Source organism: Plecotus auritus, assembly GCF_963455305.1.
Source record: "Plecotus auritus genome assembly, chromosome: 3".
In the NCBI taxonomy this organism is placed as follows: Eukaryota; Metazoa; Chordata; class Mammalia; order Chiroptera; family Vespertilionidae; genus Plecotus; species Plecotus auritus.
Window position 1 is genome coordinate 176,461,597 of NC_137772.1, and position 53,586 is coordinate 176,515,182.

At 41.3% G+C, this 53,586-nt stretch overlaps 2 protein-coding genes across 10 annotated transcripts; one reads left to right on the forward strand and one right to left on the reverse strand.

Annotated features, from left to right (window-relative positions):
• The first annotated feature begins 1,224 nt into the window (after positions 1–1,224).
• On the forward strand, positions 1,225–34,133 carry CERS5 (ceramide synthase 5). Of its 8 annotated transcripts, none has more exons than XM_080662650.1 (11): positions 1,225–1,261; positions 16,110–16,215; positions 20,871–21,001; positions 21,691–21,748; positions 23,482–23,532; positions 24,530–24,622; positions 26,717–26,845; positions 26,944–27,050; positions 30,188–30,344; positions 31,234–31,342; positions 32,669–34,133. In XM_080662650.1, coding segments are annotated over exons 3-11 (714 nt in total). In that variant the 5' UTR covers positions 1,225–1,261; positions 16,110–16,215; positions 20,871–20,999; the 3' UTR covers positions 32,677–34,133. The 8 variants fall into 8 exon arrangements, with proteins under 8 accessions (XP_080518776.1, XP_080518775.1, XP_080518772.1 ...); XM_080662648.1 differs by having other exon boundaries at positions 1,252–1,677; positions 20,871–21,005; XM_080662644.1 differs by having other exon boundaries at positions 1,252–1,677.
• Positions 34,134–49,508: 15,375 nt separating this feature from the next.
• Positions 49,509–52,523, reverse strand: COX14 (cytochrome c oxidase assembly factor COX14). 2 transcript variants are annotated; one of them, XM_080662654.1, is made up of 2 exons: positions 52,412–52,523; positions 49,509–49,918 (listed from the first exon to the last, which is right to left on the reverse strand). In XM_080662654.1, the coding sequence occupies exon 2, from the start codon at positions 49,908–49,910 to the stop codon at positions 49,737–49,739; it is 174 nt and encodes a 57-aa protein (XP_080518780.1). In that variant the 5' UTR covers positions 49,911–49,918; positions 52,412–52,523; the 3' UTR covers positions 49,509–49,736. The 2 variants fall into 2 exon arrangements, with proteins under 2 accessions (XP_080518780.1, XP_080518779.1); XM_080662653.1 differs by lacking the exon at positions 52,412–52,523 and adding an exon at positions 52,228–52,367.
• Positions 52,524–53,586: the final 1,063 nt, after the last annotated feature.

Genomic DNA, 53,586 nt, shown 5'->3' on the forward strand with positions numbered 1-53,586 from the left:
TTAAAATGTATCTTGAGCCAAAACTGGTTTGGCTAAGTGGATAGAGCATCGGCCTGCAGACTGAAAGGTCCCAGGTTCAATTCCAATCAAGGGCATGTACCTTGGTTGTGGGCACATCCCCAGTAGGGGGTGTGCAGGAGGAAGCTGATCAATATTTCTCTCTCATCGATGTTTCTAACTCTCCCTCTCCCTTCCTCTCTGTAAAAAATCAATAAAATATATTTTTAAAAAATAAAATAAAATGTATCTTGCCAAAACCGGTTTGGCTCAGTGGATAGAGCGTCAGCCTGTGGACTGAAAGGTCCCAGGTTCAATTCCGGTCAAGGGCATGTAACTTGGTTGCGGGCACATCCCCAGTAGGAGGTGTGCAGGAAGCAGCTGATTGATGCTTCTCTCTCATCGATGTTTCTGACTATCTGTCACTCTTCCTTCCTCTCTGTAAAAAATCAATAAAATATATTTTTTAAAAAATGTATCTTGAATATAGATAGGGTAGTTACCATTAAGCTATTGTTGGGTTTGGAGAAAAATGGTTTCAGGCAGTGGTTCTCAGACCAGCAGCAAAGGCATCACCTATGAGTTTTTTAGAAATTAGAAATGCAAATTCATGGGCCCTCCCCTGAACCTCCTGAATTCATCGCTTTGGATGGGCCTCAGGAAACTTTTAATGAACTCTCCATGTAGGAGATGGAACAAGCTAGTGGCTGAGCTGGGGTGTACTAAAGTTTGAGAACCAATGAGTTAAAGCAAACCTAATGTACTCCTTAGAATGGCTGGAGTTTTGTTTTTTCCTTTTCTCTCTTTGAAACCCTTTAACTGCTGCCATACTAGTTATAGTTACTTTATCTGTCCTTAGATAAGAGGTAGAGATTTAGATTTTTAACTTATTTTAAAACCATTCTAGTTAGCTTCTGATGGTGGAGAAGAGTAGGCGGGTCCAGCTCAGATGAGAGCGGGGAGTGGAGAGATGAGTGCAGCCTGCCTGGGAACGGGAACAGCTTTGAGTTGCCTGGGCTGAGAAAAAGGAATGTCCCTATTAGGGAGCTAGCCCCGAAATAAGGGGTGTGTCAGTAGGTGGACAGGCAAAAGAAGCGTGGCCGAAACTGATAGCAAAAAAGGGCGGGACCAGCGTTCTAAGGCCAGTGGGGGTGGGGCCAGGGCTGGGGGAGGGGCGGGGCTGGGGGCGGGGCTGAGGGAGGCTCGGGAAGGGGTGTGGCCAGTCTGGAGGGCGGGGTCCACCACGAAGTCCGAGGAATCCGCGGTGAGCGAGGTGGGCGGGGAGGCGAGAGGGGCGTTGGAGAGGCCCGACTTCGCGGAGGAGGCTCGGGAAGGGGTGTGACCAGGGCCGAGACGTGCGGAGAACAAGAAGGGGCCGGAAGGGGGCGGCCACCGGCCCGGCCCCGCCCCGGGGCCGCCTCCCCGCGGGTTCCGTTGGCTGTGGCGGCGGCTGAGGCTGTGGCGGCCGCGGGGCGGGCGTAAGATGGCGACAGCTGCGGCGGGCGCCCTGGGCCTGCTGTGGGGCTGGCTGTGGAGCGAGCGCTTCTGGATGCCCCAGAACGTGAGCTGGGCCGACCTCGAGGGGCCGGGCGACGGCTACGGCTACCCCCAGGCCCGGCACATCCTCTCGGTGTTCCCGTTGGCGGCGGGCGTATTCTCCGTGAGGTTGCTCTTCGAGCGGTGAGAGCCGGCGAGCGGGCTGCACGGGCGCCGGGGGCGCGGGCCGGGGGACGCCGAGGGCCGGAAGCAGAACTGCAGGGAAAGCCCGGAAGCAGGGGTGCGGTGAGGGGTGCAGGGGGAGCCTGGGCTCCGCGCGGGATGCGCGGAGGGTGGCGAGGTGGCCAGGGAGCCTTGCAAAGACAGGGAGCTTGGGGCGTGGACCATGCTAGAGTGAGAGCGAGGAGGATGCTGGGCCCATTCAATTGCAGGTTCCAGAGGCCTCTTGGGGGGTGTCTTCCCAACCTCCAAGGATTCTCCAGACGGGAAACTGGTTGAGTGTGAGCTGCGGCCGAGAACCCGAAGCGAAGAACAGGAAAAGGGCCACGGGAACCCGAGCTAGTTGGGGCCATGCAAGCTGAAGGGTCAGCGCAAGAGCCGGACGTTCAAGCAAAAGGGGCGGATTCATGGGAATCTAAGATTTGTGAGGATACTTTAGTTTCTGAGAGTTGAGGGGAGCTGGATTATTTAGGCCCTAAATGTTGGTTTGTCAGCTCTTGGACATGTGCTTGTGTTTCAATAAAATTCCGCCAGGGCCGGTAAGAGAATAGGGTGTGGTGGAGCCTGAGGCTTCCAAAGTATGAAAACTTGTCAGCTAGTTGCTGATGGGGCCTTGGAGGCCAGTGATGGAAGGGGGAGTGGTCATCTTGAAAGGATGGAGAGTCCTAGGGCTTATGAGAGAAAACTGCTGTATTGAGTCAAACTTCTGAGTTTAGCAGAATCACAACATCTTTGTTAGGCCATGTTTTTGGAAAAGTGATTTCACCTTTCTTTGAGTGACTGGATTGTCTCTAACTGTCTAAGACAGTGGTCGGCAAACTCATTAGTCAACAGAGCCAAATATCAACAGTACAACGATTGAAATTTCTTTTGAGAGCCAAATTTTTTAAACTTAAACTTCTTCTAAGCCACTGCTTAAAAATAGACTCTCCAGGCCATGGTATTTTGTGGAAGAGCCACACTCAAGGGGCCAAAGAGCCGCATGTGGCACGCGAGCCGCAGTTTGCCGACCACGGGTCTAAGATAAAGATATTCAATGAGAACTTGATGTGGTGATTTTATAAGGTGGACTTACAGCTGTGGGTGCTTTTGACCAAGTCTACTCAGACTCTGGAAAGGAGACTTCTTTCCACTAGGTCTCTGGTAATGAAGGTGGCACTTTGACACCTTTTGTTCACTTGGGCTTTATATAGAATATGAATGCCCTTTCTGGGATGCTATAGATAAAATAATCTGTTACTCTCTGAAAAATTAGTGTTATCTGTTTGATTTTCCTACTACTTATGGCACAAAATCTTTGAAAAGTATTTGCTATGTAGCTAGCTAGTCATTAATCCATTTATTCATAATGTTTGTATATTATCATCAAAGTGTTCTGCTAGATTTCAAGTGCAAAATATGACGCTTTTAAAAAATGTTTTTATTGATTTCAGAGAGAGGAAGGGAGAGAAAGAGGGATAGAAACATCAATGATGAGAGAGAATCATCTATCAGCTGCCTCCTGCACACCCACCACCGGGGACTGAGCCGGAAAACCTGGCATGTACCCTGACCAGGAATCGAACCATGATCTTCTGGTTCATGGGTCATCGCTCAACCATTGAGTCACAGGCTGATGCTTTTAATTGTAGCAAATGAAACCAGTTGCCTTTTATGGGTCCTCGGGAACTTAGTGGTGCAGTTTTTAAAGTATAGTCATTTTATAAATGTTATTGGGATGGAGATACAAACTACTTATCTCTCTTAGGAGTAACCTAGATCAGGTTAGTATGTATATGAAGGCTGAAAAAAGAGGAAGACAATGTAATGACTAAAAAGGAAAATACATAATTCAAAACCTGCCAAAAAAATTCATTGTCCCAAGAAAAGATTCTGTGCTTCTTACATAAATATATACCAATATGGAAATATCTCCACATTAGTGGCAAGAGGAAATAGCTTGTTGCTTCTAAACACCCATTTTATATAAACTTACATTATCTTCAGATTTCCAAAAAGTTCCCCCAGGTGGCTGAAGACTGTCTCCTGGCAGAGGCACTGGAAAAGATCCTTTACCTGTGGGAATTCTATCTGAATGTTTCTATGGTGCTCCAGTGTCAGGAGAGTAGGGGTGGATGGGAATACTGAGCTGAAAGCATTCTAGTATGATATTTCTTGGCTAGTATAGATCAGTAGTTTGTTCATCTCATGTTTGATCTTAGGAAAGTTTAACCCTAGAAGCAGTCTTGCTATTTTGTTTCTCTTTTAAGACCTAATACTTTAGCAATAAAACTAACTTCTAGATTACCAGTTCCTCTAATTGCTCTGGTCTTTTATAAAGGTAATAAAATAGAAGCCATTCTTATTGAATATAGAAAAAAGATATATCAGAAATATTGGTGGTGTCGTTTTTCCTATATTTTCTCATTTCTCAGATCCTACCTACTTAGTTTCTAGAAGCAGTTCTGTAGTTACCATAGACTATAAGAGCTAGAATTCCAACCGCCTTTTACAGATAAACTACGGCCACTTTTCAGAGGTTGCATACTCTCCTGGGGGAAGAGCTAGAATCAAGATGTAGATCATTTCCCCCAGCCCAGGGCTCTTGCCACTGTGTGTGTATAATGTGGCCATCTTTTCCTGTTCCTTAACCTCCTTTCAAGGGTTAAGATTTAAACTCCTGGTTCCTAGTATTCTAAGATTTGGAGAACACATTCATGCTCATCTTATTCTTCATTATTTAATATAATGTGTTTGACTTGAATTTTGCAATTTTTAATTGTTCTGCATATTTTAATGAATCTTACACTATAATCCCTGATAAGTTATCTCTATTTGTGTTGTTTTAAGAATCTCTCAAAGAATACATATAGAGTTTACAATCTGTTCTCACTTTCTCTTCCTTGTCATCAACCACAGTGAGTATTTTATTTTTTTAAGTTCACACATTCCTTGGTGAACTGCAGCCCATCTGGTAAGGATGACTTGAAAAGCTACTCGACCATTTATGTAAAGTGTTTATATCTAGCTAACTAATTTGCTGAAGAACTACAGGTAGGAGAGAATTACCTACCAAAGAACAAGAGGCTTTCCTTTGTGGGCCTCTATTGACTGGTTGCATTGTTATGGCCCAGTACCTTGCAAAAATGCCTTGGGTGTAGCATGTGGTCAGTAAATACTTTTTGATAGTTTGAGAAGGGTCCACCCTCATCTACTCATTTGCCCAGAGGAGTAACTGGAATCTAAATCTTCAATCTGAAATAGATGTTTGGCTTGATTAAGAGAGGCAAAACTATAATTCCTTTGTTTCTATTGTTAAATTTCACCATACTATATTTGCATGTTGTGTACCTTCCTACATCTTCTCTTTCTCCTCTCCCCCATACACAAATTCATGCTACCCTGTATCTATAAAAGAGAGATAAACTTTTCCACCTGTTTTTTTAAACTTATTTTAATATTATGTTGATGGTTGAGATCTGAAGGAAAGAGTGGTTCAAACTAAGTCTGCTATGTCTTACTTAAATTAGATCTTAAAGATAAATTGTTTGAAATTTAGTATCTAGTCCTTTGAGCACTAGATATAATACCTTGTTCCTTGGGATTAAGTAGGAGCTTGAGTCTTAATATTGACACCATCAGAGATATATAGGCTCATTATTTTGAATATGATACTGCAATAGGAGCTTTATGTTGCCAGAAGAAAATTTTTGAATTATACAGGAGGTAGATTAAAACTCTCCTTGCTGCTCATTCATTATTCCAATCCCCTCTTCTCTCCTGTTACTTCCTAAGCAACCTCACTAGGCTGTCTAAAGAGCCTTCTCAATATAAAAGTCACTGGGGACTGAACATACTCATTTGCTGGCCGTCATGTAACTGGCAACAAAGAGTAGTGACTCTGTGTGTTTGTGTGTGTGTATGTGTATGTTTCTTAACCACTCATTTCATCTTCCTCCTGTAAACTTTGCTACCTCTGCTGTATACTGCCTTTGTTTTCCTGTTCTCCCCCACTTCCCCTAAGAAAAGGATGAACTTTTTTTCCTCTTCCCAACAGACCAGCTGTCCCCCTCCTAGAACCATAGCATGTCACAGCATTGTGACCCAGTGTTAGTAGAGCCTCCAGATAGGGAAGAAAGGCTTTGGGAAGAATGGACTGAGCTGCTGACTAGGCTGTAAGGGAGACTGCCAATTCCACTGCATCCCTAAAGGTGTTCTGTTGGGTGTTATTGAATTGTAAATCACAGAATTAAATCAGGTTTGCAGATCCAGCAGAGCGAGATTGAAAAAGATGGTCACATGACCCTGCTCTTATCTAAGTATCCACCTCTTAATAAGCTCCAGATGGTCAAAAGCCTAATGTGTTCCTCCTCTCTAAGGGAAAACTTCTTTCCCAAGCCCTTTCTGGGTAGTGGGTATTGATTCTCTGCAGATAACCCTGAATACTGTCATGCATGAGGTCAGGTTCCTGGCTTATCCCTAGAGACAATATATTTGCCACTGAAAAGAAACGTGCTAGATATTTTTGCTTTAGCCACTTCCTGAGTCAGAAAACTAGGGTTTCCTACATGAGTAAAGAAGAAATTCATGAAAGAAGAGACAGCAAATGAAATCTGTACACACACCCCTCCCTCATAGAGTGGGAACGGAGAAATAATAACCTATTTTGGCTTCCTCTCATGGGTATTTTTAGGCAAATAAATGCTGCCTTCTAAAGAATTTACTAAGTTATGAGCTTTTTATACTGAATCCACTTCTACTTAATTGAGGTGTTACTGCAAAAGGAGTTAACCATAATCACTTCTAATTTTAGAAAAAAATCCAAAACTAGTTTCCTTAGATATGAAGGCAGTTTTTCTAGCTGTGAAGGAGAATTCTTTCTGAATCCCCTAGGACTATGCTGTGCGGTACAGTAGTTAGTTAGTACAGTAGTTAGTACAATAGCTGCTAGCTTTTTGGCATTTTAGATGTGACTAGACAGAACTGAGATGTGTTCTAAGTGTAAAATAAAATACATTCTGGATTTTGAAGGCTTGATACCAAAAAATAGTAAAATATCTTAATTTTTAACATTGATTACATATTGACATGCTAGTATTTTGTGTATATCAATTAAACAAGTAATTATCGAAATTAATTTCACCTTTCTTTTTTGCTTTTTTAAATGTGGCTATTAGAAAATTTAAAATTAGCTATGTGGCTCACATATTTCTGTTGAGCAGTGCTGTGGATAGTGACTCAAACAAATGTTAATAATCAAGAAGAGAATTATATAAATTCACATTTGATTCAGTTTTTTAGGACCAGAAGGTAATTATTCCTACATATATCAGACTATGCTTTAAAAACACTGAGTCTTTCTAAAAAAATTATAGTAAAAATGGGATTTCTAAAATGTTAATAGTCTATTTTGAGATATCTTTGATTGACAGTGCCTTTAGCCAAGCATTGGTCTGTAGTTTTGCTTTTCTGCATATATCTTCTCAGTTGAGTAGATAATGAGCTGTAAACAAACAAGTTTGTCAAGTAGTTAAGTATACATGGGCTCTGCACAGCCTTAGTAAGGCAGAGAATAATCACACTATTATATATCTTCTCAAAATGATGGAGTTTCTGAAAAAGGGTATTCCTTGCAGTCTTTAGCTTTTAGGGTCAGCATTTTTAGGAAGTCTCTATTATAGGCACAGAGGGTCTCAAACTAAATCAGATTGCTAGATATCAAACTATGTGCCAAGGATAAAAAGGTGAGTAAGTCATGATGTCTACCCTCAGAAAGAGAGTAAGAAAATCAGTGGTTAGAAGACAGTGTAATAAATGTATGCACAAGGGTAAGTTATGGGGGTTTGGAGGAGGTGGATTCAGTTCCTTTTAACAGCTATTAACCAAAATATAGGCCTAATGTCTCGCTAACAATGCCCCCTCCCCGGTTTGTTGGACTATGAAGAATGGTAAGAACTTTTTGAGAAAAGAGTTTTTTGTTAACCTTTTTCTCTAATTCACCTCTTATTTGAAACCCGGGTTTGTGTGTTTCTACTTTAAGCAAATACATTAAGTTGTATAATCACTTATCCATTTAAAAATGATAAATATGTTTGGCCCTGGCCAGTGTGGTTCAATGGTTGTAGCATTGGCCATGCACTGAAGGATTGCAGGGTCGATTCCTGGTCAAAGGCAAGAACCACCATCCCTGGCTTTGGTCAGCATGTGTGGGAAGCAACCAATCAATATGTCTCTCTCACATTGTTGTTTCCTCTCTCTCTCCCCACCCCCCTCTCCCCCTCTCCCCCTCTCACCCTCTCATCTCCTTCTCTCCCTTTCTTCCCCTCTCCCCCTCTCCCCCTCTCCTCCTTTCCCCCTCTCCCCCTCTTCCTCTCTCCCCCTCTCCCCTCTTCCCCTCTCCCCCTCTTCTTCTCTCCCTTTCTTCCCCTCTCCCCCTCTCCCCCTCTCCTCCTTCCCCCCTCTCCCCTTCTTCCTCTCTTCCCCTCTCCCCTTCTTTCCCTCTCCCCCTCTCCCCCTCTCCCCTTCTCCCCCTCTCCCCCCTCCCCTCCTCCTCTCCCCTTCTTCCCCTCTCCCCTTCTCTCCCTCTCATCCTCTCCCTGTGCAATAAAATTACAACTTAGTTTTAAATTAGTTTGTATCTGAAGCATTTGAACATACTTACATACTCTTAAGTAGTTCTTATCTCAAGACTTAGTTCCCTTATAATAAGGTAAGGTATAAGCAGGATGCTGATCCTTTTTTCTCCTTATAGTACCAGTAGGTACATTAAGTGGCACAGGTATTAGTCATAATTCTGTAAGGCCCTGTTATAGGTCTAAGTGAAGATAACTGTGCTACAAGTGGATAAGGAATGAAGGATACTCTGGTATAAATCCACAATGTGTGCCTTATCATGGTTTAGAATAGTATGTCATAGAGGTCCTTTTCCTTTTAGTATGTTTGTGCTTTTTTGTTTGTTTTTATTAAATTTGTTGGGGTGACATTGGTTGACATGATCATATAGATTTCAGGTGTGGGTTTCTGTATTACAAGATACTGCATCATATGCCCACCACCCAAATGTTTCTGGTTCACTGAGTTATATAGCTCTGGCAAACGTTATTCATTATACAATATTTTAAAATCATATTAGTTAATCTCATAACCAGTATCATCAGAAAACTCAAAGTTTATCGTCAGGTCCAAAGGTGGATATAAGTTCTCTAAAATTCTAATTTTTACTTGAAAATATTTTATCATTGGCAACAATATTTGTTTCTTTTAAGTGACAGGCTTATTTCCTTCATTTTCAAGAAAATGTTTTCTAAATACCTAGATCTGAATAACCTTAGTTTATCTGTTGGCCATTCTGTCAGGTAAAATTGCTGTTCAATGAAAAAAGTGATTTGGTTCAGCATACAACTCAGTCAACCAAGTGCATTTCCTTGAGACAGCCATCTGTGTACTTTAGTGTGTAGCAAAAGTGCTTTCTGTGTACTTACCATTTTATCACAGAATACTTTTTAGCAGTTTAGTCATTGGTTAAGATTAATAAAATTAATCATTTATATTATTTCATCAAGGACAGTCTTAAGTGAAACTAGTTTTGTTTCTTTTTTAGCTAAGAGGACATAGCAAAGAATAATATAACTACTACTCCAGTTTAGTGTCACTGCTTAGATTTGTGCTCAGGTGCCATTAGTTTTACCCACCATCCTTTTGTGCCATCATTGCAAATATCAAGACAGTAACAAAGGCAAATAATATATTAATATTATTATGAAATTAATTTTGACTTTATGGGCCCCCAGAGAGTATCTCAGGGACTCTCAGGGGTCTGTGGACCATCCTCTGCTGTAATTGAATGAGATCACCTAGGGTTAGTATATAGAGTAAGAAAAGAACCTGCGTAGAACCCTGAGGAAACACTTTATTTTAGGAAAAGGAAAAGGAAAAGGAAACCCAAAAGGAGATAAGAGGTATGACAGCCATACAGTATTTTATCTTAGTTAGCATTTAATAAGTATTTAACTTTGTCCCAGGCACTGTTCTAAGTGCTAAACATAGTAACTTTATGAGGTAGGTAGATACTGTTGTTATCTTCATTTTACAGATGAATGAAAAACCTGAAGCACAGAGAAAGTTAAGTATCTTGTCCAAGGTGACTCAACTAGCAGTGCATACCAAGCAGTCTAGTTCTACTGCCAGAGAGAGAGAGAGAAAACTGGAAAGAGTATAGCAATGAGGAAGCTAAGAAAAGAGCATTTCAAGAGGGAGGGCATGGTCAATATAAAATGGTGCGTGTCAGGTAAGATATAGGACTGAAAAACACCTATTTGATTTCACAATAAGAAGATCATTGACAACTTTGGCAAGAGCAATTTCAATGGAGTGTAGAGACAGAAGTCAGATGAGAGCGGGAGGAGGGTTGAGGAATGAGTGGGAGAAGAGAAGTCAGGAGGAGAGAACTTCAGTTGTGAGGTAGGAAAGAACAAGAGGGTGTGAGGGACAGCGAGAGCCTTTTTAAGATGGGAAAGACTTTAGCATATTTAAGGTCTAAGGAGAAGAAATGAGGCTGAAATGAATAGGGGGTAAAGAAGAATAAGTAGAATGAACTTTCTGATCAATAAGAGAATGTATTAAAAGCACAAGAATATTAATTTTAGATAGAGTGGTTCTGCTGCAGGCATTTCCTTCTCTTCTTAGCCCAGATTCTTGAGAGTCTTGGCTATTTTCACTTCTTTCGTGCTCCTCCTCATATCTTTCACTGCTATAACTCATTAATATCTTTTAGAGCCTCCATTTTACTTACAGGAATTTCTTTGGTAAAGATTACCCCAAATCTCCAAATTGCCAAAGCCAGTGGATACTGGATTTCTACCTTATTTGATAGGACTTCTGTCCCCTTGGTTCACCTTTTATGCTAGTTGTCAACCAGGATTCTGACCTTGTTTCTCTTTTCAATTTGTATTGCTTTCTTATGTAGTCACACCCACCCCCCACAATTTTAGCTACCACCTATATTCTTATTCTCCCACTCTCTTTTTCTTTCTTAGATGTGTGTGTATCTCAAGTCCCTTTTCCAAGTTTATTTGCCTACTAGATAGTTCCATTTCAGTGTCCCATTTAAGCACACACAGCTCATTTGTCACTCCCAAATTTGCTATTACCTTATTCTCTACTTGGTTGAGACACCGTAATCAACTTAGTTTCCCAAGCCAGAAACATGAAAGTCATGCTTGACTCTTCCTTTTCTTTTGCCTCTTACATCTATTCAGTCACCAAGTTCTATCAGTTTTACCTCCTTGGTATATTTTGAATCCATCCTTTCTATTTCTATATTCTTAGTTCAATGTTTTATCATTTATAGCATGGATTTTTTACAATAGCCTTTAGGTGATGACAGTTCTTTATTAATATATAGATCCATTCATCTCTTCTCTAACCCCTCGCCCACCCCCCACCCCCCGTCTGAAGCCTTTCAGTGGCTATCAAACTATACTAGTAGGATAAGGTTCAAGCTTAACATAACATACAAGGCACCTGTGATCTGGCCCCTAATTACCTGTATAGTTTTTTTCTCCTATCACTGTTGCCACTGCCACCCCTTCCTCTAATGCATTTTATAATTCTCTAAGTAGACTTTGTTTCTTATATCTCTGTTTTAGTACATGCTGTTCCCTCTGCTTGAATGTCCTTTCTTACCCTCTCCTTCTCTTTCCACTCTGCAGAGCCCCTCTAATTTTTTATGTGGTTGATTTATTAAAAATTCAGTTGTAAAGGGAAAGGACTTTCTGAATCTGTTTTCTATGGGACTCTGCATTTGCCTCTTAAGGGGTACATATGTTTTGGGGGATGATTTTCAAATGCTGCTTTTGTATTTAAGGATTAAATTCTAAACTGACTTCATTTGGCTCTAAAAACCTTTATTTAATCATTCCACAGGTTATATGACAACAGACTGAATGTATCTGCTATCTCCTTTGTTTATTTCTCTCTCTCTCTCTCTCTCCCTCTCCCTCTCCCTCTCCCTCTCCCTCTCCCTCCCTCCTTCTCTCTCTTTCGTGTGTGTGTGTGTGTGTGTGTGTGTGTGTGTGTGTGTGTGTGTGTGTGTGTTTAGTGGGGAGTATTCAGATCAGATTCAGGTAATTTAGTTACTCGGTATTTTCACCTAATGATACACCATCCTCAGTCTATATAAGATCTTTTTCTTTTTATTGTATTTTCCCCTTCATCCCATTCCTTATTTCCATTTCTTTGATGGTTATTTTTCTTTTTATATATTAATTTTGACAAGTCACAATGCTTCCCAACTCAACCATGTTGCTACACATCTATATAATAAAATCCTAAGTTACCGTTAAGGTGGAGAGACCAGGACAACCAATCACTATGATGTGCACTGACCACCAGGGGGCAGACACTCAACACAGGAGCTTCCCTCTGGTGGTCAGTGCACTCCCACAGGGGGAGCACCGCTCAGCCAGAGCAGGCGAGTGGTAAGGAGCGAAGGGTCCCGACTGCAAGAGGGATGTCCAAGGGGAGCAGGCCTAAGCCAGCAGGCAAGCAGGCGGACATCCCCCAAGGGGGTCCCAGACTGTGAGAGGGTGCAGGCCGGGCTGAGGGACCTCTCCCCCGCCCCCACCCACCCCAGTGCACAAATTTCGTGCACTGGGCCTCTAGTGTAGAAAATAAAATGTGTGTTGCACAATGGGTTATATGAGGACAAGGCTACAGGCTAAGTGTTTATGGCTACTACAGGCCCCATGGACTACCCTGAGAACTGAGAGCAGCATCTCAGCATAAGTATAGCCAATCTATGTTACTTGCCATGATACACCAGTTGAGAAGCTTGATCTAGACTTTCTAATATATTTGTGTAAAGTTCATATCCATCAATGATGTTGCAATGAATCACAAAGACAGCAGTGTTAAGTATAGCTCCTGTCTTTGATATGAATAATCAAAGTAGTAATTTCATCTTAATTAACCCAGGCTTAGGTCAGCTGCTACCATATATCTGGAGGGCAGGGAAAGGGCAAATTGAAATGATCTCTGTAAAGCAAGACATATTACAATCAGGTTGGATCATCAGACTCATGTTCCTGGAATGGCAGGTGGAAAGGAGTATTTTCACATTATAGACAACTAAATGCTCACTTATTCAGACTTGAAGGCAAAAGGAAGTCTAGTCTTACAGATTATTTTAAAACTTGGACAGCAAATTGATCCTGGAGAGGACAGAAAATCACAAGAGGCCCTGGCTGGCTCCAATGAATGCATAAATAAGTGAAACAACAAATCAGTGTTTCTCTCTCTCTCTCTGTCCCTCCCTCCCTCCCTCTTCCTCTCTCTCTCCAAAATCAATAAATAAGCAGAAAGAAAGAAAATCATGAGAAGTTTGATTTCTCAGTGTTATCCAGCACAGCAGTTTGTTTGCAAACTATGTTGTCAGTAATCCTTTATACTCTTAAAAATTATCAAGGACCCCAGAGTGTTTTTGTTCATGTGAATAATATCTATTAACATGTACTGTTTTAAAAATTAAAATGGAAAATAATTTAATATATTATTAATTCATTTACAGATAACAATACATTGATTATATTGATAATATAACTAACACTTTATGGAAAAAAATTCCAAAACAAAAAAACTGTGAGAAGAATAGCATTATTTTACATTTTTGTAAGTCTCTAATATCTGGCAGCTGTATTCTCATGTCAGCTTCCGCATTCAGTCTGTTGTCATATAACCTGTGGAAGATTCCACTGTATACTCATGAGAGAAAGTAATTATTATGAAGTTATAGAATTATTATGGGAATAATTTTAATCTTGCAGACCTCCTAAAAGGGTCCCTGAAAGTCTCCAGAGCACACTTAGAGAGGTGCCAATCTAGAAGAAAGGATGAATGCCAGGCTCTTTGTCTGAGTTTGACTAACCTATATGTCCATTTTATAAATTACATACTAAGTACCAGGTAGATGATATAGAATGAATACATGATTGAGTCTGAACTTCTTTAAAGTTCTACTTTAAAATAATTTCACTTTCTTCATTAAGGTTATTCATTAAATGCATAAATCTATTTATTTCATTTTTTTAATCAGAAAAATTCTTTTCCAACCATAAGTCCTTATATTTGGTTTTGGGCTTCATGCTATAGCACAAAATAGGTGCCCAATAAATATTTGTCAAATAAACAAATTTTCTTAGGGTCTGTACAGTTGTAACTAACTGGATGCCAGTAACTCTGTCTCTCATTGAACTCTGTGAACTATTGAGGGCAGGATGTGAGCTAATGACAACTGTAGGATATCAAGTCCCCTCCAATTTCCAGATAATAATAAAAATTATCTTGGCTTTCCTCAGGTGAGCAGGGTACAAGCCTATCCCTGTTGTATGAAAGAAGATTTTTGCTCTTCTCGCCTTCTGCTGAAGGTACCATCAGGGTACCCAGATTGAACTATTAGTTTCTAGTAAAACAATAATAGCCTCCTTTTATTGAATGTTTACTAAGTGTCAGGTACTGTGCTAGGCATGCATCATGTCATTTCATCTTTAAAATGAATTTTCACAAAATCTCTTAGCTATTACAATCTGCCTAACTCCAGAGCCTTTAATCACCTGACTGCTTCTGGATTGAGGAAGAGACCTACATCAAGGGGTAAGAATAGGAATTGTAAAGGCTGTTTTTTGTTTTTGCATCTATCTCTTCATACATTAATGTAGATAAGAAGAAATGGAGGAGACAGAGAGAGATAATTCAGTGCTTTTATCGCAGATATGGCACCAACTCAAAAGCAAGAGTGACTGCCTTAAATACTTTTCTGGATGCTGATCAACGCTGGGTCCAAACTGAGCTCATAGGGCAAGAGTGGGATTCACTGAAACTCTCACAGAAACTATTGAGCACAGAATCTTGGTAAATAAAAAACAAACAAACGGTATTTGCTGTGTATTCTTTGTTCACGATGAGTTTAAACAGGAGTGGGGTTTTTAAATATTTGTACACAGAATAATATACCAGGAAATATAAGTTAAAGTCAATACTACTAGTATTGACTTTTGAATGAAACTTTTGTGTCACCTATGTAAAAGAGAGGAGAGAATGGGTTACAGATGTGGCTAACTTTGTGCTCTGAATAAATGTTTCCCCATGGCTCAGGAACTTTGGTGATAAGGGTAAAAGTTTTTATAGAAGGTAAACAAAGTTTCTTATTCTCAGTCCCTCCTTTAGAGATAAATTCTGGATTCAAATGCAGACCAAGAAAATAGGTCAAGAACACTCCATCTTAGGCCTCCCAGTCATATTTTTATCGGACTCCCTAAAATGCTAAGAGAGCTAAAACTGGTTTTGATTTATTCTCAAAATGACTACATGGAGCTTTTTCTAGAGCTGATTAATACAAAAATCTATGGTTGTGGAGAAGCAGGAGATCTTTCTTGAAGAAACAAGGACTAGTTTCTCAAAGATCTAAAAATTAGGAATGAATTACAATTAATGATAACACTATGTAATCTTAGATATAGAACAAAAATCTTAGAAATCACCTCATATAACACCTTTTAGGTGATAAAACCAAGACTCAAGATTTAAGTGACTTGGCCAAATTTATATGACTTATTAATGGTATAATCTAGGGCAGGGATTGAATATAATAGGTAATTTCTTTCTCACCCTAGTTTCCTTATTTCTTTCTTCCAAGTATTTCCATAGTCTTTTTATTAGGCAGGAAGGTGACCATGACCCAGGATATTTGTAGTTAGGAAGAGCTCAGCCTCAGTTTTACTTTTCCCTCCAATTAAGATCTTCTTGATATTAAAAAAAACTACCATTTATTTAGCACCTCCCTGGTTCCAGGGTCTTCATTATACATTATCTCATTGGATACTTACAAGATCCTTCTAACATTTTAATGGTCACATGAATCATTTGGGAATCTTGTTAATGGATATTCTGATTATGCAGATTATTCTGGGATGGGGTTCAAGATTCTGCAGTTCTAAAAAGCTTCCAGGAATAGCCATTAATGCTGTTGGTCTGTGGACTTCATATTGAGTAGCAAAGATGTTGGTTGATATTATCTTCATCTTATAGATGAAAAACTGAGCCTTACAGAGATCTAATAAATTGTCCAAGTTCATACGGGCAGTAAGTGGTAGACTAGTGATTTGACCTAGGTCTTTCTGGCTTTAAAGCTCTAGATGTGATAAGGGAAGCCAGGGAAAAAATGGAAAGAGAGCTTATGACCCAATATTTCTTAAACAGGTCACTTCTCAAGTAGGCCAGTGGCAAAATCCAGGATAAAATAAAGTCCTAGTTCCCAGCCAGCTGATTCTCCTTTTTCCTCTCCATCAGTCCCCTAATCAGGATCTTTCCTCCTGATTAGCAAACCATATTTAGATTTGCCTTTTGGGCTTTCTCCATTACAGGTTTATTGCCAAACCCTGTGCACTCCATGTTGGCATCCAGGACAGTGGTCCTTATCAGCCCCAACCCAATGCCATCCTTGAAAAGGTGTTCATATCTATTACTAAGGTAAGTGGGCAAAAAAACAGAGAAGATTCCTATGAGGGATTGCCCCATAAGGCAGGGGAAGATAGAAAACAAGTATCTCCCAAGTGTAAGGATAGGATGGGATGATCTTTCCCATTTGGGTAGTCCATATACTAGGTGTACCAGTTAATAATGTGGATTTTTTTCAATAGATGGAATTACACATATGTTGATATATATGCGATTTGATATGTATGCTATTTTGTTGTATTGACAGCAAGCTTCAAAACTTCATATGTCAAATTTGCTGAAGGTGTTAACATCATAGATATTTTTACATTTAAAAATGTCAAATTTCATGCCAAAAAAAAAGAGCATTTGTGGGAAGTTTTAATTCATTACTTTATTTTGAAGACAAAGTTATCGTATACTTCGGGAAGCTTATGGTGAATTTGCTCCATCTCAAGATACTTGTGAACACTGGTTTAAACGCTTTAAAAGTGATGATTTCGATGTGAAAAAACAAGAACGTCCAGGTCAACCGAAAAAGTTTGAAGACCAACAATTACAAGCATTATTGGATGAAGATGCATGTCAAACTCAAAAACAACTTGCAGAAAGATTAAACGTTGCTCAGCAAACAATTTCCAATTGTTTACAAGCAATGAGAAAGGTTTTAAAGGAAGGAAAATGGGTGCCACATTAATTGAACAAAAGACAAATGGAAAACCGAAAAGTCATCAGTAAAATGTTGCTTCTATGGCCATGAAAGAAAGTCTTTTTTTGCATCGAATTGTGACTGGTGATGAAAAGTGGATTTATTTTGAGAATCCCAAATGCACAAAATCATGGGTTGATCCAAGTCAACCAGCAACATCGACTGCAAGGCCAAATCGCTTTGGAAAGAAGACAATGCTCTGCGTTTGGTGGGATCAGGAAGGTGTGTTGTATTATGAGCTTCTAAAACCAGGTGAAACCATTAATACTGATCGCTGCCAACAACAAATAATCAATTTGAACCACGCTTTGATCGTGAAATGGCCAGAATGTGCCAGAAGACACGGCAAAGTAATTTTGCTTCATGATGACGCACCATCACACACTTCAAAACCAGTTAAAGACATGTTAAAAGATCTTGCCTGGGAAGTATTAACCCACCCACTGTATTCACCATACCTTGCTCCTTCAGATTACCACTTGTTCCGATCAATGGCACACGCACTTTCTGAGCAGCACTTGAAAACATACGAAGAAGTAGAAAATTGGGTCTCTGAATGGTTTGCCTCAAAACAAGAAAAGGGAGAAACCAAGATGGCGGCATAGGTAAACACCTGAACTTGCTGCCTGGCACAACCACTTCAAAACTACAACTAAAAGACAAAACGGACATCATCCAGAACCACAGGAAGGCTGGCTAAGTGGAAATTCTACAACTAGAAGGGAAGAGAAAAGCACACTAAGACTCAGAGGAGCTGCGGAAGTAAAGTGCAGAGGTATGGAGGTGCGCATGTGCAGAAAGGGCTGGCAACTGAGTACGCAGCTGGCTTTTTCAATCCGCAGGGAGACACAAGCTCCCAACTGCTCTGAACTCCAGTTCCGGGCGAGACTCTGGGGACCCAGACTCATACGGGGAGAAACTGGACTGTCTGGCATCGGGCGGAACTCGAGGGCAGCTTTCTCTCAGAGGTGCTTGCAGTGATTATCAAGGGACACTGAGACCCGGGGGCCTCTTAGGGCAGGGCTGATGGGAAGCCATTGCTGTTTGCTCCGCCCTGAGACTCCACCCCACCCAGGCTGTGCGCAGAGGCTTTTGCATATGAATGGCCTATTCCTTTGAAATGTAAACTTATCTAACAAACTGCAGCTGAGTCAGAGAAACCCAGAACATCCAAAAGAAGGCCCAAGGCCCCGCAGCAGCTTGCATTGCTTCACAGCTGGGCCTCATCTGGGCACCTCCAAAACCCAAACAAAGAAGAGGAATCTGCAGATCTCTCCCGTAGCTCCTGCTGGATGGCCTCAGGCAGAGGCTAAATTAGCACCTCCTTGGAGATCCAAGAGCCAATGTACCCAGGGGTCAGAGTAGGACCATCCAGATTACAACTCCTCAGATCCATAGGGACAAACTCAGGGGGCAGACTCAGTGAGCGCCAAAGCCCCACTGAAGCAAGTCTTGCCTCATAAGGGTTTCTCCAGCACAGAAGTTCTCCCATTGTAGACACAGCTGATCCTCGCAGCCAGTTGGCCGGGAGGTCAATTCCTCCCAGTGATACCAACAACAATCAAGGCTTAACTACAACAAGACTGCGCACACAGCCCACAAAGGGGTGCACCAAGAGTGTCCACCTGAGGTAACTGGGGAGGCTGAACCACTGGACTCTATAGGACACCTAGCACACAAAGCCAGTCTGTCAACTCAGGGAAGCAACCAAAATGCAGAGACAAAGAAACAGGTCACAAATGAAAGAAATGGAGAAAAGCAAACGACTGGATATAGAGTTCAAAACCACGGTTATAAGGCTTTTCAAGAATCTTCTAGAAAAGGCCAATAAATTTAGTGAGAACCTCGAGGATATGAAAAAGGACCAACAGGAAATTAAGCATACACTGACTGAAATAAAGAATAATATACAGAGATCCAACAGCAGACTAGAGAATCTCAAGAATCAAGTCAAAGCCCTAACCGGTTTGGCTCAGTGGATAGAGCGTCGGCCTGAGGACTCAAGGGTCCCAGGTTCGATTCCGGCCAAGGGCATGTACCTTGGTTGCAGGCACATACCCAGTGGGGAGTGTTCAGAGGGCGGCTGGTCGATGTTTCTCTCTCATCGATGTTTCTGACTCTCTGTCCTTCTCCCTTCCACTCTGTGAAGAATCAATAAAATATATTAAAAAAAAAAAAAAAAGAATCAAGTCAAAGATTTGAAATACAAAGAAGCAAAAAACACCCAACCAGAAAAGCAAAAAGAAAAAAAGAATTCAAAAATATGAGGTTAGTGTATGGAGCCTTTGGGACAACTTCAAGCGTACCAACATCAGAATTATGGGGGTGCCAGAAGAAGAGAGAGAGCAAGATACTGAAAACCTATTTGAAGAAATAATGACAGAAAACTTCCCCCACCTGGTGAAAGAAATAGACTTACAAGTCCAGGAAGCGCACAGAACCTAAACAAAAGGAATCCAAAGAGGACCACACCAAACACATCATAATTAAAATGCCAAGAGCAAAAGACAAAGAGAGAATATTAAAAGCAGCAAGAGAAAAACAGTTAGTTACCTACAAGGGAGCACCCATATGATTGTCAGCTGATTTCTCAACAGAAACTATGCAGGCCAGAAGGGAGTGGCAAGCAATATTCAAAGTGATGAATAGCAAGAACCTACAACCAAGATTACCCAGCAAAGCTATCATTCAGAATTGAAGGTCAGGTAAAGAGCTACACAGATAAGAAAAAGCTAAAGGAGTTCATCACCACCAAGCCAGTATTATATGAAATGCTGAAAGGTATTCTTTAAGAAGAGGAAGAAGAAAAAAAAGGTAAAGATAAAAATTATGAACAACAAATACGTATCTATCAACAAGTGAATCTAAAAATCAAGTGAATAAAAAATCTGATGAACAGAATAATCTGGTGAATATAATATAATCAGGGGCATAGAAAGGGAGTGGACTGACAATCCTCTGGGGGGAAAGGGGTGTGGGGGGTGCTGGAAGAGACTGGACAAAAATCATACACATATGGATGAGGATGGGGGGGGGGTAAGGGCATGGGGTGGGGTGGGAACCAGGTGGAGGGGAGCTGGGGGGGCGGGCAGAAGAGGAACAACTGTACTAATCTGAACAATAAAGGTTTAATAATAATAAAAAAAGAAAAGTTCTATTGGGACGGTATCCACAAATTACCTGAAATATGGGGAAATGTGTAGCTAACGATGGACATTACTTTGAATAAAGCACTTTTGATGTTTCTCTTGAAATTAATCATGTTTTCTTTGATTACAAAATGCGCCATTATTAACTGGTACACCTAGTAGCTTTGAAAAGAACTTTATCTCCTCAGAGAAATACCTTTGGGCCAGGATCTAAGTCAAGTTTACATAATTTGAGTTTTAGGCCTAGCAGCCACCACCACCCCTTGCCCCCAGACAAATCATATTTTAATTTTGTTTTTCCCTGCTCCAGCTTTTGTCAGTATCTAGTTACATAATTAAGATGGGGACCGATAGCCTTTGCAGTTTGGATTTTTAATATTTTTTTTACTCAGCTTGGGCTGGAGGGAGAAGACCAAACAAGGACATGTATAGGTGAGTGATAAAGGTCCTTGATGTATGAAATAGTACTTTTCTGATGTGTGAAAATGACTTTTTTTAAAATTGTTTTCAGAGAGGAAGGAAGAGGGAGAGAGAAAGAGAGAGAAACATCAGTAATGAGAGAGAATCACTGATTGGCTGGACGCCCCACACTAGGGATCAAGCCCGCAAACCGGGCATGTGCCCTAATTGGGAATCGAACCATGATCTCCTGATTCATAGATCGAAGCTCAACTACTGAGCTACATCAGCCAGGCTGAAAATGACTTTTGAGATGAAACCTGGAAAGATAACATCACTTAAGCCAATATAGTTATCATCCCCTTTGTCAAGGGATTTAATGAGATGTTTGAAGAAAAAGGGATGTTCTGACTCTGGTCATATATCTACAGTATCCTGATGAGAAAAGGCTGGAGGGTCTGTCAAAGCAACTGGACTGGGATGTCCGAAAAATCCAATGCTGGTTTCGCCATCGGAGGAATCAGGACAAGCCCCCAACGCTCACTAAATTCTGTGAAAGCATGTAGGTGTGCAGAGGGAGGTGGGGAGTGAGGAGAAGGGAGGAGTGTGAGTGGACTGAGGTTTTCTTTTTGGAAATTACTTGTATTATTAGGACAACAGTCGATGAATGTGCAGGGCTAACTATATTTATTATAGGCAGGAAAGAAGAGCACGGGGAGACTAGTCACCCTTTTTTGGACGTGCTTGCCACTAAGCTAAATGTAGTTCCCTTCCCCAAATACATAGATTGGGAGTGAATTCCTGTAACTGTACTTATGTCGGTAGACATGCACACTCTTGTACACCTTGATAGCAATAGTACCAGCTTGCTCTAAATGGACTTTTTGATGGGCAGCATCCCTTTTCTGGACATACTATACTTATTTCACTGGGTTTTTACTAATTCCCCTATTGTCACAGAGCACTGTATTTATCATTGTGCAAAGAAAATATTAGGCATTATTATCAAGGAGTATGATATGGAAGAAAAGTTGATTAAAGCTAGTATACACTTGTGGAAATCTATTTTAAGCAGCCAAAAGATGTCTCTTTTGGCTTTTGCGGTTAACAGTCTTTGTCCCTATTCTGGGGACTTATCTTCTTTTTTACCAGTAACTATCTTATCTCCAAATCTGCTATCTTGACTTCTTTAGACCCAAAGACTTTCTTTTGAGTGAATATTAATATAACCTCTACTCTTTGCCCACCCAGGTGGAGATTCACTTTTTATTTATGTATATTCTGCTACGGAATTAGATTTCTTTGGTCGGTGAGTGTGAACTTTCTCTGATCTTCTTTTGGGTTCTAATCATGCCCACATCTCTAGAGAATAATTGGTATTGAATAAATCAGCATAAGCACAATGGTTTACAAAGCACTTGACAAAAAACCTTATTCTTCGAAGGAGGAGACGGTTACAGAAATGGAGTCAGTAACTCTTTAAAGTGGGTAAAATAGGTATAATTCCTGCTTTTCAGTTAGTTGCCAGAGTCAAAGAATTTCAGATTTTTTGATCTCTGATTACATGTTTTTTATTTCACAGCACCACCCTATTTTTCTAAATGATATAATTAAGATTTCAAAATATATGAAGCAAAAAGAGGCAGAACTAAAGGATGGGGATAGACAAATACACAATCAGATTGTGTATACTTAAAGATTTTAATACTTTCTTATCAGTAGTTGACTAAATCACTAGACAAAAAATATCACTAAGGATATAGTTTTGTACAACACAGTCAAACAATTTGACCTAATTGACACTTAAAAAGAACACTACACCAACAGCTGAAGAACATATATAATTTTTAAGTGCACATGGGACGTCAGCTAAGATAGACCATGTGATAGGCCAGATAATAAATCTCTGCCTCCTGGTATTTACCATAGGCTGTGTTCTTACACTGACTGTACAAAAAGAGGAGGCAGAATAAACCCACCCCTTATATACCTCAGCTGGCCCTTTGTCTGGTCTGTATTGTGACTGGAAGGAGGGCATGGAGAATGAATGAATGAATCTCAGTAAATTTTAAAATACTGAATTCTTACAAAATATGTTCTCTGATCATAATAAAATTAAATTAGAAATCAATAATAAATAATGAAATATCCATAAAATGTTTGGAAGTTAAACAATTCTGCTACATAATCCGTGGATCAAACAAGAAATCAGAAGGGAAATTTTAAAATGTTTTTAATTGAACGATGCTGAAATTACAGCATGCCAAAATTTATGTGATGCAGCTAAAGTATGCTTAGAGAGAAATTTACAACTTTAAATGTTTATGTTAGAAAAAGAGAAAGCTTTAAAATCAGTGATCTAATAAGATCTGGAAAAAGAAGAACAAAGTTAAATCCAAAGTAAGTTAAAGGAAAGAAATAATAAAAAAAAATAAGTAAAAATTAATGAAATAGGCATTAGACAAACAATGGAGGAAACTAATAAAGCCAAAAGTTGGTTCTTTGAAACATTTAATTGAATTTGATAAACCCCTCGAAAAAAGAAAACAAATCAATATCAAGGAGAAAAGGGGATTATTACTGTAGACACTGAAAGGATAATAAGACAACATTATGAACGATTTAATCAACAAATTCAACAACTTAGATGAAATGGGCAAATTCCTTACAGGACATAATTAAAACTCCATTAGAAGTTATTACTTTTGACTTTTGAATCTTTGACATGGAGATCTTTCTCTTGGTTAACAAATGGAATTGTTATCTTCCTGTCTTCTTATCTCCTCTATCCCAGATGATGATGCTTTCAAAAACTATCCTAGAGCTCTCCCTGCCCTTATTTACCTCAAAGCATGATTTTTCTATTTGTAATAACAATTTAAGTCCTAGAAGAGAAATCTAGATATTTATTTACCCTTCAAGGATTTCTAAAGTCTGTCAAGAGGGATTACTTTTCGCCCTATAGCATAGAGAGAACAGGATTATATAGGTGAGCCATGGGAGAATTCTGAAGACTGACCTGGGTTATCTGTTTTTTCTTAGTCACCTTGGTTTTGGGACACCCGACAGTGCTGGCATAGCTATCCATATCAGGTAGGATCTGAGCACTTATGTATGTGTATAAAATAGAGTGGGGGACAGTGCAATTACAGGACAGATAGCACATTTCCTTGGTATTCTTAAGAGATTAGGGGCTGAGTCTCTTTGAGTCATATATACAGGGTATCTATTTCTGGGGTCCCCATAGCTGTGAAATCCAGTGATCTTTTTGTTCCAGTTCCCCATTATATTCAGTATATTCCCCTAATTGGGCTGGAAACAAAAGCAGCTTTCTGGCACTTAATGAAGTGCTTTCTGGTTCAGGTGTAATTTTTGAATCAAGGGTAACTTGGAGTCCCCTATACTATAAAAAGGTCAGGAGTGGAAGAAGGAAAGGCCTAAGTGTATATAATCCCTTAAAAAGCATTAATTGCCCAGAATTTTAGATACACTAATTTGATTGCGCTGTAGTATGTGTTAACTTTATCTGATCTCTCAAAGATGAGAGCTGAACATATATATATATCCTATGTAATAAAAGCCTAATATGCAAAGTGTCCGACCTGTTGACCAGTCGCTATGATGCGCACTGACCACCAGGAGGCAGACGCTCCAACTGGTAGGTTAGCTTGCTGCTGGAGTCCAGCGGATCGGGCCGGACACGCTCTGGAGCCCTCCTGCAGTCCCTCCCCAGTCCGATCATGCACCGGTGGGGTCCCTTGGCCTGGCCTGCACCCTCTCCCAATACGGGACTCCTCAGGGAATGTCAGAGAGTCGTTTTCGGCCCGATCCCCTCAGGCCAGGCCGAGGGACCCCACCGGTGCACCAGTCCATGCACCAGGTTTAAGTCACCGGTGCACCAGTCCATGCACCAGGTTTAACCCAAAGCCTGTTGTTAGCTATTGAAGATCTTGGAAGATGATGGGGAGAAAAGACTTAAGTCATTTCTTACGTTTTTTATGGCTATTGGTCCTCCATGGCAGAGATAGTTGCAGACATAGAATGAATCTTTGACTAGCTGGTATTCTAACTACTACTTTCTCTCTTTCAGCCTCTCACAAGTGGGCTTTATTACTATTATATCATGGAATTGGCCTTTTATTGGTCTCTAATGTTTTCTCAGTTTACAGACATTAAAAGAAAGGTAAGGACACTGGTTCCCTCGATTCCCAGTAACTTATTGCATCCTCCTTCCTAGCAGCTACCATTACTGCCATTGTGATGGATTCTCTGTCCTGACTGGGACCACAAAAGAGGGAGAAAGTAGGTTTGATGGGACTATTAGCTCTTTGTAATGTTCTCAGAAATGAGACTTGACTAATGAAGAAGTATATTTGAGGCCTTCAGGGTAGCCAAGATGAGAACAGTTAACCAGCTAAGCGTACCCTATTCTTTATTTTTCTCCAAGGCTCTTACATGTGTAAAGCTCAGGAAACTAGTCAGAACTGGGATAGCAAGCCATGATCCAGGACAGGCCTGAATCCATAAAGGCTAAATTTGGCTTTTGCTTGGCATTAGGGGCCCTTGTTCTCTTTCTGCTTTTCCTTCTTGGTGACCCCACTTACTCAAAGAATTTCAACTGGAAGGGGTTCTAGATTATTTTGTTTACCATTTTCTTGCTATTATTTAGGAAACAAAGATTCAGAAAAGTAAGGTGACTTGTCCACATAGTGACAAATTTGGAAATGACTTAAGTTTTTTATAAGTAGACAGTCTTCACCTCTTATTGTTGTCAACCTGATGTAATGTAGTTCCAGCAGCTCTAGCCCTGATCTGTTACTAACTTATGGTTATTTTTGGTGAGAAAACCAAAATTAGCATTTATGGGAATGGACTGAAACTAATCTGGGTTGTTAACTGTTACATAACCTACAAGCTTGATACTCCATTCAGGTGCCTTTCACTCTCCTATGGTCAGGAGACAAAGGTCCCCTTATTAAAATTTTGTTTTAATACATGACACAAATATAAAGGTTTAAAAACGTACTAGAATGTATACTTTTGAACCCATCCCCAACTCAAGAACTAGAATATATCACTGTATCTGTCTATGTGGAAAACATAACTTTTAATCCTTGTTTCTCCTGCCTTCTCCCCACCTTCTGTCCCTCACTGGGCTAAGAAGTATTTATTAGCTATGTCTGATAACTCAGGTATTTAGAGATTTCTTCAGGTCAACCCTTGGTATTGGAATCTGAGAAGAAATTAGAGCTTTTTGTTGTTGTTTTTATTAATCCTCACCAGAGATATTTTTCCCTTTGATTTTTTTAGAGAGAGTGGAAGAGAGGGAATGAGGGAGCGAGAGAGCGAGAGCGAGAGAGAGAGCGAGAGCGAGAGAGAGAGAGAGAGAGAGAGAGAGAGAGAGAGACATCGATGTGATAGAGACACATCAACCAACCAGTTGCCTCCCACACATGCCCCGACAGGGGCTGAGACCCGAACCTGCAATCTAGGTATGTGCCCATGACCAGGAATTGAGCTGACACCCTTTGATGTGCAGGCCGGCACTCCAACCATTTGGCCACACCGGCCAGGACTAAATTTGAGCTTTTTAACCTGCTTTAAGCTATATTAACATAGATTATGGGTCACTGATGTAGAGAGTTTGGGTCAAATGCTAGGCAGCTTCTTTTTCTTCGATATATTTTTTTTTAAAATATATTTTATTGATATTTTACAGAGAGGAAGGGAGAGGGATAGAGAGTTAGAAACATCAATGAGAAACATCGATCAGCTACCTCCTGTACACGCCCTACTGGGGATGTACCTGCAACCAAGGTACATGCCCTTGGCCAGAATCGAACCTGGGACCCTTCAGTCCGCAGGCTGACGCTCTATCCACTGAGCCAAACTGGTTAGGGCCTAGGCATTTTTTTTTTTTAAACATATTTTATTGATATTTTACAGAGAGGAAGGGAGTGGGACAGAGAGCTAGAAACATCGATGAGAGAGAAACATCGATCAGCTGCCTCCTGCACACCTCCCACTGGGGATGTGCCCGCAACCAAGGTACATGCCCTTGACCGGAATCGAACCTGGGACCCTCCAGTCCGCAGGCCGACGCTCTATCCACTGAGCCAAACCGGTTTCGGCTAGGCAGCTTCTTAATGGAGAGTTTAAACAGAATGGAACTTCTAAGGCTGGGATAAGATCTTCAAAGAACAATGCAGGGCATTGAGTTGGCTAGCGTCTCTATGGCCTTGCCTATACCTGCTTCTTCTATTCCATTCCCTCCTAGGACTTCCTGATCATGTTTGTGCATCACTTGGCCACCATTGGGCTCATCACCTTCTCATATATCAACAACATGGTTCGGGTAGGAACTCTGGTCATGTGTCTACATGATGCCTCAGACTTCTTGCTGGAGGTAAGACCCCAATTCCTTTTCCCTCGTTATTCCTCTATTTCTCTCCTTTGCTTCCTGAGAACGGGCTTTCTCCTCAATTTAATTCTTCCTTTCTCCAGGCTGCCAAGCTGGCCAATTATGCCAAATATCAGCGTCTCTGTGACACCCTTTTTGTGATCTTCAGTGCTGTTTTTATGGTCACTCGTCTAGGAATCTATCCATTCTGGTAAGTGTTAGAGCTGTGGAGCTGTCGTAGGAATGTAGCTAATGAAACCTTTTGTCAGTTTAGGGAGTAAACCACCAAGAACCTGATGCCCTGCTTTTTCCTTGACCTAACCCAGTGGTCGGCAAACTACGGCTCATGAGCCACATGCGGCTCTTTGGCCCCTTGAGTGTGGCTCTTCCACAAAATACCACGGCCTGGGCGAGCCCTCATTTTATGCCTAAGTAATTCATTTGCTTTCTTTTGTGCTGATTACAAAATTCTCAGGCTCTTCTTGCTTGTTTTCCTACTCACACCCTCTCTCCCACCCTGACAACACATACACATACACATACACATACACATGCCTCTCACTTCTACACTCACTACTTTATGGTACAAAGTCAGTGACTTTGTGGATTGGAGATCACGCTTAGTCTGAGGGAATCAGCTACCAACTATTCTATATGTGCCTGAGGATCTGAGTCCTAGGATCATGATTAAAATTGCTGTCCCAGTTTTGTGCATATTTGAAGTGATTAATAATATAACTTATTCCATTAGTTCCTATAGTTTATACAGTGGAACCTTGGTTCTTGAACTTAATTCTTCCGGAAGGCTGTTCGAGAAGTGGTTTATTCAAAAACCAAATCATTTTTTCCCATTTTTTAATTAGTAAATTGAATGAATTTGTTCCAGACCCCCAAATGATTCCCTCTTTTAACCTTTCTTATATGTAGTACATGTCTAATATACTGTTTAATCTATAAACACTTTACAAACAAAGAGGACATGAAATGTAAATGAAAATTTAACAAAAAGGAAATGAAATGTACAATAAAAAATAAAAATTTGCATACATACTAGAACTTACCTTTAATGTTGAGAGCTATTAATGACTGAATATGGAGAGGAGGGATGGAGGGATGTTATTGTTGGGAAGGGGAGTCCCCTTCCATAAAAAACTTATCTCTTTTGTCTCTTTGCTCCACTAGAATTTGCTTCAGGCTCCCTGGGCCTCTGTCTCACTAAAAACCTATTCAATGATGTTTGTTTTTATCTGCATTTTAACACTTGTCTGAAGTGAAACACTGCATTGTCATTGAACAAGTTTGTTGCATGATTTGCTGCTTCTTTGTCAGGGTGATATTTCTCAATAAAATCTTGCATTTCTCCTCATTTCCCAAGCATTTTCTTGATTAGTGAAGTAGGAATATCCCTTCCCTTCTTCTCTGAAGAGACCTCTTCAGCTGCTGTATGTTGCTGTTCCTTCTGAAGGTCAGCTCAGTGTTGTGGTTCTCCACATCATCATTATCCACCTCCAAGCCATGGACTTGCCCAGAGACACATTATCCTCCACAACAGACATAGGCTTATCCTCAAAGCCCTCAAAGTCTCTTTCAGCAGCAGACCCGGGCCACAATTTCAGGCCGATTGCATGGTCCTGGAAGACACTTTCCCCCATGCTTTGTCTGTGAGCCTCAAGCAAGTAAGAATGTTAAAATGTTCCTTCCAGAACTCCCCAAGAGTTAAATTAGTTTTAGACATCACCTCAAAACATCTCTGAAACAGTGCCTTTGTGTAGTTCTTAAAAATTAGAAATGACCTGCTGGTCCATGGGCTGGATAAGAGGAGTTGTGTTAGGTGGCAAGAACCTAACAGTGATGAAGCTGTACTCCTCCACCAACTCAGCCTCCGAGCCTGGAGGGAGGGAAGGAACACTGTCCACTACAAGAAGTGCCCTGAGTGGCAATTGTTTTTCCCAGAGGTATTTCTTCACACTTGGGGCAAACATTTTATGAATCCACTCAGTAAAAAACTTGCCTGGTTACCCAAGCTTTGCTATTAGCCCTGCACATCACATTCAACTTATTTTTCATGACATTATTTTTCTTGAAAACTCAAGGTTTTCAGAATGATAGACAAGTAGAGGCTTCAATTTAAAGTCCCCACTTGCATTCCCACACAACAAAAACGTCATCCTGTCCTTCATTGGCTTGTGTCCTGGCAGTGACTTCTCCTGTGTGATGTAAGTCCTCTTTGGCATTTTCTTCCCGAAGAGGCTTGTCTCATCACAATTGAACACTTATTGGGGAACAAATCCCCTGGCCTCTACATATTCTTGAAATTCTGTCATGAAATTATCAGCATCTACTTTGTTAGAGCTAGCAAGCCTCCTTATGCCTGACTACACTATGAATGCCACTTATTTTCTTAAATTTATCAAACTACCCCCTACTAGCCTTAAATCATTTTCAACATTTATTCCAGGGGTATCTTTTAGGAGGTCAGTATGCAGCATCTTCGCTTTTTCAAATATCATTGTCTCAAAAATGCTACATCACTGGCTTAATGCTTTTCATTTATCAAAATCAGCAACAATTTTTCTACTTCTTCATTTGCCTGTGATCTTTGTTTCATGAACACTGTCACATCTTTAGCAACATCAGCTCTCTTGGTGGCCTCTTTATGTTTTAAAATTGTACTAGTTATTGATTTCACCATGCCATACTCGGTAGCCAAATTAGACATGCAAACACCTCTCTCATACTTGGCAATTATTTTTTTTTTTAAGCTCTATCGCTGTTCTCACAACTTTCCTTTTCATTTTGCTACTATCATTAACCTTCGTAGGACCCATGTGACTTAACTGTAATATTTAATAATAATAAGCAGCAACAAAAGCCAAAAAAAAAACCATGAAAATATTCATAGCACAATTTCCTGAAATGTTAACAATGTGAGGTTTAGTGGTAAACTGACTCATACTCGTGCATTCTCTCCTGTTTGTCACCTGAGACACACGTGATTACATACATACATACAGGTATCAGCATGAAAGGGTTGTTGGGTCGAGAACCGAAGTTTTGTTTGACAACGAAGACATTTTTTCCATGAATAACTTAGTCAAGAACCAAATTGTTCGAGATAGGAGACATTTGAGAACCAAGGTTTGAATGTATATCTTCCCTTACCCCTAAAGATAGAAAACTTCATAGGTTGCCTTCCTTTATTTTCTCATTGTGGATGAATATGCATGGAACTTCAACTGAGAGAAGGTACAGGGAGAAAACACAGGTTCTGCTTCTCAGGGAACTCAGCTTCATTCCTATCTGCCTGGCTTAGACTCTATAATCTGACCACTGGTCTCCTTCTTCTAGGATTCTGAACACAACCCTCTTTGAGAGTTGGGAGATGATTGGGCCCTATCCCTCCTGGTGGCTCTTCAATGGCCTTCTCCTGATCCTACAGGTTCTGCATGTCATCTGGTCCTACCTAATTGCGCGAATTGCTTTCAAAGCCTTGATCCGAGGAAAGGTGAGGATGAAAGATGGCTTCTTTCTTTGGGGTTGAGTAGAAAGATGGATATTACTCAATAGACCTTCTCTTTTGATCTAACCTAGTGAGCCCCATCTACATAAGAAGACCCAGCAAAAAGCCTAGGGATCCATAGTTTTCACCTTTTCTATGAGTGTTTAGCCTTTTAGGACATGACTTAGATGTAAGAGGAAGGATCTTCCTTCTTCCTATCCTTCAGAAATAACTGTTGTTAAATAATGAACAGGATTAAGTTTTAGAGAAGACCTCAACCATTTCCTATTCCTTACCTACCTACTTCAGTAGATTTCATATTTTTTATTTTAGCTGGGGAGCCTTTTTTCAAGGAAATCATATGCAGAGCTCCAAGATAAAAACTGTAAAAGCAGAGACTGCCTAGTGAGTGGTGTTGGTTCATAAGCCACTTCAAGATGACCACACTGTGATGTTCAAGATATGGTTTATGTAAGAGACCAAGTACTGGCCTCACCCCACTGTTGTATGAGGCAAGGATCTTAAGTGAGAAGGCTATTTAGGGTTTCAAATACCCATCTTATGCCCAGAGCCCACAAGCACAGAAAGAAGTGTCATTTAATGATAAAATTCATAAGTGAATCCAAGTTCTAAAGCAGTCAGGCTTTAATCAGTCTAAGGGCTGGGGATTCAACCTTCAGTAATACAGAATCCCAAGGTGGCGGAGGGGGGGAGCACTCTGCTAGAGGACACAGTGACTCTAGGACAAAGGGATGGAATGTTACCTGGGCATATAGGACCTCTTATGTCTGTTCCTTACGGCTGCAATTGGTTACAGAACTTGCTCAGTGTGTCTATGCATCTTGCTATAGCTACTAGACATCTCTTTTCTCCCCTGCTTTTCTTTCCTGACCAGGTGACTTATCCAGGAAGGATTACACCCAGATTCTATATTCTCCACTCTTTTTTCACCTCCTTCCTTTTTTCTATGCCTGGCGGGAGCTGGACAATTTCGTCTCTTGCATGTAAGTGTATCTGTGCTTCCAGTATTCAGTGAAGCATGTCTTTCTGAATGTGTTTCTCTTCCTTTCTGCTTTCCTTCCTGTTCCCATGTTGTCTGAAAGCATGCCCCCTCTCCTGACCTTGGTGGGGCCATTGTTGACTGGAGCTCAAGCTGCTGCCAGATTTTCCTAAATGGAGGCAAGAATGGAGTCTACTCTTTTTTTTTTCCTTTCTGTTTTTTTTTCCTTTCCCTCTCCCTTTACCTCAGATCTAGACACACTGTGCTCTCTGGTAGAAATTTTCTAAAGATCAGGAATCAATTAGTTATCTGGGTTCAGAAGTCAACAGCTATTATAAACCATAGAATCTTAGAGCTAACCAAAGCAAGTGCCCCACTTCTTGGAAACAACAATTGTACTTTTATTTCCTTTTCACCTTTATTTACTCATTTAAAAAACAGCACATATTTATTATCCTTTAGTTCTGGAGGTCAGAAGTCTGTCATAGGTTTCATTGGGTTTCTCTCTTTTACTTTTATGGTCCATTGTAGAGAATTTGAAATATTTTGTTTGATATGCAGGATAATTTAGATTTGAAAACACTGCTCTAATCCAAACTCTTCATTTGAAAATATAAAACAAAAAAGCTGAGGTTAAGCAGTCAAGATTCACAAATAGTAGCATGATTGGGACTGGGACTCTTTCTCCCTTGACTGCCAATCCACTTTTCACCATGTGGATCTTGGGAATGCCGAAGTTGCACAAGAGAAGTGATCTTGCTTCCAGGAAAAGGGAGAAGATTGGAGAAACGGTGTAATAGGATATTGCTAATTGCGCCCAAAATGAATAGAACTGCTGAAAAAGGCCCAGTATGGATCAGTTTGGGAAACAGAACAAAACTCAGGATAACCAGTATGAATAACTGCAATCACCATTACCACCAGAAGATAGACACAATGATGACAATCATATGCATTATTTATGTTGGCCTTTTTCTACTTTTTGAGATGGAAGGAGAAAAAGGGTGTCTGGAGTGTCCCTCAAACCTAAATCAGAACTCAGGGAATGATTTCAGCTCTCTTAGGCTGGTCCTGAAAGATACACCCCTCAACCAAACTAGCTACTTATTCCATAGAGAATAAAAACAGAAATGATGAGAGAGAAACCCAGGAAGCAGGCAAAGGATATTCACAACAGTAGCCATGGCCCAGATAATATTTTGAGTCAGGTGCCACCAGAAAGTAGGCCAAATTGGGAACAGTGCCCAAACATGGGCTCTGTGGGCTTTGTCTTAAGTTTCCAGAAAAGTTCTGTCCTCACCTTTCCTACCTTTGGCCCCATCCCACCTAGGTATCTAAGGATGATCGCAGTGATGTGGAGAGCAGCTCAGAGGAAGAAGATGTGACCACCAACACAAAAAGCTTCTGTGGCAGCAGCTCCAGCAATGGTGCCAGTTGGGTGAATGGTCACATGGGAGGCAGCTACTGGGCTGAAGAGTAAAATGGTTGGTAAGGGGACTTCAGCACACATGGACTTGTAGGGCCACTGGCAACCTACTCTTCTTGGGCCTCCCCAAACCTGCACTCCTGTGACTAGGGGTCTGCAGGCACTGAGGAGAATCAAAGAAGCAAATATTTTCACTTTTTAAAAAACTCTGCCATTTTGTATTTAATAGCCTCCAGGTTCTTTCCATAATATTTGCTGTGTGTGTGTGTGTGTGTGTGTGTGTGTGTGTGTGTGCGCGCGCGCGCGCGCGCGCGCATATGCCTGAGTTTCATTGCCTGGGTTGGGGCACAATTCTGAACTGGGGCCTCTAGGCCTTACCTGGTCCACCTCAATCCCAGATTTGGCTGCATCTTGAATTATACTGGTTCTGGACTATCCCCTCCCTTCTTGTCCATGACTCTTGAAGCTCTGGCCATCTGAATGGAGCAGCCAAGTTGAGGTTTCTGCACTGTTCTTCCTTCAGAGCTGGAATATTTCACATGAAGTTGTGTAGAAACAGATAACCATGGATGAATGGCCAGGATTGCTGTGACCCCTAGCTACATCTCCTTCCTACCACCTGGTAGTGACAGGGACAGCTGCTGATAACCCTGCTCTTTACTCAATGGTACGCAGGAAATGGGGGTGGGAGAGGGTAAGCAGAGGGCTAGAGGAGGACAACAGCCACTAGGTGAGCTGTTAACAGTTTATACTATTGTTTACTCTTCTGTGATTAAAAGTGCTTCAACCCTCTTCTGCTATCTCAAACTCTTTAGTGACTCTATCCCCAATTCCCTGAATCCATAAGCCATATAAGGATTTTTTTCAAGTCTGATTCTGAAGCCATTGGATACCAAATTTTTCCTTTCTGTGCATGCTGGGAAGAGAGTGTGTACGTTTTAGGACTTTATGTTTTAAGAAAAGATAAACATGTATAGTAGTCACAAGAAAAAATACTGAGCAGATTAAAGCATGTATATCACCAAACCAACAAAGACTTTGAAGAGCTAAGACACTTTTAGTTAAAAATACAGATACTGCCAGTTAACATTTTAAGATTATGATAAGTGAATCTAAGCAGATGTTTTCTCTTTTAGCCCATGGAAAAACAGTCTTCCTAATACAGGTTTTTCTCTAGTTGAGGTCTTGGCAAAATTACCAATAGTAGTATTTATTCACTGGCTGGTATGGCTCGGTTGAGTGTCATTCCATGCACCAAAAAAGGTTGCTGGTTCGATTCCTGGTCAGGGCACATGCCCACATTGTGGTCTCAATCCCCAGTAGGCAGCTGATTGATGTTCCGCTCTCACATTGATGTTTCTCTTTCTCTAAAAATCAATAAAAAAAAAAATTTTAAGAATAGTAGTATTAATGTCTTAGGATAGTTTTCTACTTAGTGAATATTCATATCGAAATATTTCCAGCCCTAGCTGGTTTGGCTCAGTGGATAGAGCATCAGCCTGAGGACTGAAGGGTCCCGGGTTCGATTCTGGTCAAGGGCACATGCTGGGTTGTGGGCTTAATCCCCAGCCGATTAAGGATTTTTTTCAGGTCTGATTGAAAGCAGCCGATCAGTGATTCTCATCATTTATGTTGTGTGTTTTTTTAATATTTTTATTGATTTCATAGAGGAAGGGAGAGGAAGAGAGAGATAGAAACATCAATGATGAGAGAGAATCATTGATTGGCTGCCTCCTGCACACCCCACACTGGGGATCAAGCCCACAATCCCGGCATGTGCCCTTGATTGGAATCGAACCCAGGACCCTTCAGTCCACAGGCCAGCACTCTATCCACTGAGCAAAACCAGCCAGGGCTCATCGTTGATATTTCTAACTCTTCCCTCTCACTTCCTCTCTGAAATCAATAAAAATATTTTAAATATATATATACACTGAGTGGCCAGATTATTATGATCTCTGAACGCATAATCTGGCCACTCAGAGTGTGTGTGTGTTTGTGTGTGTATATATATATATAGTTCAGGCCCGGTGCATGGATGGTGTCCGGCCAGCCTGAGCAGGGGGAGGGGACATGGGCAGTTGACTGGCCTGCCTGCTGGTCGAACTCCTGGTTGAGGGGACAATTTGCATATTAACCTTTTATTATATAAGATATACACTGAGTGGCCAGATTATTATGCGTTCAGAGATCATAATAATCTGGCCACTCAGTGTATATATTTCCAGGTGCTCTGTGTACATTAAAACATATGGAGTATTTCATTGTCATGGAATTTGGATGCAAATTGAATGAAATAGGTTATTGTTCTAAGAATCAGATACTTACTTGATGTTCACTGACAATATAGGGATATTGACCGTACTAAACTTACCTTACTGAGTGGCTGGATTTTAAAAAGACTTACTATGGGGTAGGGGAAAATTAAGTCCTAAAAAAAATCTTACAAATTTAGACATATCTAGTCAGTAAGAGTAAAAGATTAGCCCAGCCAGCTTGGCTCAATGGTTGAGCATCAACCTATGAACGAGGAGGTCATAGTTCAATTCCCAGGTTGTGGGCTCGATCCCTAGTGTGGGGCATGCTAAAGGCAGCTGATCAATGATTCTCATCATTGATGTTTCTATATCTCTCTCCGTCTCCCTTCCTCTCTGAAATCAATTAAAATATATATATTTTAAAAAGACTAAAACAAATAGACTAGTAATTGTAAAATATGAATGAAATGCTTTTGAAAGTCAGAGAAGATATGTATTTTGTTTCCCAGGGGAGAAAAAAGATTATTTACTAGCCTGGCTAGAAGTTAGTATTGCCAATCTCTAGGAATTCAGTCAGGGCTGTCAACTAAGGTACCTGCACATGACCTTCTGAAATTTAAACAATTGTTTTGTAAAGATGCAACCAAGTGCATAGCTAAGACATAGCTTTTTATTATATTCGAGGCACTGTATAAAGCACTTTACTTATGATAAAAATGAAGCAAAAAGAGATTAATTTGCCAAAGGTCAGGCCAGCTAGTAAAAAGTCAAACACTGTATCTCCATTCTTTTCTTTTTTAAATATACTTTTATTGATTTCAGAGAGGAGAGAGAGATAGAAACATCAATGATGAGAGAGAATCATTGATTGGCTGCTTCCTGCATGCCCCACGCTGGGGATGAGCCCACAACCTGGGCACGTGCAATTGACTGGAATCGAACCTGGGTCCCTTTAGTTTGCAAGGCCAACGCTCTATCCACTGAGCTAAACCAACTAGGGTCACCGTGTCTCTATTCTTAACCACTATACTTGACCACTTCCCAAAACTTCATAATGAGAAAGAATAGATGTTGAAGAAACATTTAGCCAGAGGCATAGACTGATTAGAGTTTGTCTTGGATAAGTAAATGGAGATTAGGGTCAATTATAAGAACAGGGTCTTGTTCTGAGAAGGAACTGTGCATAAAGTGGGTGAGAGAAAGGGTGTTAGTGGGTGTGAATACTAGATGATAATAGTGTTATTGGGCAGCAAGACAGTCATGAGGCTAGTTTTATAGATGGACTGGGAAGTTTTCATGCCTAAGAGGAAGGACACAAATTGGTGAAGAGCTGCTTTGATGCAGACTCACATCATCCCTACCAGAGAACTAGGAATATTGGTGAGAGAAGCAAGGTATTACCTCTCCTCTGTTTAATATAAAAGGTTTTTAACTTCATTATTGAAAAAATAACATGTCTGTGTAGTTTTACTACTTAGAAAATGATTTTACATACATCAAAAAGTGAACTTAAGAACACTTCTGAAAGGTAGGATTATCCTCATTCCACAAGTGAATAGTATGGTTGTTTATCACTATGTAACTAACCACCCTAAAATACAGTGGCTTAAAAGAACAGTTTATTATTTCTCATGGTTTGGTTGGTTGACTGAGCTCAGCTGGTGATATCTCATGTAACCCCAGTCTGATGGCAGCTGGGAATAGTCATTTGAAGACAACTGGGCTGGATGTTTAAGCTGATTTACTAAGCTGGCTAGAAGTTAGTGTTGGCCGATCCCTAGGAACTCAGTCAGGGCTGTCAACTAAGGTACGTACCTGCACATAACCGCTCCATGTGTTGGGCTTTGCACAAGTGATTGTGTTCCAAGAGGCAGGAAGCAGAAGTTGCTAAGCCATTTAAGAGCATCGTCCAGAACTGGCGCGTATCACTTCCACTGTATTATATTAAAGTAATCACAGGGACCACGTAGATTCAAGGGATTGTGAGATAGACTCTACCTCTTGATGGAGTGGCATGGTCATTGCAGAAGAGCGTGTGGAATGGGAGAGACAGTGCATTCATCTTTGAAAAATTGAATCTGCCCCAATGAGGAAACTGAGCATCAGGAGTTACTTAAAAAAATACAAACAGCCCTGGCCAGTTTAGCTCAGTGGATAGAGCATTGGCCTGTGGACTGAAGGGCCCCAGGTTGAATTCCAGTCAAAGGCACATGCCCGGGTTGTGGGCTCGATTCCCAGTGTGGGGCGTGCAGGAGGCAGCTGATCCATGATTCGCTCTCATCATTGATGTGTCTATCTCTCTCCTTCTCCCTTCCTCTCTGAAATCAATTAAAAAACATATTTTAAAAAAATAAAAATAAAATAAACAAAACAGGGTAGTGAGCACACAGTGCAATCAATGTACAAATGATATATTATAGAATTATGTACTTGAAACAAAACGTTATTAACCAATGTTACCCTGACAAATTTAATTTTTTTTTAAATCCTCACCCAATAATTTTTTTAATTTTAGAGAGAGAGAGAAGCATCAATGTGCAAGAGAAACATCGATCCACCGCCTCTCCCCTATGCACCGACTGGGGATCCAGCCCATGATGTAGGCATGTGCCCTGACGAGGAATCAAACCTGCAACCTTATTGGTTTATAGGACTATACTCAACTAACTAAGCCACCTGGCCAGGCACAAATTTAATTTTTTAAAAAACTTAGATTGCTCATCATGTATCATGAACTCTCACATTATCACAATCCTAAAAATAATTATATGAGTTTAGTGGATGATAGTATGCTGGTTTTAAACCAAGTTATTCATACTTAATTTTTTTTTAAGTTCTTCAGACATTAAATCCATTATCTATGCAGGGGGATATTTTCAGTTCAATAAAACATTTATTAAGGGCCTACTTTATGATAAGCAATGTGGCCAAAGCTAGGGACACAAAGATGAACAAGATCTGGTTTCTACTCTCAAGGAGCTCATAATCCAGTAAGGGAAAAAGAGAAATGCGATAAGAACTATCCTAAATTATTCTTGGCAAGGTGGGAGAAAACTTGAAAGTGGCACTGGGCCATTGAATATGAGTAGAGTTTTGCTTGGAAAACAGGAATGGAAAGGTATATGTTTAGAAAAGATGTGAGAGTAAATGACAGATAGTTCTGGCTTAATGCATACTAAAATAGGCTGAGTGGCGGATAAGGTTTTTTTATATATAAAAATTTTTTTTTATTTTCAGAGAAAGAGAAACATCGATTTTTTAATGCATAGCTGAGGTTCCAAGAAAAGGTCACAAAAGCCACAAAGAGAGGAATTGAAAGCTAGGGCAAAAGGCAAACAGCTGCAATTATTGGAGGGATAATGGGCATATAACTTAAGGACTTGGGTTTTAATGTTGACCACAAAAGAAGAGTCTGGCCCCATGCATAAAGCTGGAACTGAGACCTCCAGTTGAGGCTGGGACCCTGAAAAAGCAACAGACTTAGTGAAAGGGAGAAAACTAAAAAATTCACCCAGTTGACAAAAGGAGAAAACAAAGAAGTTAAAATACTTGGGCTTGTGTTTCAGGAGATGAAAGAATTTTCTCAAATTCTGGGCCCACATTTCATGTGAATTTGAGAATCTAAAGATACATTTCCTATGTGGTCTGGGAAACATCTCAGCCCACACCCAGTCCCAGGTAAGAACTTGCATGAAAATTGGTCTCAGATCAGTTATCCATGGGGCTGCTCTCTGGAGAGACATGTACATGATGGTGCAGACCTGGCTGGTGTGGCTTGGTTGGAGCATCATCCCATACACCAGAAGGTGGGTTCAGTTCCCGGTCAGGGCACGTACCCAGGTTTCAGGTTCAATTCCAGTGGGCGCATTGCGGGAGACAACAGATAGATGTTTCTCTCCTTTCCTCTCTATAATCAATTTTTAAATTTTTTAAAAAGTATTATCTCAGCCCTAACTGGTTTGGCTCAGTGGATAGAGCGTCAGCCTGCGGACTGAAGGGTCCCAGGTTCAATTCTGGTCAAGGGCATGTACCTTGGCTGCTGGCACATCCTCAGTGGGGGGTATGCATGAGGCAGCTGATCTATGTTTCTTTCTCATCAATGTTTCTAGCTCTTATCCCTCTCTGTAAAAAATCAATAAAATATATATTTTTTAAAATAAATAAAAGATTATCTCAGTCAAACTTGCAACACATAACTAACTAAATACTAATATCTAGAATATATATTTTTTAAATATATTTTATTAATATTTTACAGAGAGGAAGGGAGAGGGATAGAGAGCTAGAAACATTGATGAGAGAGAAACATCGATCAGCTGCCTCCTGCACACCTCCCACTGGAGATGTGCCCGCAACCAAAGTACATGCCCTTAACCGGAATCGAACCCGGGACCCTTCAGTCCGCAGGCCGACGCTCTATCCACTGAGCCAAACCGGTTTCGGCTAGAATATATTTAAACAAAGACAACCCAATAACAAGAAAAGAGGAGGGGCTGTGGGTGCAGGAAGCACAGAATATGAATAGGCAGTTCCTATAGGATGAATATGCTAATGGATTATAAATCAATAAAAAGGTGCTCAATCTACTGGAAATCAATGATGTAAATTAAAATGAATAGAAACCACTTCACACCAACAGTGTGTGGAAGTATTGCTGGTGAGAGTGAAATTGACATACCCACTTTGGAAAAGCAACAATAACTAGTAAAGCTAAACAATTCCTCTTTTGGAGAAACTAGCACATGGACCCAAGAAAACATAAAAGGATACACATTGCATTGCTATTTATAAGCAGGGGAAAGTGGAAATGGCCCACTGATCTTTCACTAGATGAATAGAATAAATTGATTTATTCATACAATTGGAATTATAATTGACTCTTGAACAATACAGGTTTGAACTGTGTGGGCTCACTTATATGCATATTTTTTTCAGTAAATATGTAATTAACCCTTCATATCCCTAGGTTTTGCATCCATGGATTCAACCAACCACAGGTCAAAAATATTTTCAGTCCTCAGATGCAGAGGACTGACTGCATGCACTGTTATACATCATTTTACATGAGTCTTGAGCATTCACAGATTTTGGTATCTGGAAGTGGGGGTGTCCCAGAACCAGTACCCTGTGGACGACTGTAGTTAAGTTTTGGGGGAGTCAAAAGTTATACGTGGATTTTCAACCGAGGCATCGGCACCCCTAATCCCCACATTCAGGAACCAACTGTACAGCAATTAAAATGAAGAACTAAGTTTTCCTGTCAATATGGATGTATTAGTCTGAACCAATAGGATATATATGTACATACAGATATATTTAAAATATAGCCCTAGCTGGTTTGGTTCAGTGGATAGAGTATTGACCTGCGGACTGAAGGGTCCCAGGTTCAATTCCAGTCAGGGACACATTCCTGGGTTGCAGGCTAGATCCCCAGTGGGGGGCATGCAGGAGGCAGCCGATTGATGATTCTCTCATCTATGTTTCTCTCCCTCTCCCTAATTCTCTGAAATAAAAATATTTTTTAAAAAAATAAAATATGGCCGAAACTGGTTTGGCTCAGTGGATAGAGCGTCGGCCTGCGGACTGAAGGGTCCCGGGTTCGATTCCAGTCAAGGGCATGTACCTTGGTTGCGGGCACATCCCCAGTGGGAGGTGTGCAGGAGGCAGCTGATCGATGTTTCTCTCTCATCGATGTTTCTAGCTCTCTATCCCTCTCCCTTCCTCTCTGTAAAAAATCAATAAAATATATTTAAAAAAATAAAATAAAATAAAATATGTTCTTATATGTATGTCAAAAAATGTTTTTAAAAATACATATTTTTAAATATTTAGTGTAAGGAACTGGCTCACATGGATATGGAGGCTGAGAAACCCCAGGATTTGGAGATCCAGGAAGGCTGAGCATACTAGTACAGTTCCAAACAAAGTTTGAAGGCAGGGGAAGACCAGTGTACCAGCTTGAAGACAGTCAAGTAGAGAGAAAGAATTCTCCAATTTTTTAAATATATTTTATTGATTTTTTTACTGAGAGGAAGGGAGAGGGATAGAGAGTTAGAAACATCAATGAGAGAGAAACATCCATCAGCTGCCTCCTGCACACCTCCTACTGGGGATGTGCCCGCAACCAAGGTACATGCCCTTGACCGGAATCGAACCTGGGACCCTTCAGTCTGCAGGCCGACGCTCTATCCACTGAGCCAAACCGGTTAGGGCTCTTACTCCAATTTTTGTCCTATTCAGGTTTCCAATGGATTGAATGAGGCCCAATCACATTGGGGAAGGCAATCTGCTTTATTCATTCTACAGACACAAATGTTATTCTCAACCAGAAACACCCTCAGAGATGCACCAGGAATACTGTTTAACCACTATCTGGGCACTCAGTGGCCCAGTGAAGACAAAATTAACCAGTACAATGGACAAATATCAAAAAACAGTGTTGGGTGAAAAAATTCAAGTTGCAAAAGAATATGTCTCAGTTGATGCAATTAATATTACCTTTTTAACCCCCAAATAATATTAAGGGTACTTCCATAGCAATAGTACAGAAATGTACAGGTACCGAAAGGTGGATAGTTTTTATCTTTGTGGAGGGAGGATGTAAGATGGGTTTATTTTTGGTGCTCTTCAATAATTTTGGAATAATTTTAATTTTTTTAATGTAAAAACAAGTACATGGCAGTTTCAGGGAACTGTAATCTGTTGGAGTTGTATCAAAGTGACAGGAGATGACAATAGGAAGGTGGTTTGGGGCAGATGGTGAAGAACCTTGACTAGCATGCTAAAGATTAAATTTTATTTATTTTTCTTATTATTTTTTCATATGTTTTCATTTATTTCAGAAAGGACAGGAGAGGGGGAAAAAACATTAGTGATGAGAATCATCCATCGGCTGCCTCCTGCACACCCCCCACTGGGGATCAAGCCCGCAACCTGGGCATGTGCCCGTGACCGGAATCAAACCCGGGACCCTTCAGTCCACAGGCCAACTCTCTATCCACTGAGTCAAACTGGCTAGAGCTGAAGATTAAATTTTAGATGATAGGTCATGGGGGCCCCGAAGATTTAAAGCAGTAAAATTAGTCCTGTAAAAGCAGTCATAGAGAGGGCTATAATAGAACTTGGGACTTGACCTTACAGAGGTACAAGAAAAGGCTTTATAAAAGGGGGTAGGGAGGTGGCTGTGCTAGCCTGGCTGGTGTGGCTCAATGGTTGAGCATTGACCTATGTAGCAGGAGATCACAGTTCAACTCCCTGTCAGGGCACATGCCTGGGTTGCAGGTCTGATCCCCAGTAATGGGTGTGCAGGAGGCAGCCAATCAATGATTCTCCTCATTGATGTTTCTATCTCTCGCTCTCCCTTCCTCTCTGTAAAACAATAAATAATATTTTTTTAAGAAAGGGGGGGCTTGCCCTGACCGGTTTGGCTCAGTGGATGGAGCGTCGGCCTGCGGACTGAAGGGTCCCGGGTTTGATTCTGGTCAGGGGCATGTACCTTGGTTGCGGGCGCGTCCCCAGTGGGGAGTGTGCAGGAGGCAGCTGAATCAATGTTTCTCTCTCATCGATGTTTCTGGCTCTCTATCCCTCTTCTTTTCTCTCTGTGAAAAATCAATAAAATATATTTAAAAAAAAAAAAAAAAGAAAGGGGGGGCTATGAGTTGACATAGGCCAATACGTAGTAAGGATACATATTAAGGTTATCTGTACCACCTTCACCTCGGTCATCTGCATATATTTATTTTTCTTCCAGTTCAGTAAGGTCTCTGCTAGGGCAGGCCTCCAAGATTTTAACCACAGCCGCAGACCTACCAAAAAAAAGCAAATTTGGAATCTTCTTTCACTCAAATGAGTGCTCTGTGAAAGCCTTCTAGGAAACAATACTAAACTTTTTGGCAGCATCACCGCTTTGCTGTCTGGGGGTGATTTACTTGCTGTTTATTAGAAACTACATGATTTTTATTTTTTAGCCATTCTGTTACTAGTCTTTGTCTTTTAATGGGAGAATTCAGTTCATTGATATTTACTGTAATAACCGAAGAACTTAATTATATTCATTTTAATTTGACAGCAAATATGTCTATTCTTTCTTACTAAATACAACTAGTTCATGCTCAGTAAATACTACACAACTGCTTGAGTTTAGGTTTTCACAAGCTATCTTTGAAATGATTGGAGGTGCTCTAAGTGAAAATGACAGACAATTGGAGGTAGGGGTGGACTGGAACCTAGGCCAGGAAACAAGATGACAGATACACACTGGCATTATCTGCTGTATGAGAGTTCTCCAGAAAAACAGAACCAATAGGTTAGACTCACGCAGGTGTGGGGAACCATATTTCTGCCAAAGGCCATTTGGATATTTATGACATCATTTGCAGGCCATACAAAATTATCAACTTAAAAATTAGCCCGCTATATTTGGTCAATCATTTAATTAACTCACCCCTAATGCCTTGGCAGGACCAGACCAAATGATTTCGAGGACCTTCCTTATACATCCCTTGGGCTGGACCTTCCCTACCCCTGGAGAGAGCAAGAATGACTGATTTCACCCAGCCGGTGTGACTCAGTGGTTGGGCGTCGACCCATGAACCAGGAGGTCCCTGGTTCGATTCCCAGTTAGGGTACATGCCAGGGTTGCCAGCTCAATCTCCAATGGGGGCATGTGGGAAGCAACCAATTGGTGATTTTCTCTGAGCATTCATGTTTCTCCCTCTCCCTTACTCTCTAAAAACCAATAAAAAACATTTTTTAAAAAAAGAATGAGACTGATTTATTTTAAAGGCTTGCCTCATACAATTGTAGGAACTAGCAAGTCTGAAATTTGAAAAGCAGGTGGCAGGCTGCAAATTCAGGGAAGAGTTGTGTTGCATCCAGGATCTACAGATTGGAACTTCAGGCAGGGTTTCTGTGTTACCGTTTTGATGCATAATTCCTTTCTTGGGAACCCTGTCTTTGCTCTCAAGGCCTTCAACTGATTGGGTGATGCCCATTCACATTACAGAAAATAACTTGCGTTACTCAAAGTCTGCAGGTATGTATTTGGTCTTCATCCTAGGTTTTTGGCAAAGAACTTCTGAGACCTTGGAATCTCCAGAGTGATGATTGTGTTTTGTATGCTAATGTGATGGCTCTTGGTGGGCCCCTAGATAATTTCAGAATTGGTGGTGGTTGCCAGAGGAACCAGACCAAGGCAGGATTGGAGGGCTGGGATTTTCAGTCCCACCTACCTTCCAGGGAGGGGAGAGGGATAGGGGTTGAGTTAATTGCCAATGACCAGTTATTTAATCAGCCATGCTTATGTGATGGAATCTCCATAAAAACACTAAACAGAGTTCAGAGAGCTTCTGGATTGAATACTTTGAGGTGCTGATAGGGTGATGTGCCCTATACCTTGCCCTATGCATCTCTCTCTTCCACTTGACTGTTCCTGAGTGGTATCTTTTCTAATAAACCAGTAATAGTGAATGAAGTGTTTCCCTGAGTTCAGTTCTGTAAGCCATTATTGCAAATTATAAAACTTAAGGAGGTGGTCGTAGGCACCAATTTGTAGCCATGTCAGGCAGAAGTGTGGGTAACCTGGGGACCCACTGGTGAGAGGCATCTGAAGTGGAGGACAGTCTAGTGCAGGGGTGGGCAAACTTTTTGACTTGAGGGCCACAATGGGTTCTTAAACTGGACCGGAGGGCCGGAACAAAAGCATGGATGGAGTGTTTGTGTGAACTAATATAAATTCAAAGTAAACATCATTACATAAAAGGGTACGGTCTTTTTTTTTTTTATTTCAATAGTTTTATTCATTTCAAACATTTTAACAAGAAGAATGTAAACACTAATTATTATAATTTGAAACTTCAAAAAATGGAGGAATCATAGCACAATAACATACCTTATATTGAAGATGGCAAAGGCAAAATAAAATTGCCTAACAAAGGAAAGGTACAAAAGCCTTTCAAATTAAACTTAAATAAAATAATTTAAAACTAAAACAATAGAAAAGAACAAAATGTGTGAACAGTGAATTAAACATTTTCTTTAGTGCAACTTCCAAATTATGCCCGGGACGTAGATGTAGATGACAATGTAGACTGGGTTGAAAGGTTTTTGGTCTTTAAAACATCAACTTCAGTGGGAACAGTGTTGTTGGTCTCCTTTTTAGCTAATGCTCTGATACTGTGCTCTCCAGGGGCGTGTCTCCCTACATCACCACGATAATGTGTCTATGCATTCCCAGGGTGATGTCGGGGGACGCGTCCGCGGGCATTACAAGGAGCCTCTGGAAGATTGAGAGGTTGTTCCTTCTACTGAATGGGCGGATATAAATCCGCCCACTCAGAAGGAGCTGCGGCCGTGTTTCCCGTGTTTCCCGACGTTGCCATGTTAACACTGCTGCTGGTGAAGGAGCGGAGGGGAGAGCAAGAGAACCCTCTGCTCTTTCGGCTCCGCGGGCCGGATAGAACAGCCGAATGGGCCAGATTCAGCCCGCAAGCCATAGTTTGCCCACGGCTGGTCTAGTGGGACTGAGCCCTTAACTTGTGGGGTCTGCACTAACCCGGGGTAGTTAGTGGCAGAATTGAGTTATAGGATGCTCAGTTGGCATCCAGAGGTGGAGAATTGTTTGGTGCGGGGAAAACACACATTGGGTATCAGAAATGTTGTGAGTAGAGGAAACAGTTTTCATTTAAGACCCCTTTAACCTCTAACTCACCCTACCCCCACTATAACAACTATTGTAAGTTTGGTGTGTCCTTTCAATCCATTTTTTATATGTTTTTTATACTTTCACCAACACATATGCATCCATAACAGACTATGAATAACTACATTCTGTAATAATTTTCACCATGGATTTGTTATGTATCCTCTATCATATGCCATTTCTAATATATACATTGATCTGTTTATTATTCTATGCCACTGGTCTCTTCGTCTACTCCTGCACTAATACCCCAACATTTAGATTACTATTAGCTTTCTACTGTGTCTTCATATCTGGTAGGCCCAATCCATCTTCTTTGTTCCTTTTCAAAATTATCTTAGCTACTTGTGCTTTTAAATTTTTTATTTTTATTTTTTATTTTTTTAGCCCTGGACAGGTAGCTCAGTTAGTTAGAGCATCAATACGCCAAGGTTGTGGGTTCGATCCCCAGGCAGGACATATGTAAGAACCAACCACTGGATGCATAAATAAGTAGAACAACAAATCAGTGTGGATTTTTTTCTCTCTAAAATCAATTTCTAAAAGATAATTTTTATATGAAAAGTGTTATCTTTTATAGACACTAGGCCCAGCATGGGAAAGGGAAGGGTCACAGAAACCTTTTTGGAAAAAGAGAGGATAGAGAGGTGGGTAGAGATGATGCTCTATTCAGAAAGCAAGCATGAACAGGCATGAAAACAAGAAACTGTGCAACCAGTCAGACAGTTTAATATTACTAGAACAAAGGATGAGGTGGGAACATGAGGTGGGTCAGCTCTTAAGGACCTCATAAGCCATACTAAGGAGTCTGGACTTGACCCTATAGGTCAGGGATTCTTTAACCTATTGTCTATGGTTGAGCTTCAGAGGCGATCTGAAGCAGGGGAATGCCATAATTAAATTTGTTCCAAATAGATGTCTCTGATGGAAATGTGGCAAATCTGATGAGGTCAAGACTGGAACCAAGACCATTAAAAACCTGCAAAAGTATAGGCATCATCCCAATACGCCAAGGTTGTGGGTTCAATCCCCGGTCAGGGTACATATAAGAATCAACCAAGGAATGCATAAGTGAAAAAACAAATTGATGTTTCTCCTTTCCTCTCTTAAAAAAGAAAAAAGGGATAAGCAAGAAATTATAAGGGTAGAGTTGATTAAATGGATGTCTAAATGGTAAAAATAAGACAGCACCTGGTTTGGAGTGCAGGGAATAGTCTAATCTCCCTTATTTCTGACTTGGATGATAGTGTAATTAACTAAAATAGGAAGAAACCAGCCCTGACCGGTTTGGCTCAGTGGATAGAGCGTCGGCCTGCGGACTGAAGGGTCCCAGGTTCGATTCCGGTTAAGGGCATGTGCCTGGGTTGCGGGCACATCCCCAGTGGGGGGTGTGCAGGAGGCAGCTGATCGATGTCTCTCTCATCGATGTTTCTAACTATCTATCCTCTCCCTTTCCTCTCTGTAAGAAATCAATAAAATATATTAAAAAAAAAAAAAAATAAAAAATAAAATAGGAAGAAACCACAAGTAGGTCCTGGAGATGAGACAGAATGGTTTTAGTTGTGGACCTGTCAAGTTAGAACTATAGGAAATTCAAGTGGATACATCAAGCAATTGGATATACCTGAAACTCAAGTCAACCTGTAAGATACAGACTTGGAGGTCAGCAGCAGGAATTAATGGCTGATACTGTGTGCTTATCATGTGCCAGACAGAATGTTAAATACTTAATATGAATTATTTAATATTCAAATGAATCTTTTAAATTAGGAATTATTTTTTTTATCCCCATTTGACAAAGGTAAACTGGGGAGTTAAGAGTTAATAACTGGCCTATTACAAGATAGCTGTAATGGTGGAGCCAAGATACCAGCACTGAGCACTTAACTACATTCTGTAATGTTAGAACCATTAATTACCTAGATTAACTGAGAAAATACAGAATAAGAGCAATAGGCCAAGAAAAAAATTTTGTAACACATTAATGTTTAAAGTGGGCAGAGGAAGTCAAAAGGAAAAATCAAAGTGGTAGAAGGGAATAAGATAGTGGTCCCTACCTGCAGCCAAAGTAGAGCTTCAGTGCCTCAGGAAACAGTAAGGGGAGGACTGAAATCAGTGGATGTGGCACAACGTGGGGGGATGTCGACGGAATTTCAATGAAGTGGTGGAGGTGGAAGGAACTTCAAGTCTCAGAAGTGCTACCATTACTTTTCTTGAAATAATCCTCAGTTTGTTTTGGTAGGGGGTGGAGGGCCTTAAGCCAGTTTGTATACTGAGAAGAGATAACTAAAGGAGCAAGGAGTAGAGTTAAGAAAGCTAAGGATGGAGGCAGAGACTGCAGGGAAGTTGTTTAGGGGACCAGCCATGGGCATAGGCTGGACAGGAAAGAAGTTTAGGCCAATAAGGGACTGACAGATTGGAATAAAATTAAAGGAGTCAAACAATTTGAAGTCTCCAAGTTCTAGAATATAATGGAAATGAGAATGTTAAGAAATCACCTCAAAAAAGACTGATTTTGTACTATTTTGAAAGTGGCACAGGGGACAGCTGAGAGAATGGTGACCCTAACTGTACAGGTGAGAAAGCAGAACAGGCAGTAGAGTCCTTGGTTAATACACCAAGAGAGGATGGGAGCAAAAGGGATGAAAATGTAGGAAAGGTGGGTTGTTTTTTTATTAATTGATTTTAGAGAGGAAGGGAGAAAGCAGCATTGATTTGTTGTTCCACATATTTATGCATTGCATTCATTGGTTGATTTGTGTATGTGCCCTGATCAGAGATCAAATCCACAACCAGGAAGTATGGGACAACACTCTAACCAACTGAGTTACCTGGTCAGGGCTAAAGCTGGGTTTTTGTTGTTGTTAATGCTCACCCAAGGATTTTTTCCATTGATTTTTAGAGAGATGTGACAGACACATCAACTGATTGCTTCCTGCATGGGCCCCAAATGGGTTAGTGCTTGCAATCCAAGTACATGACCTTGACTGGGAATCAAACCCAAGACCCTTCTGTGCACAGGCTGATGCTCTAACCACTGAGAACACTGGCCAGGACTAAAGCTCAGTTTTTTAATCATGGAAGAGGGCTTTCAGGTGAAAGGTTTAGGAGTAGAGGGACAAAGATCAGAGCAGTATGCACAAAGAGTATGAAAAAGGAAGGAGGTTGATATTTGGGGTGATCACCAAGGACATGAACTAGTAAATCTCAAAATGGAATGGTGGTAACAATACCTCTCTTCATAGTTGGGTATTACCTTGAATACAGTTTTCTTTCAAATCCTCTTCACAGCTCTGTAATAAGACCTGCAGGTTTGATTTCCCGTACAGTGGAACAGTAAGTAATCGACCCTTATGCTAACACTACACCCAATGAGCTTAAGGAGGTGAACTGTATTGCTATAGACTGCCCAACAACCCTTCCTTTTGGGAATTGAGTCTCCTCCACTTGATGCAATTTTGAGAGGACTGTTAAACAAGGGCCTCTGCCTTCCTTAAATGCTGACCAGAGTATCCCATTACCTGGACACAGTAATTGGTGCAGGAATGGTCGTTGACCAAAGAGCTCTGGTCTTTGGTCGAATTTTCAGGGGATTTGTACAGCTGCTAGGACAGTCATTTCTATGAAGTCATGAAAGTTGCTATTACTACTCCCTAAAACTGTCTAATACCCACTTCATGGGTATTAAGAGCTCAAGATAGTGGAAATCCAGTCTATGACTAGAAAACAGGTAGTAAGGGCCCACCTCTGTGGTCGTAGCCTATTTAAATAAAAACACCAAGACACAGACATGACAAAATATTTAATGTCTGTGCATGTGCCTCCCCCTGCCCCAATTCCTGTTACGATTTGATAGCCTCCTTATACTGGCAGTTCCAGAGAACACATGGGCACTTATCCCAGCAGGACTTGAAAACCATTAAGGCCCTGGCTCTCTTGATTTGAATGACTGTAGGTGAGCTCTTTCCACAGCATGCCTCAGGCCTCTCTGGTCAAGGAGAAGAGCCCCCCAGTTCTACAGGTCTCCTGAGGTCTTCTGTTCTTCTGCAGCCTGGCGCCGGGAAATGCGCCGCTGGAAAAAGTGGTAGGCTCGAACACTGCAGAGGTAGCCCCCATACACAGTAAGGAGCATCATGGAGGTGGAGAAAGTCTTGTAGCCAATGTCAGCTAGTTGCTTGGCAGTTGGCATGTCGTCCCCTACAAAGAAAGACTGAATTTAGACACCAGGATAGGTCTCATGTGCCCAGCCCACTTCCCTGTTTAAAGCCATTCCATAACTTCTGCATCCTGCTTAGTCTCTCTATTGAATGGCCCCTACACAGATGCAGAGTCTTATAGTGGAAGACAACGTTTGGGAATTCTAAGATTCAAAAAATAAAATCTACACGAGACACAGACACACAGCTGGAACCAGGTGAATCCGGATGACATCACAGCTAACACCTCACACTCGATGTTTTTGGAAAGAAGTGACTGGTACGGACCACCCAGAAATGTTAACTGGTACATTAAGCATGCATCAGTTTTTCTGGCTAACGGGCAATTAATGGAGGTAGCCAGGGATTAAACATTAGCAGTAAATTATTCTCTGTAGATCAAATGGGAACCTTCTAGGCAATATCCAATTTATTTTCCCATAAAAACAATCTTACTCATGGTGGTTAGGTTCCCAGGTTAGCCCTCAAGCATCTGTTTAAGCCATAATATTCCTGAAATAGTGCCAACCTTCCACAGCATTAATTCTAAGCTCCAAATACAACACAAAGCACCTATCCCAATGGCTAAAAAGAAACGGAGTCCCCAGCAAATTGTTAACTCACATTTGCATTAGATAAATTACTTCTAATTTAACCATTCCCTGGATATTCTGAGCTAGAGAACAAGAGAAAATCTAGCATGGCAATCTCTCATCCTGAACAAAACGTTCCTCAGTTTGGGACTATGAATGTGTTCTTAGACTCCTCTTTGTTGAGGGAACTGAAATTAAAAGACTAGGTGAGATTAGTGAGAATATGTTTCTTAAAAGTCAAGAATGTGGAAGAAGAAAAGCTCAGGATTAGCTGGCTTAGGGAGTCAGGAGTAGGGTGAGATAAGTGCTTCTCCGAGTGAGTTCTATGGGCTGAACATTTCCTTAGAGCCAGTCCTTGAAGGTGGACTCCAAGCTGAGCTGAGGCATAGCTTCCTGGAATTATAATTCCAAGTGACTTTAAATAAGGTCAGAGGAAGAAAACCAAATGGCACAATCTCAAAATGAGGTTATCTGAGCTTCGAAAGGACCCCAAGCTGTGAGACTGAAGAAAACACACACAGAGAGCAGAATATTAAGAGACTTGCAGACCTTCAACGTCCCCCCCTACTTCTTTCCCCTCATATTCCCCATAACTCTGGCCAGAAGCTAACCACTTCTTTGAGGAGCTGAAGGAAGACTGGAAGCATTCACTAGCCAAGAAACAAAATAGTACAACTTGGCTAAAAGAGTGAGAGAAGACTTAATAGACTTGATTTTGGTATCTAGAATCTCACTTCTCTTGTCTAATCCAACCTAAGATTGTTCCTATTTTCAAATTTTAAAAAACTCTTCACATACCCTGAGCTAATACAGGGTGTAGAAAAGAAGATAGATGCAGAAGTTCAAAGAGATTTATTAACTGAATGGATTAGGGCAAAGCTGAAAATATCTCCAAGTTAGGAAACTTTGTCCATTGGGACACTTAATAGAAATAAGAAACAAGAAGAAACAGGTGTGTGCACCAAGGTGGTGGTCGCACTGTCAGTCAAGATCTTGAACTGGGTTTTGGACATCTTAAAATTAAGATGCTCAACACAATATTCAGGTGATGATGTCTATCAGGCAGATGGATATGCAAATCTGGACAGCTCTTGGGAGGTAACGAGTGACACCAAAGCAGAGGATAAGACCAGAGAGAGAAGCCAAGGAAACAGAAGTATGAAGAAGCAGAAAGAAAGCAGGTAGAACATTCCAAATATTTCGGGGGGGGGGGAGCCTTTTTCATTTAACTATATCCCTCTTCCTGGTTGAAAGTCTCTGCTGTACCAAGTCACTGCCACTGACGGAAGTGTGCTGCATTTTTCAGGTGTACTGGGCCAGAATGAGAATTGGGAACCACTACTGCAAAGTTATGTGCCTTGAAGACTGGTCATATGGGAATAGATGACTAGGTCACAGATAAACCTAGGGTAAAAATTTAGTGCACTGAACTGTAAGTCATTAAGTAAAAAGCAAATTCTTAGCCAGGGCCCCAGCAGGCCCACGAACCCTGATTCCGCCCCCGCCCCCCCGCAAGGTCAGAGCTACTAGAGTCAGAACGTGGAGGGCCAAGACGCCCCGCTGGAGTCAAGGTTTGACAGGAACCTACAGCTGCAAGGAGCTTGTTGAGCTGGACGCAGTGCAAATTTCGGCCTAGTCCGCGGTGCAGGATACACCGGTGACTTCAAGGGCACGGAAGCCTGAAGACTAGGGCACGTCGCCCCAGCAGACAGCGTACCTGGATGTTGCAGCTCGCTCCCGACCAACCGAGGCCTCCACTGGCAGCGTCTCGCCACCACAGTGCGCGCAGCCTGACACAGCACCTAACACAAGGGTGGCGGTCCAGGAACAACCCTAGACACTGAGGTGCTATTGGTCAGGGAAGCCACCTTTTCTCCCTCCCGCCCCCCCGCCCCAATTACCCTCTAGGATACGACTCCCCAACTCAGAGAGAGTGCACCGCGTGCCGGACACTGAGGCGGGAGCGCGCGCCGCCCGCAGCCCCGCCTGGTTGCCGTCCTTGAACTTCCGGCTTCCGGCCCAGCCACCCTTACTACGCATCCTCAGACGATCCTCCCTTTCCAGGAGGCCCATTGGATTCTGGGGGTTGTAGTCATTCTCCATTGAGAGAGGGTCTTTGGTGACTCAAACTCTAGAACTGGAACTTTTAAGTACCCAGTCACGAAAGAAAAGACCGTCTTTCTCGCGGACTCAATCAGCCAATCCCCAGCCTACGGCGCAGTGAAGTCTCCAGTAGCGAGGTAGGTTCCCCCGGGTCAGCCCTCTGGAGTTGAACCGCGTGCCCCCTCAAGCCTGGAGCTGCCCTCTACCCGGTGGCCAAGCTCAGGTAGGAAACGACCCGCACCGTGAGGCCTGGACCGCCAAGGAGGCCGCAAGTCTGGCCATGGCCACAGAGTGGGCACGACGACTGTTTCTGTCCTGTGTGTGGCCTCTCCGTTTGTGACCTCTCTGCTCGCAGACGGCGTGATAAAGTCCCAAAGAAGCTCTGGGAAGGGGATGAGAAGGGCGTGCCCCTTGGGGGAGAACTGTGTGGCCACTGCTAGGGGCAGGGAGCAGCTGGGAATATCGAGGAGGGCTTGCTTCTTTTTCTTCTTTTTTAAAAATATATTTTTATTGATTTCAGAGAAGAAAGGTGAGGAAGAAAGAGATAGAAACATCGATAATGAACGAGAATCATCATTATTAGTTGCCTCCTGCACGCTCCCCGCCCCCCCCCCCCCCCCCCCCCCCAGCCCGCAACCCCGGCATTTGCCCTTACAGGAATTGAACTGTGACCTCCTGGCTCATAGGTGGATGCTTGACCACTGAGCCAGCCAGCTGGACAAGGAGGGCTTTCGTTTTTCCCTTTTCCTTGCGGTATAAATGAATACACACAACATACAAATTGCCACAATGCACTTGAAGCACTCTTCCCCAACTCGTTTCTGGAAAAACCACTTTATTGGGTAGACAAATAGCCTGATTTGAAGGCCTTAGATTCAGTTAACTGTGGAGGGAACAAGAGTAGGCAAAAGTGTTTGACTATCTAAACAAGGTCACAGCTGCTGCTGAGGGAAGGGAACTGCCTGCCTGCCCT

Excerpts from the sequence above, each read along its gene's own strand:
- CERS5 (XM_080662643.1), top strand. The coding sequence starts at position 1,481 with ATGGCGACAGCTGCGGCGGGCGCCCTGGGCCTGCTGTGGGGCTGGCTG. Across the intron at positions 24,623-26,716 it reads TTACAGACATTAAAAGAAAG|GACTTCCTGATCATGTTTGT; the intron begins GTAAGGACACTG and ends ATTCCCTCCTAG. Across the intron at positions 30,345-32,668 it reads AAGCCTTGATCCGAGGAAAG|GTATCTAAGGATGATCGCAG; the intron begins GTGAGGATGAAA and ends CATCCCACCTAG.
- COX14 (XM_080662654.1), bottom strand. The coding sequence starts at position 49,910 with ATGCCAACTGCCAAGCAACTAGCTGACATTGGCTACAAGACTTTCTCC.